We start from the raw sequence: 60,948 nt of genomic DNA on the forward strand, positions 1-60,948 counted from the left end.
GCATCAAAGATGGTTATTGAAGTACTTCCAGTTTTTTAAAAAAGTGCAAGGCATTACGTCAGCTGACATTAAAAGTAATTTAGATTATGCGACATGACAAGACTTGCTTGAGGAAGGACTTTGGTCAGGTGAAACCACTCTGAGACCTTGCCCTAACCCATCATACAGTATGATTCACTGAGATGAAACGTCTTCACAAACTCAAAGAAGTCCAGTTGCTTCTTTTTCAAGCTCTCAAGACTACAATGACCTGGATGGCCTAGAGCCTACGCACACAACTAAAACATTACAACAGGACTTCACAAACCAGTGAGTGACATTAGGGGGGCTACGTGCATCTTTGATATACAGTCTAAGACTGACAGCTTTTTGCAGATCATTTTAGTTTTCAGTTTCACCTACTATTTCCATTACTACAAGACAAGAATCCTATTATGATGATGATGATGATGATGATGATGATTATTATTATTATTATTATTATTATTGGGGTGGTGATTTTCTTTTTCTTTTTTACTCTGGCTCTTTTGTCTGCAGTATTATTAGATATTTGAGGTGGATACGTTTATGCACGGTTAGAAATATTGAATTCAGAAACCTGAATTTAGTAACCATTATGTATTACATGTACATGAGTTCATCCAGAGGTAATAAAATGTGTGATCCACTACGAGGGGAAATTTCCCACTTCAACCAAAGCCCAAAAAAATCTAAATATTTATGTAAAGTGAGGTCTGTGGTCATTATTCTGTTTCTGTTTCAATGGGGAAGTCTTCCCAGCTACTTGGAAGTAACATAGAACTTCTTCACCTGCAGTGGGAAGGCACACTTCAAAACCATGGAAAATCTCTGACTCTAAAAGAAACAATACAAAAGTATCCAACGAGAGATGGATTGCTATCCTTTCTTTTAGAGTATCACCCTTTTAACAGAAAATGCTAATGAGCCACTGGAAAGAAAATGGGGAACTAGTAGCACTGGCATTGTTTTGCTATTGTCATATTGAATCACAGCCTTGACAGAAGAAACTATTGACTAATTCCTTTACTTGGGTGCGGGGGTAAAACTAAGTCAGTGAGCAAGTTTAAGAGAGGGACAGCAATGACGCTGCTCTCAATTTCAAAAGGCTTCAAATCTTTTTTTCTCTTGAAAGACTTTTTTTTTTTTTTAAAAAGGATAGACATGAAAGGAAACCCTTAATGTTAAATAGACTTATATTTGTCAATGAATCAAATCAGTTTTCAATGAAAAAAGAACTTCATCACTCTGTCTGTATTTATGGCCAAATGAGTTTACTGATTTCAGATTAAGGGGATGTTTCAATCACTGCATGTCTGTATAAAAAAGGAACCGGTCTGTAATAGTGGTGCAAATAATGAAAATACTCAGAAACAAACATGAGACGCAGAGGAGCTTCTAAATTAAGACACACTTGCACTATCGTGCATTAAATGGAGCTGACTGCACTAAATATAAACAGGAGAGGCTGTTTGTGGAAGCTGAAATGGTTAGGCCGATTGTGAAAATAACTAACAAACCCTTAGCAACACTGATCATTACTAATATGATTTGCAGTGAACAGACTAAACATGCAAATCCATAGATATATCATCACTCAGTGCAGGAGAATGGTTTGCATACGGTTGTATGAAGCAAGAGGTGAAGAGGTTCAGTATTTGAATTTTTCAGACTTATGTAAATTTAGAAAGGCTGACTGCTGTCGTCATGGTTACAACAAACACTACTAAACCAAATGGCATTAAACGATCTGGTAACAGCCTTGAATGCCATAAATTAGTCAGAAGCTATATACAAGATTAGGATGTAGGACCTGTTCTCCTTTTAACTGGGGAAAGATGAGTGCTTGTGACAGCCACAGGCTATTTTCCCTTGTCTCTTTCAAAGATGGTGCTGATTCATAACCAGGGACTTTCAGCCAACACTGTTGTCACTTGTGACGGAGTTCTCCATTTACAGATAATGACTGCGCAGCCAGTGAAGGCTGTATCACTGGGAGACCTAGGGATTTTTTTTAAATACAAACAAGAGAAGAGCATCAAAACAAAATTAGCTCAGATAAAACATTTATTCATCCTTCACAAAGGATGACTACCTCATGGCCTGGAAATAAAATGACCTTTTCTTGTTTTCTAGATAACTACTCGTTTTTGTGATGTATCATCCAAACTCTGAGGGTGAAAGCCTCCTAGAGCTTGGATAATAAAGACTTGCAGAATACATGAAAATACGTAATATGGTATCATAGTGTTAAAAGGATCTGGCTGTTGCATCTCTGTTATTGAAAAATGTACAGAATGTCTGAACTTGAAATAGGCTCACTAAAACCACAGAAGATTTAAACAATAACTAACAATAAGGCTGAAACTGGCAGACTGCCAGCACAGATCACCATGATCCTCTTTCATTATAGCTGATGTCACCCATTAGGTCATGAAGGCTTATCCTGAAGCCTAGAGCTGAGCATCTTAGTCTTTTGGAATCAACAAGGGACAGAGCTGACAGAAAACACTCATGTGGTAGCTAGTTTTTCTTTTTCTTATCCTTTTAACTCTGATGGAGTCATGGTTGAAACAAGTGTAAACTCATCGAGAACCAAGAACACAGATTTCTGTACTGACTTTGTTTTCTATATTGACTTTGTAAACATCCCCTGCTGGCAAGTAGGAAGTACACTGATTTAAACCATATTCCCAGATTTTAACCATATTAATTAGGGATGGAACACCAATACCAGTATTTAAAATAATATAGCATAAATCTTTGAAGATTTATAGCACACTGGACAAAGAAAGGCCACAATAAGGGGCATTTAATCTGTCAGTGTCCCGATGGCAAGGCTGATATGAGGCAATATGACCATATCCTCCCCATTCTTTTCTTGAAAACTTCAATTACAGCAGTTAGTGTAGAAGTGCATGTAGAGGTCTTGGGAACATACCATCAACAGACCTCAGAAGAACTTTGAAAAGATGACAAAAAAATGACCAGCATTCCACAGAGAATATGTACATATGCCCCAGAGCGAGAAGTGGGAGAGCTCACATTCTCGGACATACAGGGCCCACAATTAGCCACTGATGGAGTGCAGAACAAGAAGGTCGAAGAGGATGAAATAGCTCAAATGAGATTAACTGTTAAATTCTGCTGAACTGAAAGAGTTGCAATGATGTGCAGTGCATAGGGCACATTTTCAGCCTGTTTCCCATAAGCGCCACAGATACGATTAAGTCCAGGCAGTGCCTGCGTGCCACATAATCTTTTTTTTTTTTTGGCCTGTCCCGTTTGGCTCTTTTGCCATCAGAATTGTTGTCTAAAGGCAAAGAAAGATGCCCAACGGATTTACTTTACCAAACTGACCATCCCAGCCTTGCCGTAATGGTCCATTTGATTCACCTTTTATTGTTTATTTTATTTTCACTTACTGAATACGGGACAGACTTGACTGGGGGAAAGAAGGGGAGAAAGAAAGAGGGAAAGAGAAACAGCTGAGAAGAGGGACGGGGGAGAAGGGCAAAAGACAAAAACCAACAGAACGGGCAGAGAAAAAAAATGCATATATCAATCACCTGGATCACCTGCTGAGAAAGAAAAAAGAAAGCAAGCAGAAGAGAACAAGAGTAATAGAATAAACAACATCACAATGATATATGGGAATATGACAGTAAATACTAAATGTTAAACATTATTGTGCAGCACATAAGATCAACAGAACACAGTGTGCTTTGAGGTAGGAGCCAAAAAGGGTGTAGTTTGTGGGTGTGATCACCCGTGTGTACACCTGTGAGCATGGACGCGCTTGTTTTTTGTTTTTTTAAAAGGTTCCTTCATGTAATAATCTGCTAGAGGGTGTGGGGGGGCCACAGCCCCGTCCTCCAGGGCGTGAAGCAGGTGTGGAGGAGATCAAAACTCCAGACATCCAGAGGCCCCCAGAACACAAGAGACCAAGGAAGACCAACAGAGGGGCAGCTGCGCCACTGTCCCGGAAAGAGCTGAGGAGAGTCCCAGATGAGGGCTCACTCAGCAGCCGCGGAGCAGAAGCCAGGGGGAGTTGCAGTGACGCGCCCGTGAGCTCCGCCGGCAGCCAGCTGCGCCTGAGTGACCGAGCCCCAGGCCGAGAGGCCGGGGGCACCCCACCTCCGAAGTGGCCCGAGCGAGCCCCAGGCTCCAGGCCCCGATAAGCGGCCGCCAAGGAGTGAGCCGGTGTGTACCTGGACGCCCATCCCCGGACACAAAGAACCACCAAACCACCGATGTCTGAGGGGGTCCGCCACTGGCAGGGGAAGTGGTGGTAGGGGGAGATAGGCCTCCAAACCTTGGAGGGCCTGAGATGTCCCCAGAGAGGTGGCGCCTGACACCCAACCTGACATATAGACACAGACATACAGGCACACACAGATACAAACATCCATTCCCACCCTCATGCTCTCATATGCACTTACTCCACACTCAACCAACGTGGAGACAGACATAAAGAGACGTTGTACACACGATCACACTCCCCAAGCGTACTCTACAAACCGGGTCTAGGTGCCCTCGCCCCTGGAGGGGGGAACTGCACCCAGACCCAGGTGGTGTTTCCCTTTTCCCTGCGGTGGGGGGAGGCAGACCGCCCCGACTCCGCAGCAGCAGGAAGGCTCCACACTCCAGACCGCAGTCGGACGGCCAACTCCTCCTCCTAGCCCCCCTGCTCCAGCAGGTCGCAGAGAACGGGGGTGAGAGAAGACTCCAAACCTCCCTCCACCCGCTCATTGTAATGTTGATGCATGTGTGTTCTAAGGTGCATTTAAAACCCAGGAGGGCATGGAGCTACCTGCCAGAGAGCAGCAGGTAAGCGCATGGTCCCTCCTGCTAGCCCTCAATGTCTACGTGTATTTAAAATTGAGAGGTGGGCAACGATGCCAGGGGTGGGGTGTACACCCTGATGGTACTTTGGACTTCGTGTATCGTGCCCACCCCCAAGATCCTATATGTATGTGTAATGAGAGTGTGAGTAATGTGAATGTCTAAGTTGTGGGATAAAATTGAGGCAGAGGCAGCCACATAATCAAGAATGTCCCTGCACTGGTCAACGTGAACGTGAACTACAAGTGAGATATAGTGTGCTCATTGTACTCAAAAGCATCACTTTGTATGTTTGGTAAGAAGAATGTCAAAGAAGTGTTTAGGCTGCTACTATATGCAGGGTTCATTCAATTTCAATTTGAAATCATTTATATAGTGGCAAATCACAACAACAGTTACCTCAATGCACTTTATATTGCAAGTACAAGAACTGACAATCATAGGGAGAAAAATCCAACAATCAAAGTGGGAGGGAAAAATTCCTTTTAACAGGAAAAATCCTGACAGAACCGGTCTTAGTGAGGTGCAGCTATTTACAGGTTGAGAGTGACGCCTGGTTGGTGGTAACAGTTGATTGAGGCAAAGATACCAGTAGCAGGTAATCCACAGAGGCATTTTAAACAAATATGTTCCCTAAAGCATATAGGGAATGACCAAAGTATTCCCTAAATGCTTTAGGCAATTACTGAAAAGGTTAATATTTTGTATGCTCTGTTAACTTCTTGATGTTTAAGTCACCATCTGTGATTACTTTAACCCTAAAAGATTAGAATGAGAATATGATAAATTTTTATTGATGCCCACAGTCTTGGCAGTCAGTGTTAATAATCGCTAGCTGTACCTGAGGAAGAAGAGGAGTCATACTAACTGGAAGGTTGGTGCTTTTATCACATTACTATATTTCTTTGTACCTCCCTTTTAATTTAAGCACTGGAGCCATTTGGGACTTACCCTTTTTGTGAACCAACCTCAAGTTGACACATGTTGATTTCAAGTATAGTTCAAGATCAGTTACAGCTGGATTAGACAGGGAGACAGTGGTTTCATACAAGTAATGGTTGTGGTCCAACGAGACTGTTTCCACTGGACACATATAATTCACAACATCACTAAATCTAAATCAACATTTGTAGAAATAATTAAGAATTTTGATGGGCTTTGATGTCAATAAAATGGAGAATCACCAATGAAAATTGGCAGCATGCACTGTATGAGATGACATCAGTGTCGATGCCATCCATCCATCCTCTTCCTCTTATCTGGAACTGGGTCTTGGAGGCAGCAGCTTAAGCAGAGAATTCACCAACCCACTCATGAACAAGACCCCAAGATACTCCTGGGGCAGGAACTCGTCCCTGACCCGGAATGGGCAATCCACCCTTTTCCATCTGAGGATTATGGCCTCAGATTTGGAGGTGCTGATTCTCATTCACACCTCTTCACACTCGGCTGTGAACCATTCCAATGCGAGCTGGGGGCCATAACCCGATGAAGCCAACAGAACCACATCATGCTCAAAAAGCAGAGACGAAATTCTGAGACCACCCAAGTGAAAGCCTTCCACCACTTGGCTACACCTAGAAATTCTGTCTATAAAAATTATGAACAGAATTGGTGACAATGTCTATGCCTTCAGTCTAATTACACAAACGTTGGCTATGCTGCACCAACCAAGTGCTCCTGGCAAAAAGCATTTACCTGAACCATTCAGCGGAGGTTGGTGTTCCTTAATGAAGCAGAAGATCTGCCATTTTAGAGCTGAGAAAGAGGCTCTTTTGGAATAACACAACATACCCCAAAAATCTTGTGGTTTCAAAAGCTAGTAACTAAGGAGAGATTTTCTTGTTTTTGTCTCTTCATAGCTGATAGTTGGTCACTAGCAAACATCGCAGCCTCTGGTTGCCTGGGTAACCCTGTAATGCATTTACTACCCCATCTTTTGTCAAACAGTGGTATCCTTTGTGCTCATTTCTCTTTAATCACTTGCCTTGAAACTGATAAAAGTTTAACTAGTTGACCAGCCCACAGGTCTGGTCAAAGAGCCAAATTCAGTGACTTTTTGGTCACCATGTTGTTGCTAGTCACTTCACTTCAGTGTGTACTTGTTGCAGAATCATCTGACTTCAGAACTTAAAAGGAGAAAAAACTGCAGCAGACTACAACTACGGACATTACTTATATTTTGATTACATCAAAGAACAAGAGAATGGTGGCAAACTTCTTCCAGGACAGAAACTACTGCGTTACCCCCCCCCCCACACACACACACACACAACATGTCATGGCCTGTAGATATCTCGTAATATGAAGTACAATCTGATCTGATGGATTTGATAACCATGGCTGTAGGCATTAATAACACATGGAACAAACCTTTTCCCACAGTTCTTCTGTTTCTGGATATGACTAAGCTAGAACACAAATACACCTGGGCTCACCAAACCTTTTTTTGTCAATGGCTTTTTTTTCTTAATACCTTTCCTGACTTCACTATCTCTCTTGTGTACACATTTGCTTTGAAATATGGGCTGGCATGTGAGATGGATTGTTGGTTCATTTCAAATTTCATTAACAAACTTCTAATAAAGGTTATCTTATCTTTTTGGTTCTGGCGTGTGTGAAATACAGCAGATGGAAATGACACAAAAAGAGTAGTTTTCCTGATTTGCCCTGGTCTTTCACTGTCTATAGGTAACAACTCAGACCATGAGCACGAAAAATATATTTCTTTCTCTCATATATATACACAGATCTAAGAGTTAAGGGTAGTAGTTTGGGGTAAAGTTATCAACCACCCCTTTTTATAAATTCATACCTTTTGTCCATTTCATTTTTACCGAAAAACAGATGAGCTTAAACAAAAACAAATGTCATGTCCATGTCAAAATAAATGGAATGGTGGAGTTTAAGAGGTTATTTTATTTTATTTTATTTTATATGAGCTAAATTACTGTCACATTCACTGTTGGTGTAAAAATACCAGATGCAGCAGGGCATTGCTGTGTCCCGGAGCAGATACCCAGCAGGAACTGGTGCCTCCAAAACCCAAAACAACCCCTCCAAGGTTAGCACACTGCCAGCTGGCTTTCAGCCACAGAGTGCTCTCTTCCTTCTCAGATCCCCCAAGCTGGCCTCTCTATGATTATCAACAACTGGTGAAAAAAAAATGTAGAGTTCAAGGACCTGCTTGGAGCTCTAACAGCCACTGCCCTGACCCACCTGGATCATATCAACCCACTCAGCTGTCTACTCTAACAGACAGGCTGGCCTAATGAAGGGCAAGGGCAGAGGAGGCACATGATAAATCCTTTGGTTGGCTTGAAAATTGGCTCTTACTGCAAAATACTAATAAATAATAATAAAAATTATTTAAAAATTAAAAAAAGAAATACTTTGCTTGTAGCTAATTAAACAAAATGAAAAGAAAAATCAATTTGATGTGGAAGCTAACAGGACAGCATGGTCCTGGAGCTTTTTACAGAGGAAAATGATTTGTGATTACAAAGTTCCAAAAACCAAACATAGCTGACTTAAAGTACTGTAGTCTACAATGTACCAGTGAAGGGAAAAATATGCTCCTTTTGCTTTTAATAATAAACCAACATTTGCAGCACAGTCTGCATTTTTGCTGTGCTAAACTTTTTTTTAAAATGTTATTGGTACTTTTATCCAGCACTTTGAATACAAAAATTAACGATATAAAGGAGATAGACAATATACCCATTAGGTGCTGACAGGGGTGACTGTATCACAGGAGGTCGAGCAGGTTATCTGCTGATTTTTTTTTTCATATGTTAACATTTTTCTTTTCTCTGTGTCTGGGTGACAGACCAACAGCAACACAAGCAAGAGCTGTCCAGAGACTGGTTATACTGCATATATTGGAGATTGCTTTTATCAGGCAATAGATGCTCTCTGTAGGTAGACGGTAGCTGTTTGTATGTTGTACTACAGTCCGCCAACGCACAGCCACCAGAGAACCAAGTTCAGCCTAATAGACATCAAACCAGTGATTTTGTTCATTAGCTCCAAATCTAAATAAATTTAGTTTCATTTACTCAGCCAGCTAGTTTCTTGTGCAGTCCTGCTAACAGACAGACAGAAACTCAAACAATGATAAAAAAAAAATAATTATATATATATATATATATATATATATATATATATATATATATATATATATATATATATATATATATATATATACCTGTGTTGGCAGAGGTAATGAAACAAAACTTGAATGAATTGCCAATGAAAAATTTTGTATGCCAATCAAAGCTGCAACTGACATTGTGTCACTCTGCAGAACAGCCACTGAAATGAAACTGATCATCAGAATGAACTGGTAATTCAAAGGTCTCCAAAAGTTGATTCTGTTCATCTGTACGTAGCGTTTTCAGTGGGAGAAACGTTTCATCACTCATCCAAGTGACTTCTTCAGTCTCAGATAATTCAAAGGCCAAAGTTTCCCTGTTGTCTGTGTTTCCAGAAATGGCAGTCCCCATAACACAGCATTAAGACTGTTTGACAGAGAAACTTGAAGTGATACTAAACATATTAAGTAAGGTACTAATTATATTTAGGATACTTAAATATACTTCTGACTTCCTTATTTCCACCTACATACAGCACTAATAATGGAAAAAAACAGATCTTTTTTTTTTTCTTTTTTTTTTGGCGTTGGAGAACATGAAATGAATATGATTGAACATTTTCATTTTGGATGAAATGAAAAGCTGAGGCCAGTTTTTATGTGCTTTCTGTTCTTGGTAGTGCTGTGTCGACGAAATGACAATTACACAACTGTTGTTGATAGAAACATTTTTCCCATCATCACAATCAAAACTTCCATGTGATACCACTATCATTAGCTGTTTTCTGCTATGAGGGAAAATACAACTGTTTTTCAGCTCCAATTACATAACCAAGCACCACTGCTTCAAATTTCAACAAGAAATAGACTCTTTCTGTACATAATTAAAGTTGTATTTGCAGCTTGTAGGTGATCCACTGCTTGCTCCAGCTGTAGCGATAGGTAATGGGTGATTACCCATGAGAGCATGCACCCGACGTTAACACCTAAACAGGTGAAAGTTTTGTTTGTGCCAACAATTTAAAGAGGACTGTAAATAAATGTGTGAATATATGACAGTGAACCACTTAATTGTGGACTTTGCACTGGGGTCCAACGGTATCTGGAAGATCTTAGCTTGGTCATTCTCTACCATCCTAGGAGGCGTCTCCCATTTTGACCTCGGGACTTCCAGGCCATACAAAGCACAGATGTTTCTGTATACTACGCTGGCCACTTGGTTTAATGGCGTTCCATGTATGCCCTCCCTGCTAGCATCTTGCACCCTGCTGTTATGTGCAGGATTGTCCCAGGGGCAACTTTATACAGTCTGCACCTGGGGTCTTACCTGGTGTGATAGACCCCAGCCTCTATGGATCTTGTGCTCAGAGCTTGCTCCTGTGCTGCCATGATTAGTGCTGCTGTGCTGTCTTTCAAGTCCAGCTTTGTCCAGCCACTGGTAGGACTTCTGGATGTCAGTCAGCTCCTCTATCTGCAGGTGGTGCATACAGTGCAGGGCAATGTCCCTTTATTATGATTCCTCCTCTTGCTCATCTTTCTTGGGTTTCTGCTGCCTGAGGTATTCACTGAGCATGCAGTCGGTTGGAGGCAATTTCCTACTCGTGAATGTTCGTTGTCTCATCCTGGACTGTGGTACTGACGCTCACTAGCCCCCAGTCTCTTTCCTTCCGCTTAGCATACAGTCTCACAGTGCTGGACTTGGGATGAAGCCCGCCATACATGGTTTTGATGTCAGTGGCTTCTAACTCCTCCTTTGGCCAGGTTTTTATCCCAGCAGGGTACCTGATCCCCATGAGAAAACCTAAAGTTTCAGTGTGGTTTAATGTATAAATAATTACTGTAGCCATTTAGTCCATTATTTCTCATTCATTGAAAGCTATCTCTGCACACAATAGTCTTCTCTAACTGAACTGGAATCATGTTCTATACAATGGCATTAATAGGAAATGGACAAACACAGATCTGCCCTTTGTGAGAAGTACCTAATGCAATCTCACGGAAACAAATCACTGATCCAGCCACAACAAGCTGTGTAATAACAAAGCCTCTGCCACTAGCTAAATATTTGATATTTCTAAAATATTCAAGTACAAATATTATTTTTGTTCCTCTAAAGCACTGATAAGGTCATTGCAGCTTCACCTGTACGATATTTGCTGAATTCTTTGTGTCCTGTGTAAATAAACCTCATCAGTAAAACAGGAAGAAGTTTTCAGAAACCGAAACACAACAGCTGAGCAAAAGGCATATTATCAGGTTCAATATTTTACAGCATTTAACACAGTATTTTAATATCAGTTGATACTAATATCAATACCAACTAATTGTATTAGTTGGTATTGATATTGATATTGATATAGGGGCGATCGTGGCTCAAGAGTTGGGAGTTCGCCTTGTAATCGGAAGGTTGCCGGTTCGAGCCCCGGCTCCGACAGTCTCGGTCGTTGTGTCCTTGGGCAAGACACTTCACCCGTTGCCTACTGGTGGTGGTCAGAGGGCCCGGTGGCGCCAGTGTCCGGCAGCCTCGCCTCTGTCAGTGCGCCCCAGGGTGGCTGTGGCTACAATGTAGCTTGCCATCACCAGTGTGTGAATGGGTGGATGACTGAATATGTAAAGCACTTTGGGGTGCTTAGGGACTAGTAAAGCACTATATAAATACAGGCCATTTACCATTTAATACCACAATGTTATTCAGCAAAAATATCTCTCTTCCTCTCTGTGTGTGTGGGTGTGCGTGTGTGTGTGTGTCAGCACAGGAGGTGGTTCCTATTAACTTCTGGACATAAGTAATGGGTGAGGCCTATTTAATTATCAATCAAACAAATGATTGAATGGCAACAGGCCCTAAAGTCATCTCATAAAAGCTTTTACTGTAGGAATACATTGTAGTTGAAATTAACTGATGGTAGCTTCACAGTTTTGATGTTGGTACAGATCCTATTGGCTCTTAAATACTTGCTTTAAATGGTGTTAGTCTGATGCAACACACCCAGCAGCAGTCCTGTTCACTGAAGCCAGAGATCAGAGATTCCCACGATGCAATTTGTCATTAATTGGTAGCAAGTGGCCGTATGGTTTATCAAAGAAATGCCTGTAGATATTAAAACACTGGCCAAGTCTTTGAAGACAGAAATGATGAGCCTGGAATAGCACACTGGATACTCAAGGACTTCATATCAAATCAACAGCTTAATATCAAGATCATAGTTGAGGACAAGCACAAACTGAGGTGACAATACTCCATGGATAATTCAAACTGAGAAATGTGATTTTTAGCATGTCAGGTGCCATCTCATGAAAGCAAATTTTGGGATCTTTTTTTGAAGATTGAAAAGAATCAATTCAATTTTATTTAGCACAAAATCACAACAACAGTTGCCAAAAGGTGGTTTATATTGTAAGGTAAAGACCCAACAGGGATACAAAAAGATCATGGTGTAGACTTACTTGGGACCTCTGAATAAAAATGGAACACAGAATAAATTTCTTTCGGGTGTATAACTACCTGTAACAGCATATTATTGTGTTTTCATTGCTTAAAGTTAGTCTACATGGGGTTTCCAGTCCTTTGCACCCTGCACTTGTGATCCTCAAGACTTTTGGTAAAACAGTTCATTCAACTAATGCATAATATTGACTTATTGTTCTTGTTAACCAGTTTTACCCATTAACAAAGACACTAAACTATGTAAAAAAGAAGTTCAAGATTAAAGAAACATGCAGCTGTTATGTCTTAATATCATTTTACCTACACCCACCTAACCAAAGCAACTCAAGATCACTGTATTAGCACTAGATCATTAAAATTAAATTCAGTACTAAAATACTGAACAATCCTCCTTCTTCCAGTTGCTAAGTATTAACACTTTTCTGGCAGAAGCCCCATTAAATACTTATAAACAGATATCTAAATTGGTTATGCCACTACGTACTGCACACTAACTACCTTTAAAGAATAGTTACCGTGAGTCAAAATAGATAAAATACCCAACTTTAGTCTGTCTTTATAAGCTCTGGCTTTGACTACTTGATACAAAGATGCCACGTAAACTAATAGACGAAATAATAAAAACTGATCTTACTTCTATTTTTGCTGGCTGGCAGCAAGATATCAAATCTCGGAAGTCAAGAAAACTTTGAATTTTAATCAGTTTCATTAGTTTCTGCTGGGTAACACACAAGTATTTTTATACTTGTACTATAATTGTGAAACTCATAGAAACTGGTCAGCAATGGAAAAAACTGACAAATATAATCATTAGGGAGCATGATAGGTCAGAGGGAAGTTCCAGATTCTTCTTCCATCCAAAAACATAGTTAATGCTGCCAATCTGGGCCCAGTACACTCTTGCAAAAGACTTTCTTAATCTCAAGAGTTTCACTTCCTGGGTAAACGAAAGTTAATACTGAGTAATCCCATGTAATGGGTCACTGAAAAAAAACACATCCAGTCAATTAGCCAACCTGATTGATTACTCTGGTACCATTCCTGAAAATTAACTTGTCTAGATAATGATTAAAATGGGTGGGTTTTTTATTTTATTTTTGTGATTTATTTATTATTATTATTTTTTTTAGTAAAATAAGCCAAATTGAAAGAAGCAGAACGGGCTAATTTTAATTGCCTTAAACTAAATATGCAAATAGATGATGTAAACATTGGGAATGCAGACTGGTTTATTTTTACAGTGCACAAGCTCGGCATGTGGTGCACTGGGGGACTAAAGAGCCACTCTGCGAGACACATGCTGCTCCTGCTGAATCTGTCAGCCAGTGGCATCCACGTGGCTCCAGCCGGCCTCTGCTGAGACAGCAATCTAGCCAACAAAAGTCTTATCAACTACCACAAACAACAGTCTGACCTCCCCATTGCCCTAAAAACTGCAGAGAACAGACACGCACAGTCTTTTTCTGCCTACAGACCTGTGTTCAATCAAATTCAGAGAAAGGGGAACGATGAATCAACATACAAACTTAACACAGCATGTGATGACTTCAGCATCTTTTAGAACATCCATGGATTTCCTTTATCCACTTCAAATAACTTCTTCAAAGAAGGGGTGATTGTGGGATCAAATCTTTAGGAGGGGCTCAGCCCCCAATCATAATGTAAAGCATATAGTGCATCACAACTGATGTTAATGGTAGATACTGTTTGCAAACATGTTCAGTCCTTTTGGCCTTTGAAAACATCAGTTAAATTTGGTAAACCTTACAGTGTTAGCTTCAAAAAACAATCTCATTAACTGGGATGACCTGCTATAGAGTCTAAGAATGATGAATAATGAATAATCAGTTTTCAATGTAATACACTTGTTTTAGGGTGGACAGTTCAGTTCTCAAATCTAAGGCAAAGGCTCAGTTGTGTTGTCTAGACAATCTGTAGCAAAGCAGATAAGACAAATAATATGCACACTGTTGTTTTCAGTCTCTTTTGGTGTCTTTTCAGTGTTGGTCAAGTTACTTGAAAAAAGTAATCAGTACCTAATTACTGATTACTTCCCCAAAAAGTAATCCCATTACTTTACTGATTACTTATTTCCAAAAGTAATTAATTACTTAGTTACTTAGTTACTTTTTAAAAACACGATTTACAACCTGAATAGGTGATAAGGCAATAGATTTTTCAGCCCAATTCTACTTTTTCTGTATAATCCATCATACAAACTGTAATCAAATGGAAAAGTCTCTTTTTAAAACTTGTTTTATTAGTTTTAATCTTCTAAAAATTTTAATTATATGCAACATTCTCTGACTGGAAGAAATTTGTTTAATATTTAAACCTATTTTCTGCACATTCCAGCACATAAAATAAAATATTTTTTTGTGTTTACACTCACTCTTTCAAATAGATGCAAGTAAAACACAGCAGAAAATAAATAAAATCAAAGACTAGCGGTCCTGTTGCTCTATTTTCACCTGTAAAGCAGGAGTGGGGTAGGCGGAGGTTTGCCCTGGTGCAGGTGAGCCGCAGCAGTCAGTGGAAGAATCCACAAGTTTCTCTGTGAATTTCCCATTACGTGGTAGCGCACTCGGTGCTTGCTTGGAAGTTTAGGGGTTTTTTTCGCTGTAAAAAGAAGTTTTCTTCCCACAAACAACGGATGCTAATGTTTTTGTCACTTTTTATGGAATCAAACTCAAAATAAGGTCAGTACTTCCACACTTTAAACGCTGCACGCTCATACTCTCTCCCGCACTCGATATATTATCCATTGTTGATCTGCACACAGCTGTTGTCACGAATGTCGCACTTGCTTACGTCACTGTCATGAGACATTCTTGCAAAAAAAATCACGGTTTTAGTAACGCAGCGTTCCTACGGGAAAGTAACAGTAATCTAATTACCGTTTTTGCAATAGTAATCCCTTACTTTACTCGTTACTTGAAAAAAGTAATCGGATTACAGTAACGCGTTACTGCCCATCTCTGGTAGACATCACGCTGTTACTCCATACACCTGGACCAAAAGCAAACTGGTAAAGGAGGGGTTTTCATACAATTCATACAAAGCCTGCCTTTATTCAGCACAGCATGTCAGGTGCAAATGCAAGACTGGAGAATAGATATGTAGTCTGTCCTTTCTAGTGGCAGCCATCCTGTTTGAGCTGTGTTTTGAGTGATATGAATCCTGTTAAATGCTGTCATTAATACCTATTGCTCAGCAATATGTTCATTTAAATTAAATTAAATCTTATTTATATACTGCCAAATCACAACAACAGTTGCCTCAATGTGCTTTATATTATAATATAAAGTCCCTACAATAGTACAAAGAAAATAGAAAAAGAAACAAAACAAAAATCAGAGGACCCCCTTAGAACGAGCACTTTGGTGACAGTGGGAAGGAAAAACTCCCTGTAAACAGAAAGAAACCTCCAGCAGAACCAGGCTCATGGAGTGCCAGTGATCTGCCATGACTGGTTGGGGGTGTTCTGTTTAGAATGTTGAAATTATCATCAATGAATTTGGACTACATGTCCACTCTTACCTGTTTCTTTTTTCTGCCTCTCCTCTTGTAAAACAATGCAGCCCAATTTGACTGAAATAGAAATAAAAAAAAAACTTTAAGAAAGTAATGTGATATAGTGTGTTTTTCCTTGCCTGGCAACTAGTGATTTGGCAGCAGAGTGCAGAAGCTAAAATGAACAAATACTCTAGCAGTCTGGCCTTTGCTATTTAGATAATAATACAAATACAAATACAAATGGCCTGGTTCTTATATAGCATTCAAAGCACTTTTTTTTTTTTATCTCATTCAGACAAGCACTTCTTTCCATCAGTTATTCACACTCTGATAATGCATCAGGAGCAACACAGGGTTCTGGACCTTATCAAAAGATACTTTACCATGAAGACTGAAGCAGCCAGGGGTTGAACCACCAGGGTATTCCATTTAGGACACAGCATGCTCTTCCCCCTGAGCCACAAGCATACTGATCAGTAGACCAGAGCAATGACCCTGCAGACCAGAATAATTTGCACTTTTGTAACATTTTGTAATGACAAATCACTCTGCTCTGAGTGTACTGTATCATCATGATGTCAAGAACACATTTAATTCATCTCAAGTTCACTAAATATAATAAGATGATGTCAGATATTACAATATTTTATTATGACTACTATTACTCCTGACACTTAATCCCTAATTTAGGGTTGCTTGAGCACCCCCCAAAAAAGATGTTGCCAATGCTTCAAAGCCCTCAAATCACTAAATGAAAACATTGAACATTGAAATCACACTCTGTGACCTGCTGTTTAGGTGATCACAATGAAAGAGGAAGCTATGTAAATGAAAAATGTTGTAGGTGTTTTGCCTGAGGATAGGCTTAAAGAATGCAGCCATGCCCACTCTTTACATGAAAGGGCCTTTTCCTCTCACTAATGAGAAACACCAACAGCAGTACTGGAATGTGGTGGGCTAGTATTGCTTCCAGCTGATACTCAAGCACATGGACTATGGGCAGAAATCTGTGCCATCAGAAACTGAATTTGAATAAGTTAAATTTGAATTTGAATTGCTCAGACTGAATCTGAATTGTAACTTGAATAAATGCTTTTGAAAACCGAATTTGAATTAGTCTCATTTGAAATTGAATTTATGGTTTGAAAATTATCATCACTAAATTGAAATTGAATTTTATATTTTGAAAATGAATTGATTTGCTTTGAAACTGCATTTTATCCTTTAAAAATTCAGCTCTCGAATAATTTCAGTTTCACTTCTCACCATTCAGTTTCAGTTCTACAATTCAATTTCAGTTCCAAAATTCAGTTTTTTGGAACTTACATCCGGTTCCGGTTCAAGCGCAGATTAATAGAACTACGTCTTACTAGCGGACCGAAAGTGTTACTGACGGGAATCTACAGCATCTTTAGCTGAATTAAGACTTCAGAAGTCATTCGTCATGTCGAATGACCAGCGGATGAACTCTCAGGTTGGTAATAAATGTATTACATGTATAAGAACAAGCGTCATGTTAACAAATGATAGCCGTACGGTAACTTTTATGCTTATTGTAGCTGCTAGCTAAAAACGCTAATTTAGCGTAGTTTGCCCTGAATTCAGCTTTGACAACAAATATGATCGACTGTTTCTAGTAGAATTCCAAAGTTGTCATCTTGTACCCTCTCAGAGTACCCCCTCTGTATGCTTGCAGAGACCCCTACAGTAGGGAAACATGCAAAACGGTGTCCAAACCTTTGTATTTTAGCTTTATTTATGTCTTACACAGCATCCCAACTCTTTAGGTAACTTAATAACTTTAGCTAAAGTGAATAGTTAGTCTAATTCATTAGTGCAGCATTACTGGGTCACCTCTGTTTGAAGTGATATAATGTGATATACAACTATCACTGAAACAGCAAACTTTGTAAATAAGCAAACAACACTTCTCATTCTCTAAGCGTTTGGCCACAGCTGTAGATTACACTATCAGTGCTTATTCACTCTTAACAATAATTACATTTCTAAATTTACTTTGTGCATTTACAGGTAAACAATATCTAATATTTTATCTAAATGACTGCTTTGTCTTTGAAAAGGGTGAAGAGCCTGAGGCCGGTGACAGTCCAGTTCTACTCTAAGTACATCCTTACAGTGGCTCACAGGACAAGGCCACATTCCTGTCCTGCCAGAAGAGAAGAGAAACTTCAGAGTCTTCATGCAGTTCAACCACACCTGTCATATTCCATATGACAGGGGTCTCAAACTCCAGTCCTCAAGGGCCAGTGTCATGCAACTTTTCCATGCCCTCGAGGACTGGAGTTTGAGACCCCTGCCGTATGGTGTTTATGCTGTTTTCTACCCCACAGTTACAGCATGTCTGACTGCCTGTTCAGCATATGCAAAAATATATGAGTTTAAGCATGTGATGACTAAGGCCTTCCATTATGGTGTTTGTCATCACATGTCACAGACATCTGGATGATCATTTGGAATAAACTAAAAACTAAAAACTTGTTACTTCATCTTATCTTTATTATTGTTCTTATTTTACATTGTTAGGCATTAGGTTTATTTGTAGTAGTCCTTTCCAACTTCTTTCCCTCTTCCATGTTTCTGTGGCAGCTTGTCAGCATCTATTTGGGGTTGGGAGTGGAACAGAAAGTAAGGAAATCCAAAGTGCCATTAAAACCAGGAGAGGTTCTTATATTTCAGAAGAAGGGATTAATTCAAAAGACCTCAATGCCATATTTTATTTAGGAACCCTAGAGAGCACTTTGCAAAATAACACATTCTTATAATTTCACCCTCAGATGAGCCAAGCTACGACTGTCAGGGAAGGTGATGTAGGTACAGAGCATATGAGAGTGGTTAAGTTTGTCTCTTGTCTAGATGAAGGCACAAGAGGGATGGATGGCAAGGCGTAGAGATTCAGTATCTTCAGTCTTCAGTGGACACTCCATTTCTGGCACAAAACACCTGTAACAGATGGTCGATTTAGGAGGTGACCCGACAACTTCAGCCTGTCAAACATATTAATGGAGCAGTATGTTTAAAAATAAAAATAAAAAATCTAATTAAGTAGAATTATTATGGTAGTTAAACACAGTGATAGTTGTATATCACATTATATCACTTCAAACAGAGGTGACCCAGTAATGCTGCACTAATGAATTAGACTAACTATTCACTTTAGCTAAAGTTATTAAGTTAGCTAAAGAGTTGGGATGCTGTGTAAGACATAAATAAAGCTAAAATACAAAGGTTTGGACACCGTTTTGCATGTTTCCCTACTGTAGGGGTCTCTGCAAGCATACAGAGGGGGTACTCTGAGAGGGTCCAAGATGACAACTTTGGAATTCTACTAGAAACAGTCGATCATATTTGTTTGTCAAAGCTGAATTCAGGGCAAACTATGCTAAATTAGCGTTTTTAGCTAGCAGCTACAATAAGCATAAAAGTTACCGTACGGCTATCATTTGTTAACATGACGCTTGTTCTTATACATGTAATACATTTATTACCAACCTGAGAGTTCATCCGCTGGTCATTCGACATGACGAATGACTTCTGAAGTCTTAATTCAGCTAAAGATGCTGTAGATTCCCGTCAGTAACACTTTCGGTCCGCTAGTAAGACGTAGTTCTATTAATCTGCGCTTGAACCGGAACCGGATGTAAGTTCCAAAAAACTGAATTTTGGAACTGAAATTGAATTGTAGAACTGAAACTGAATGGTGAGAAGTGAAACTGAAATTATCCGAGAGCTGAATTTTTAAAGGATAAAATGCAGTTTCAAAGCAAATCAATTCATTTTCAAACCATAAATTCAATTTCAAATGAGACTAATTCAAATTCGGTTTTCAAAAGCATTTATTCAAGTTACAATTCAGATTCAGTCTGAGCAATTCAAATTCAAATTTAACTTATTCAAAGTCAGTTTCTGATGGCACAGATTTCTGCCCATAATGGACACTTTCACAGATTTAGAATATCTTTCTGGAAGAGAAGGTTGTAGCATCTCATCCAGATTTGCATGTCCCCACTCATGTGTAAAGTGTGTTTTCTTTGAGGTTCAGAAGCTGCTTGTCCTTTATTAAACTCTATTACACCCTTTATTTTGCAGTTTTCCTGACCATTCAAAGCACTTTAGATTATTAGCCAGATTTAACCAAACATACAGTGCTGTATTCAATACATTTCGTGTATAAACTATTAGTTCACTGTATAAAGTGTTAAGGCCATTAAACACTGAGACATTATGAAAAAGTGACATAAAATGCACTTGTTGTGTAACGTACTGCATTTTTGTGAAAAATTAAAAAAAAGACTCCGTGAAAAAAAAATCAAGGACGAGCTGGTCCTGATTTTTCTGTAAAATGTCAACAACACTGATTGAATTTGACAAAAATAGAAAATCCAAATTACTTTACTATAGTAAAACTGACTAACCACCCTCATGTATTAGAATGCCATCCATCCATCCTCTCCCGCTTATCCTTCTCAGTGTAATTGGAGGGTTGGTTAAATTGTTTTTAATTAAAATAAGAGCTCTCTATCTTTATGCATGATGTCATAAATTACATTAACCAATTAAGTACTTTGGCAAGCTAACCAACAAGCATTTCCACCTTTTTTGCTACCAGTAATTATTGGCAAGCAAGTAAGTTACTGATAGCCAGCTAGCTGCAACTGAGCTAAGCTGCATACATTTAGCCATGCTTATTGTTTATTACACTAAACCAGTGTAAAGTACTGCATTACTTTTAAGAAAAGTGTTCTGTGTAATAATCTGTGCAGTAGTTGCTAGTTTTTGAATAGTGACCCCAACACTGTTCATAACAAAGAGGGGAAATATCTCCAACATGTCAAGCATGTCTCAAAGTGGAGTCAATGAGAATCAGTAAGTGATATTAATTGCTAAATTCTTATCAATACCCCCACCCACAATGTAAAATTACTTTGACACCCCTGATTAAATGCATAAAAAATCCTTACAAAAAATAGAGTCAATCTGACATCACTGTTTTAGTTAAATATTAAGAATGAGGTCATTTAATGAAACTGTCCATGAGTTTTTACAGTGTACATTGATAGATGTGGTTAGAGCAGCCTTGGTTTTTCAACATGCCTCTGTGTGAGTATTCAGAAGCTGCTTGTTAACCGGTTAATCCTGAGTAAACAGCCACAGAAGTGAGATCGTGTCAAAAGATGAACACTTGTGTTTATTATCTGATCTCCCCCACCTACCAAACAGCCCTTGCCCTGTTCAAACACATAATATATGCAAATGATAAAACCTGCCACGGGGAACAAGCAGTCACTGCCAGTGAAGTCACCTCTAGTGATAAGATCAGCTTGGTGTTTTACATGCAGGGTGCCTGAATTGCCATCTGTGAGAGTACAGAGGCACACCCAAAACAGAAGGAGATATTCCCTGAACTCTCCCAGCCAGGGCGGGGGACCTGCACAGAGGAAGAAACAAAACGACAGGATCAGGAACCAGCGCCAGATCCACAGTGGGGAGGGGAGGGGGGGGAGACCTGCAATTATACAAGCCAACGGAAACAGCTACCTCTCCCCTCTCACACAAAACTCAGCCATATGAAAAGATCACATATCTGCATCTTTTGTGTGGGCCCGAGTGTACGGTTCCTATATCTTTTGTATAGGAAGCACATAGACAAATCTCCAGTCTTAGCAGCCAAGTTGAGTCAGGTACAATAGATAATAGCATTTTTGTAATAGTATGAGAAAAGCAGTTTTTACTTGGTCCGATTAAGAGCCTCTTTCTCACTGTGCCCTTGTCCCATTCAGACAGGTCAGTGGGCTCCTCCCTGGTGTTTTGTGCAATGCCATTGACAGGGCTCCATCACTCATTACCTCAAACTTTCCTTCGTTTTCATTGCTGTTCAGATGCCCTCTGGCATTCCTAAGTGGTGTTTGCAAGCATAGCTTCTGGGCTGTACTTAGCAAATCACACAAACAAAAGAAAAACCCAAACTCAAATGTTAACAGTGTTTAAAGCATGCCACAAACTTTACCAACCGTTGTTCTAAATATTACATTCTTGCGAAACTAATTAGTATCAGAAACAGGTTACTACGTACATTCCCAAATTTAGTTACATATTTTTCATTATCTCACTCTCAACTTCCCCATTTTTAATAGTTCCAGAAACACCTTCCAAATGTCAAAAAATTCCAAAGATCTTTTTCTAACCACATAGGTCAGTTTCTCAAGAACTAAACTTGATGTTACATTGTTTAAACATTGGTCAAAAGAGGGGCCACCAACATTCTTCCAGCAACGTTTGGCCTGGAGTAAGCAAAGGTCAACCATTTTTCTCTCAATATGAGATAAATTACAGTCATCTGAATAAATGCCTAAAATACAGACCGTAGGACTTCGTGGTACAGGGAAGATGTGATCCGAGAAATATATTTTAACACTGAGCACCAAAACTTTTGAATCTCTTCACACTTCCACAAACAGGGGTACAATGAACCTTGGTGATTGGTACACTTATAACATATGTCCAGTATATTAGGATCAAATTTAGTTTTACAGGTAAGACATATGTTCGCATTATCCAGTTAAATTGAATCATTCTCAGTCAGATGTGTGTCTTTAAACATATTTTACTCCACTCAATGGGTCCCCATTGCCCCGTATCCACTCCTGTCACTTATTGTCTGAGGTGACTCTATGCTTCTCAACCAACATGTTATAAAACTGAGAGACCAGTCTTCTACCGAAGCAATTTTTTGTAACGTTTTTTGTAATGTGTTTCTAGGATGGAAAATGAAGGCTGTTGCACTGAATTATTTGATTGAGCCAGGTTAAAACTTCTAAGTTGTAGATATTTGAAGAAGTGTTTCTGTGGTAAATCAAACTTTGCCATCAACTCACTGAATGACATTAGATTATGATCCTCATATACATCTTGTATTTTTACTATGCCCTTATTCAACCTTATTTTAAAACCCATGCGCCGAGGTAAAAAGCTCATTACCCCAGATCAGGCAGAAACAGGACAACCCAATGGGGTCGTCCAGCATTTTTTGAACTATGTCTCAAACCACAATAGAGTTTTTTTTTACAAAGGGATTGGTAGTATTTTGTCCTTAAATTCTTAAGTGATGCTGAATAGAAATAACTATTCAGTGTCAAAGTTTTCACGGACAGGGCAAGAGAACCTCCTTAGAAAACCAAAGCATTGTAGTTCTCCCCTATCATAGGGCAAATACAGGAGAGAAAGACTGAGTCTTGGCTTCCTATTGTTCCAGAAAAAATTAGAGAGAAGCTTTCTGGTCTTTAGGAAAAAAGGAGGCAGGGCAAGTGGAATTGATTGAAAAATCTATTGGAATTTGGGTAATATGGTCATCTTTATTATGTGTTAAACAATGTTACTCCTCTTTACATACTGTAAAGTGTAGATGAGACCAAATTTAAGCAAACTTTAAATATACCCTAAGGCTGTTTGTGTACAATTACAACTGAAATGGCAGGTGTAATATTAGAGGTATAAAGCAGTTATTGCAGAGAACAGCAGGGTGATTTGGCTCAGGGAACAAAATCTAAAGCCTAAATGTTTTTAGTTTGTACTACAAGCATACTGGGTTTTTTTGGTGGTGAATGACGAAACAGCATCCAGACTCAGCATCAGTGTAGTGTTTGACACCTATGGATGAAGGGTATGGGTTATGAAGGCTTGTTTGTTCAGTATATAATTTGCATGGTGGCAACAGTAATGTTTACTGTCAGAGAACTAGGCCAAATAAGTTTTATATGTTCCTTCTCTGTGATCACTAAAAGTCCTCGGAGGGACTTTAAATGTAGTCAGTAGCAAGAATGTTCAGCTAATCATTTTGGGTTAACAATGGCCATAAAACCTAAATGTCCAGTAAGCAGAGTTAACTTTGCCAGCTCCTGTTCTGGGATTGCAGCAGGGCTGCTTATTTACGTCTGGGATTTTGTTGCATCAATGGAGCTTCTCTGAGAAACATCTGGACCTTTCTTCACAATTCATTACACGCTGTTTGACTCATGAATGCAACTGCACAACAGACTGTCTGTTGGTTATCAGACGCCCAGTGCAAGTAAAAGGCACTAACACCAAAAATGCCTTTATGGAAAAAGAAAACAGGTGTAAGTTTACCAACACTAGGATCTCAAAACTGACAGTGAAATGGAATCCTGCCCATTTTCTATCATACACCTCCTGTGAAAATGGGAGACAGTAAAAAATCATTACATAAATATAACTCTGTTATTTATAGAACATATAGAACATTGTGAATTTTCTCAGCTGATACTAATATCAAATATTATATAAATATTAAATTAACAGTTTGGCTAATATCAGCATTTCTTATTTTTCTTTTTTCTTATTTCAATATTTTTCCAGGATAAATAATCTTATCTGAAGCTTTCTTTCTTCTGACTTATGTTAGCTAAGGAAGTTTCTGTCAAAATATGCTTTTATATACATTAGTTTTTCACATATACCAAGTTTTTGCTTCAGTAACTTTCAGGGTTTCTTTGCTGTGTAGTTCTTGAAAATGCACATAATGTACATTTTGGAGAGCATCAGTGATCAGTGCCAACCATTCTAGGAAAATCACTGCACAGGGATATCTAGGTGTCTCAGATCACTGAGCTTGTTGAGCAGCTCAGCAGCAGCATAGCTCCTTTCTATCTGAAATTCTATATCCTCTAATTAGCAGAACAATAAATAATTGTCTATCCCCCTCTTTTGAAAACCACAACACCTGCAAGTCCAGCTTTAAAAAAAGCTGGACTTGCTCTGAAACTCTGAAACACAACAGTTGTGTTACATGGAGAAGAATGAGAGTGGAATTACTCTGACGAAAGCCATCAACCGTACACATACTTCCACCATTAGGTAATAGTAAGTGGAAAAATCATCCAAACCACTGCTGTAGACTTTGTGTAATGGGACAGGCTAATGGTGTTATTGTGCTCAGTCTGAAGTCAAGGTCCACACAGACATTCTGCATGAAACGTTTGTAATTAAAGTGCCACAAGGATATATAATAACATCATGTCTCTGCGCCGGTTTAGCTCACTCGGTTTAGCAGGGAACCAGGTGCCATGGTTCAGCCATGGCTGAAAGCAGTCGACTGGTTCAAATCTGACCAATGGCCATTTGGTGCATGTCTTCTCCTCTCTCCCTCTGCTTTCCTGTCATTCCTTGCTGTAAAAATGCCAAAATATATATATAAAAAGTTGGCAGTTGATAAACTTTACTATTTTCACGTTTGAATCACCATATTTGGAGCTACAGTGAGTGCATAAAGTGCTCAGGTAGCTAGCAAGGTTATAAGATGAGCCTGGTCTTCCCGGCATCCAACCAAGTCCAAGTCCAATCTTTTTTTGGAGGGGAGGTTTCCTTGTTTTTTGTAGGATCTTTGTTTTACTCTGATAATGTAAGGATCTGCTTTCTCAATAGTTTAACTTGGTAAACAACCGTAACATAAAAGTGCAATTAAAACATTGTACTAAATGGTTAATGGATTTTGACCATATTAACAACCTTCTTATGTAGTTCAGCTATTTTTGTTGGAACTGCATTTGTTACACTGAAAATGACGGCGATGCTAAGCTTTATGTGATTAATAGATCTAGTGTTATGGAACATGGCATCCTATGGCCTATAGTCAAATACTTCAAAACTAAGCACCAGCGTGGCCCTCTCCATTCCTTTCACTATGCTGACGTCACTTTAGAACAAATAGCATTATCTGACCTATTTTTACAGGCCATGATAGATAAGATAGCCACTTGTCGCTAATTTTTCAACTAAGCTCCTGTAAGTGCTTCAGGGCAACTAGTCTAATAACATCATACGCTACCCTCACCAGTTCATTTCCTTAGTGGATAGACATACCTGCTAACCAAGACTGCTAGTGCTAACTTAACACTTAATACTCTTGTCCACATTGGTTGTGGCTCTGAAACACCAACTTGGTACAACCACTGACTGAAGCTGAGGCTTTGAAATGGAAAAGCTTGCACCAGTTGGCGCCACTGGGCATGTCTAGCTGCTCAGTTATGGCAATGAAAAAGTTTATATGGACAAAAGGGGAATTTAAAATGTGGATTATAAAAAACAATGCGACAATGAGACTGCACAAGTATTAGTTCTTCTTTCTGTAAATCTTTTTTCATGTTCAATGAGAAATGAGGAATTATAAGGAAACCTGTGAATGTTTGTGGGTTTCCCCTGTTAAATACAAATGTTAGTGTTCCCACATAAGAAAGATTTGATAGTGTTTTAGCCACTAGACCTCGTGTGGTTTTTAAAGATTTCCCCACAACAAATTGAATTGTAAATGAAGAGTTTCTGATTCATCATATATGTGATCTCTACAAAAATGTTGAATATTCCAAGGGGATTTTTTTCTAATCACATGCTTTGTCAGATGTCTGAGAATGAGACACAGAACTATTCTTATCTGAAACAACGAAACCTGGGAATTTCAGCCAACTAGCTATTTAGTGGTTTGGGTTTGTTTGGGTTTTTTTTATTAAAAGGTATTTTGATGGGAAACTTGGAGCTCGTTCTGTAGAAGAAGGGCATGAAAGCTAAAAACTCTCAAGTCTACTTTTAAATAGCCTAGTAACCACAACTAAGCCTGTTGTCTGAGAGTGAAGTGCTCTACTGGAGTGATATGTTACTATGAGGTCTTTAAGATAACACTGGACTTCATTATTCAACATGTGAGAAGAATTATTTTAATTTCAACTGCAGGTCAAAAATTGACTCCAAGATTCCTCAAAGTGTTACTTATATTTAAGATGAAAGTTATAATTAAATTATAACTATAATTAATGGTAGTACATCTTTTAGCAGTCTTGTAGGAATGGGGTCTAACATTCACACTGATAGCTTGGGGCAAGTGATTACTGAAGTTAACTCAGGAAGAGCACTTCTAAATCAGTATGAATATTACTGAAAGTACATGTAAATGATGATATATTACTGATATTGTTATGAATAATATTAGGTACCTGCTCAACATTGTGATCACGGATCTTCTGAAAACCTGAGTTAACTCTATGGTTTGCATTTCTGGCCAAAGGGGGGGGAAAGTACTGCTTTGCATTGCACTTGATAACATTTTAAAAACCGGGAAACTGAAACTGCTCCAGGAAGCCCACCTGTTACTGTACAGAACTAGCTTTGCCAGCTCTGCTTCTATCTCAGTGAGCTGAGGACAGTTGCCTTTGCCTCTGTAATGGATTTGCATTGCAAATGTGTGCTGAGGGACCTGTTTGAACACTCTCAACCTCCCCCATGGGGCACACTGCACGGTCGTCAACAAGACTGCAGCTGGTACTCTCCCAGCCCCCAACTTTCTATATACATGCACTTGTTACCACCCTCCCAACACACACACACACACAAACACACACGTACAGTAGGTGTTTGTTGTTTGTTGGGAAAGTTCCTGAATCCACCCAAACCTGATTGTCATCTTTGTCTCATGGTGTTGTTTTGGTAATATTCCACCTCTGACTTTCTATCAGACAGAAATGGTCTCTGCTCTGTGCAGTTCAACTACCATTAGTAGATTGTAGGTAGTAGGTGTTTACATCCATATATAATGTCAAGATGTGATTTAAATCCATTCAAAACTTCTGTTTGGTCAAAACCTAATAAATCAATGGTGGATACTGTTGTCCAATCAACAGATAAAAACAAAGAACAAGAAAAAAAAAACACATCCTTGGGTGGCTGCTAATATGCCTGGATGGTCAATCCAAGTAAAAGTTTTGGTTAGGTGATCTGACTTTTTGTGTCTCAAATGTACAACAGCAACACTTGCTTCACCTGTTTGAGCTAAACTAAATTTTGGCACCTTCATGGCACAATATTCACATCTTAGTTGCCAAACGCACACTTTATATATTTATTTTAAAGACATTTTCCATTTAAATGCAAACAAGTGATGTCTTGGTTAAGTGAGACGTCACATAAATGTAGCTAACTCCAGTTACTCCTCTGTACCTTGAGTGCAGCGCTGCCGTCTATTGTTCCCTCCCTAAACCCCGCCCAAGCCCTGAGTGGAAGCTGTAATTGGCCGAACCGAAGAGCGGTGCCGTCATCGCTCGGAGCGCCCATTCATCCCTGCACTTGGGCGTTGGACCCCACGTCTTATTAGCAACAAGGGAAATTTCTCCATTTTGCAGCCTGTCTACAGCGACACGGCCACCAGCCTGGGATTTTATTACTTCATCTCACCTGCCAGCTTTCTCCTGCTCTGCTGAAGAATCCTCCACACTCTGACTGGAGTTTGCTTTACATTTTCCCTGTGAACTTTTTCTTTGTGCGCGCGCGCACATACACACACACACGCACACACACAGTGGGAGAGCGAGAGGGGGCTACCAGTGAAGAGCTTTGCGTTTCAACAAAGAGGCTTGTGGGTCTTTGTTCGCTTTTTTGGATCGGTCGAGTTTCTTTGTTGGAGCGAAAAGCATGGGAGCGCAATTGTCCAAGACAGCTGGAAATGCTGAAACCGCGGCTGAAAAGCCAGGAGAGGCGGCAGCTTCACCCACCAAGACCAACGGACAGGTAAATGATATTTTAACATCCGTCAGGGGACAATTTGGTTGTTGTGGAAAGGGAGGGAGGGGGGAAGCTGAGCACTGGGGGCGCCATCCGCGCGTAATTGTGGATGAATTGAACGGGTATTAAATGTAGAAAGAAAAGATTTAACTCATTTAACGGATAATTTGATTCCTGCAGTTTATCAGGGGAAATGCGCGCGGATTTCTTCTTTTAAGGTCATCAATCAAAACAAAGCAGTTTAATAGATTGAGATTATTTGCTCGGGTTTTTGCCAATCAAAAGACAAGAATGGAGTCGTGTTCAATTTCTTCTCGCCGGTTTTGACTTTAATTCTTCATTTTAAGACGATGACGAGGTGCTGTAGCTTTGGATGAGGTTATTTGGGAAGTTGCTGAATAAGGCGAGATGCACGACGGCCAACAAAGGCTCCGTGCGCTCGGAGCACCACGCCTTTTGTTACAGATGCTCGGCTGGAAAGTGGAGATGGCAGCCTGCTATCACACAGGAGGGGGGGCAGAGGCTTGGGGAGGGGGCCAGCGGTGCGCCCCGGAGAGGAAGCAGCCTACGTTTTCTTTTTTCTTTTTAGATGGATTTCACAGGTTAGGTGAGACCTTAATTCAGAAATTCGTTTAGATTTGCTAAATATAAAAAGAAATTGTGTCTGAACTCTGCTCGCGGTCATGTGGGAGACTAAGAGCAGCTGCTGTTTTAATGAGCAGCTGGCTTGCTGTGGAACGGCCACGTAGCGACCCCTTGCGGTCCTTGCTCTCTCGTGTTCAGGATGTGAATGAAATTCTGGGTGAAAAAAAATACAGGAAGCTGCTACCTCATAACATATTTATGTGTGGTGTATCCACATAGCTCGATGGCCGTTATTAGACGTGTTCCACTGTTTTTGCTGTGAAAATGAGAAACCGAGCCTGGGCTGAAGTTGGATGGTGTCTGCTGCCCCTGCTGCTCACCACTGGCACTGTACTTACAGCGGACCAGCTCTGTGCATGACATTAACAGCTTCTGTCTCTCCTTTTAGGAAAACGGACATGTTAAAGCCAATGGAGATGCCTCTCCTGCTGCAGCCGAAAACGAGAACGGCAAAGAGGAGGTGCAAGCCAATGGTAGCGCAACAGCCGAGGACACCCCCAAGGAGGAGACAGAGAAAGCCGAGGCCGCCCCCACTGAGAAGGAGGCTGTAGATGCAGAGAAGGTAGAGGCAGCGTCTCCTGCTGAAGGAGAGGCAGCTGCCAAGGCTGAGGATGGTGCCGCAGCTTCTACCAGCACCGAGACCCCGAAGAAGAAGAAGAAGAAATTCTCCTTCAAAAAATCCTTCAAGCTAAGTGGCTTTTCCTTCAAGAAGTCCAAAAAGGAGACGGGCGATGGGGCCGAGAACGAGGAAGCAGCTGCAGCGGCGGCACCTGCAGAGGAGCCCAAAGCCGAGGCCGCAGAGGCAACAGCGGCCGCTGCTGACGAGGAGACCAAGCCTGCTGAAGGCGAGGCTGCACCTGCCACTGAGCAACCCAAGGAGGAAGTAGTGGCCAAGCCAGAGGAGGAGGCAGCGGCGGTGGCTGCACCAGCAGCAGAAAAGCCTGCAGAGGAGGCCAAGGAGGCCCCCGCCACAGAAGAGCCAAAGGCAGAGGAGAAGTCGGCTGAACCTGTGGCCGAGGAGGCGCCCAAAACAGAGGAGGCTCCTTCAGCTTCACAAGAAGCAGAATCAGCAGAAGCTCCAGCTGCTCCCACTGAGGCTGCTGAATAAAAGCTGAAAGTGGAAGAAAGTTTCTTTTCTTTTCTTTTTCTTTTTTTTTAAGGAGGAAAAAAAAGATAATCAAAGAACATTTCCCTGCTTGGAGAGATGCCACATCATGGCTTTGAAGAACTTTTCTTTAACCAGGGATATTTTAAAGCTTTTTCTTTATTTTTAGTTTCCATTCTCCCCTTACGCAAAACCCATCTCGGCCCTTTGTTACTAGCATTCCAGCAGGCTGTGGAGATGGGTTGGCCTCAATATGTACAACTGATTAAATACATCCACACTCTGCCATATATTTTTACATCAGTATTACGTTTTTTATACAAAATATAAACAAAAAGTATGGACATGCCCATGGTATGAAGGGGACCAGGGTACAGTTGTAAATGAAGAGGTGGGGGGAGGGTTCAGGAAGGACATCTGGGTGGGTGGGGCTGTCCTGGGAAATGTGCTACAGGCAATAATCAAGAGCAGTCAAGACCGAAATCTATATCCACCATACGGTTTACAACACTAAAATCGTTTTTACAAGACAACAAGTCCCAGAGTTAGGTTTTTAGGAAGTCATATAAAACCATAGGAGCGTTTCGCTTCTCATTAGCTGTCAGTGATTCCGTAGAAATACAAGTTGTATAGGCTTTATTGTTTATTGCTGGTTTTATGACCTTAATAAAAATGTAAGTATGTATAGGCGGGGGTCTTTTTAACTGTGATTATTGTACAAAATGAAATTTTGATCTCAAGAAGCACATAATGTTTGCTCTTTTTTCCACCCGCTCGTTTTTGTATGATACCAACACAAACACACACATACAGACATGCAAACACACAAAAGGTCCTTAAGGAATTTTGAACTAAAAAACCAAGCTGTGATAAGTGGAATGGTAAACTGTTTATATACTGTATGGGGTTTTTTTTGGGGGTGGGGGGGGGGGGGGGGTTTCAATTCCAGCTGGCAGTTTTTTTTTCCAGTGGTCTTTGACTCGAGTTAAGGAATCTATCAGATGCAAATGTTTGTGTAGCATCTTGTTTCGCTCTCTTTTTCCTTTTGTAAATACGGAGAAGCTTTGACCAATTTGACCTAGAGATGGAATGTAACTTTGCTTACAAACCAATTGCTATTAAACTCCTCTGCTTAAGGTGTTCTAATTTTCTGTGAGCACACTAAAAGCAACAATAAATGTGAATAAAATTTCAGCCGCATCTGTCATCATTTGTTCTTTGAAAGAAAGATTTTGTTCTCTACCTCAAGGTAAGCCAAATCTTATTTTGACAGCTGATTCCAATACTTAAAAAAAATTGTCTTGAAATCACTTAGTTCTTCATCATTTGATGTCATATACCAAATAAATGCATTTGCTGGTATTACTCAAAGAAACAGACTTCAGACCGTGTTGACGAATGAAGCTGGTCTCACCAAATAACGACAATAATCAGTGCTTAACAATTCAGTTGTTTTATTAAGTATATTATCTTCAATAGGGGTCTGTGAATTGGTCCATGTGCGTTTGGGTGATTTGAGGTCATCAAGTCAAGAAGCTGTGCACCTCATATGTTTGGCTGTGAGGTTGAAGCATAACTGATAACTTCATCTTTTATAAAACAAAATAATCAGTTTGAATTGCATTCTGAAACCATTGCTTTCACTACAATGGTTTCTGCTTCTTTAGCTTGAGGGAGGGGCCTACACAGGGATGTTTTGACAAAGAGGCATCTTATTCACCTGAACATGTCCATGGAACCAAAAAGCATGTAAGCTGTGCATTTCTTGAGATTATCAGAAACACTAATAGTCAACACAGACAAAGTTTAAGTACAGGTGGCAGGAAAAGCTGCCGCGCTAAGGCCGAGACAGCAAAGAAAGAGGCACCCAGGGATACTAGCAACAATGGCTTTCTACGTCTCATTTGACCTCATAGTACCTTATTATCCTAGCGGAGCACTTGGTTCCTAAAGGAAGAATGAGAAGAACTTTCAGCTATCAGGCCCGTCTGCTATGGAGGCAGCTGCCAGTTTTGGATTGGGGGACCCTTTCTATTTGTATGTTTAGCACTTAAAACAATAGTCTTTGATAAAACATATAGGGCTGCATCAAGGGACCCTGAACCATGCCTGCAATAGCCTTAGGGTGCTGGGGGACTTCCTATGATGCACTGAGAGTTCAGATGCAACTGAAAAACTTTAGACCCTCCTACTCTCCTCACAGAGGTCCAAGGGATCTCCAACAAATGGTGACGCTATTTGTAGAGAATTGATTGGTCAGAGAGTGGGGTTTTCATACCTGCTGATTTATCACAGCGTAATAAAATCACATTTATATGCCATAAAGTTCTAACAATTCAGAATTTGAATTACATTATAATATGATAATAATAATGCTACTGCTACTATCAATAATCCGAATATAATGATCATAGTGTATGCATGTCTGTTTCCTCCTAGACATGTTGATCAGTCAAACTGCCTCTGGTACCAGGATTATCACCATCTACATAGTTTTGGGGAATTATTTTTTTGAAACTCAAATCTAATTACATTGAATATTTTTAATCTATTAAATATGTTCACCATAATACATCTTTAACTGGGATTTTTTAAGACTATTCATTGCAACAATAATAAAAGACTTGATCTAGCCTCAACCAGAGGGATAAAGCAGGTGGATGGTAATGTGCAGTGTGTGAGTAGGGCGGAGTTTTTGAAATCACTAGAAAAAGTATGACAGTCCTTCAAGGTCTACATGTAAGGCAGCAGACTCTGCAGAAACACTCATGTCCACACCAGCCTTACACTGACAGACTGCTTTCCCAGCTTTGTCAGTCAGCAGGGGCCAGCGCCGGTCACTCCTGGCTACCATATTCATGCATTTTTTCCACTTCAAAATATCATTTTCTGAGATATTTTGATGAACTGGCAAAAATCCTCTGAAGGGGAATTTTTAAAAACTTTACTACAGAAGGTTCTGCATTTGGAGGGAGTTACGCCTGACCCAGCACACCCTAGGGGAGCAGCAGAGGCATATGCCTTTCAATTACAGGAAGTGGTTGGCATCAAAGACGAGCCTTAGATAACTGCGAGACACTGTGACTGAGGTCAAAAGCACTACGCTGTGGAGCATTATTGGAAAAGTAAAGGTGTGTACGTGTAGACTCGAATGGCTTTTTATTGAGTAAAATCTTGTAAATTCTGCAAAAATATAATGTGTACCTTCTTCTCTGTTAGTAAAAAGCTGGTCTTTCTACAGTCACTGCTGAAAAGTCTTTGGGGAAAAAAAGATTATTATGATGTAAAATATTCAAGTACACTTTTTTATACATCATTCACAACAGCTCACTAATAAAAACTACAGCAGCAACAGAAAGCTGGAGGCTTTAATGTTTGAGGATTTGCTCGAGTCTTGCTTTAGCTTTAAGTTTTACACAAAGCAGATGCAACGTATTTAAACTAACTGAATGAGAAGCTCATCCTTTTTAGCTTCTATGATGTTCTTTGTCACATCTTAAACTAGATGTTATTGTTGTCAAGGTTAACATTGCTCATGTTACTATCTAAAACATCAGCCCTATGGTATGTAGTTGCTCAGATGAAAGTCACGCCAAATATAAAAACCCCAATAAATATATATATGTTATCTTACTAACTAATTGAAACAGGTTGTGTTTAACATTTTTAAGCTTGTTGTCACATGCAGCTTGTCTGAGATGGCCCAGACAAGAATGGTTCTCAGTGTTCAGTAATATGCAGTTATCTGAGATTACCATCATATTTACAAACACATTCTTGATGAAGAGATTTTCTGTGGTACAAGTTTGCTGTGCAGGCGTTTGCATATTACACAATGGCACTAAAAAGACCGACTGTGTCTTCCTAACATTACAAACCATTGGTTATGCAGACATTTGAGCATGGAGACTTGAGTCAAGCTCAGTCTGCAGGATTCACTTTAATAATAAACATAATTTCCCATTTTTCTTTTCTGTTCAGTCGCACATTCTTACACCTCGTTTCTCCACATTTATCTTGTAAGAAAACCACAGTATTAAATCAGGTTCATAATTTAAACTCACTTGGTTTCCTTGTTTCCTCTGTATAAAAATACTAAATAAGTGCTAGATTCACAGTTTATTATATATAAACTGCTTCCCAGCAGTAATAATATATCCTTCAGTTGCACCAGAAGCGATGTGTCAAAGAGCTACATCTGAGACAATATAAAATATATGCAGTAAGGCCTGCCATCTTGTTACATTGCATGTTTGAGGAAGAGCAACTTTCCTTTCAACTTGTCCACACTTCCCTCTTGTGGCAAAAACACACAATTACATTTCCAGGAACCCAACTAAAAGCAGCTGCAGTACCGTGGTGAGTTTTCCCACCAAGAAATTCTTAAAGGAAATGACAGTTGTTGTTATCATACATGTGTAGGTGCCACATATACTAACTACAGTGGGGCAAAAAAGTATTTAGTCAGCCACCGATTGTGCAAGTTCCCCCACTTAAAATGATGACAGAGGTCAGTAATTTGCACCAGAGGTACACTTCAACTGTGAGAGACAGAATGTGAAAAAAAAAATCCATGAATCCACATGGAAGGATTTGTAAATAATTTATTCGTAAATCAGGGTGGAAAATAAGTATTTGGTCAATAACAAAAATACAACTCAATACTTTGTAACATAACCTTTGTTGGCAATAACAGAGGTCAAACGTTTACTATAGGTCTTTACCAGGTTTGCACACACAGTAGCTGGTATTTTGGCCCATTCCTCCATGCAGATCTTCTCGAGAGCAGTGATGTTTTGGGGCTGTCGCCGAGCAACACGGACTTTCAACCCCCGCCACAGATTTTCTATGGGGTTGAGGTCTGGAGACTGGCTAGGCCACTCCAGGACTTTCAAATGCTTCTTACGGAGCCACTCCTTTGTTGCCCGGGCGGTGTGTTTTGGATCATTGTCATGTTGGAAGACCCAGCCTCGTTTCATCTTCAAAGTTCTCACTGATGGAAGAAGGTTTTGGATCAAAATCTCACGATACATGGCCCCATTCATTCTGTCCTTAACACGGATCAGTCGTCCTGTCCCCTTTGCAGAAAAACAGCCCCATAGCATGATGTTTCCACCCCCATGCTTCACAGTAGGTATGGTGTTCTTGGGATGCAACTCAGTATTCTTCTTCCTCCAAACACGACGAGTTGAGTTTATACCAAAAAGTTCTACTTTGGTTTCATCTGACCACATGACATTCTCCCAATCCTCTGCTGGATCATCCATGTGCTCTCTGGCAAACTTCAGACGGGCCTGGACATGCACTGGCTTCAGCAGCGGAACACGTCTGGCACTGCGGGATTTGATTCCCTGCCGTTGTAGTGTGTTACTGATGGTGACCTTTGTTACTTTGGTCCCAGCTCTCTGCAGGTCATTCACCAGGTCCCCCCGTGTGGTTCTGGGATCTTTGCTCACCGTTCTCATGATCATTTTGACCCCACGGGATGAGATCTTGCGTGGAGCCCCAGATCGAGGGAGATTATCAGTGGTCTTGTATGTCTTCCATTTTCTGATGATTGCTCCCACAGTTGATTTTTTCACACCAAGCTGCTTGCCTATTGTAGATTCACTCTTCCCAGTCTGGTGCAGGTCTACAATACTTTTCCTGGTGTCCTTCGAAAGCTCTTTGGTCTTGGCCATGGCGGAGTTTGGAGTCTGACTGTTTGCGGCTGTGGACAGGTGTCTTTTATACAGATGATGAGTTCAAACAGGTGCCATTCATACAGGTAACGAGTGGGGGACAGAAAAGCTTCTTACAGAAGACGTTACAGGTCTGTGAGAGCCTGAGATTTTCCTTGTTTGAGGTGACCAAATACTTATTTTCCACCCTAATTTACGAATAAATTCTTTACAAATCCTACCATGTGAATTCATGGCTTTTTTTTTCACATTCTGTCTCTCACAGTTGAAGTGTACCTCTGGTGCAAATTACTGACCTCTGTCATCATTTTAGGTGGGGGAACTTGCACAATCGGTGGCTGACTAAATACTTTTTTGCCCCACTGTATAAGAGCACTCCTGTCACTTTGTACAAATGAGGAAACGGTGTCAGTATTATAGATTTCATTTTGTACAAAATATTCTTTCTGTAAAGAAAACCCAATAAGCTGGTGTCCATATTCAAAAGGCAGTAAAGGGGGATGAGTTAGAGCTCTTTATCAGCTGCAGTACCGTGCTGTACTTGGAAGAGTCACATTTTCATCATACCCAAATTCCCATCTGCAGGTCCCAGGTTTTTCATCTGACCTCTAACCTCAGCCTTGCATCCTACTAGATAGACAATGTGCAATTGGGATAGCAGCAGCGGTAGTATCTAGATTTTTTTTTTAAAGCTTATTGAATGTCTTAATTATAGAGTCTTTACCTTACATAGAAAATGGCATGTGTGTTGTGGACTAGCACTACATAAATAGCAACACTTATGTTACTCTGGGTTAAAATGCCTTGTTGATGCCAGCAGTCAGAGGAATGGTCAGAGCGCTTTGAGCTGGTAGAAAGCTAGCAGAAACTTAAATATCAACTTGTTACAACCAAAGTCTTGCAGGGGAGCATCTCCTTTGATATTCGAGGTATCAGAATGTAAAACTGATGGTTTGTGTGGGCTCATCAAAGTTAGACACCAGAAGATTATAAAAATGTTGCCTGATCTAATCAGTGTCAGTTTTTCTTGGGACATTAAGATGATATTATCTATATTTGGAGTACACAACACGAAAGTATGCTTAATGGTTAGAACTTAATATTAAGAATTAACACAATTAATTTAAGTCATCTTGCTGCTGTTGCTTCTTTTAGGTCACTAGCAGCAAAAGCATTTCTGTAGAGAAAAGCTGAAACTTGGTGTGTTTAGGTGCATATAAATACTATATTCATTGTTTTTCCTATGATATCTGCCTAACTATACCCCAGAACAAGTGAAGCTTACCATCATTCCAGTGTCATATTGTACATGTAACATGTTTCTGTTTCATCTGACCTGCTTTTGGCCTTTAAGATCTCAAACCACTTGGTGGAGGCCTTGTACGATATGTCACTGTGCCAGAAGTTTTTGCTCCAATATTACATTTTTCAAAGCAGGAACTTTTTTTCTGTATGATGTAAGGGGGCAAATTTCCATCAGCATTACATAGACTAACAAATGAGTGTTGGCTGTGTGGGCTCTGGATTTGTGGACCCAGTTTGAGAAACACAAAGGGTAGGAGTAACTGAAAACGAGCATTTAATGTCAATGAATCTAAAGTACAGGTACAAACAGAAATAAAACACTAGGAGAAACAGTCTCAGAGCACAGATATACAAAAGTGGGATACAGGCAGATGTGAGGGACAACACAATAATGAACAGAAGCAGAGACAACATAGACACCACATAACAAAGGGAGAGGTAACAGGCGGAGTCTCTTCAGACCGGCTGCTGTCCGCACCTGGTGGTGATTTGGTTACCAGTATTTAAGTCTTCTCCAGATCTTCTGCTAACCTACATTAGTGAAAGCCCGGCAAGTAATCTTGTGTGTTCATAGTGATCGCATCACGCTTACCTTGCTTCTGTCCCCGTGTTTTAGTGATCCCTCGGATCCTCGTTTCTCCACAACAATACTCACGCTCACCTCAACGCTGATCTTCAATTCAATTTAATTTTATTTATACAGCGCCAAATCACAACAGAAGTCGCCTCAAGGCGCTTTATATTGTAAGGTAGACCTTACAACAATACATACAGAGAAAAACCCAACAATCATATAACCCTCTATGAGCAAGCACTTTGGCGACAGTGGGAAGGAAAAACTCCCTTTTAACAGGAAGAAACCTCCGGCAGAACCAGATTCAAGAAGGTGCAGCCATCTGCAGCGACCGTTTGGGGGAGAGAAGGAAGAGAGGATAGAAGACATGCAGATCTTCTCGGTACTTCACAGCCACGATTCAAGCTCGTGCTCCGGGATTCACTGGATCATTCTGCCAGGACTCACCACCAACAGGATGCCCACCTGGGCCTCTCTGACCGCCTCTCCCGTTCTGTGCTCTACCTGCTAACCAGTAAGATGCTAAAATTAACGAAGTTCTCTATTCTGACAAGACTGTGGCTGTATCCCTCTCTTACAGTGACTCAGAGCACCACCATTTGAACCACCAAGTCCCCCTTTATCTCTCACTTTAGTCCACCATTCCCTGAAGCCTGTGTTCATCATAGGTCACAGTTTATGTGTGGTATTCTAAGCACTGAAACATTTTCTGTAAATGAAGCTTGGTTATCACTTTCAAATCTGGGCCTCTGTCTGTATCTGCATTTGGGTCCATTCACTCAGCCTGGCCACCCCGCCGTAACACCACGAAGAGCCACAGAGAATCGACAAGACTTCTGAACTTCCATACATGGTTATGTGAACAGTGGCTATGTGAACAGGTGTGAAATAGACATGTTGTATGAAACACAGAGTAGAACAGTTATCATCATTTACAAATGATGGACTAAATGTATATTTATATGAGATTTAAACCTTTACTTAATCACACATCACTAGATCATGAATGAAGCGAAAGGAAAGGTCTCCTTAACTTAACTTTTATTTACATATTTATGCAAAACTTACTGATAAAATACAACAATAAAAAAACCCTGCCAGACTGGTATTTGCTTTATTGGCTGAACTGATCCTTCATCTGTGGATTTAATTAGAATACAAAATCTTGAATAAACCACATTCTTCAATGTCAAATTAAATTTTTACAGCAGTGTTATATAATCCATGGATATTAGTACATTTATTATACCTTATGTACTTTGAACTGAGGACACAGGCCACATCCACAAAATGTAATTTTCAGTAACCCAGTTTTCTTTCAATGGGAATGCTACCGTGGTTAGCCTTATCATCATTGGACAAAATAACAACTCTCTAAACCACAACAAGGTTGGAGCTTAATCATATAGCTGTTAATACGCCACATATGTTGGTACGTTCTAAGCATTGCTGGAAACCTGAGTGTGTGAGCCTGAGCTCAGGGTAAATGAAACCCTAACTGACAGATAACTGTCTGCATTTGTAGATCACTACATGCATTTGTGGATCTGCCACAGCAGCTGTATAACAAAGGTCAGGTGTAAAAACAATTGCCACTTGTAAGGCTGGGAGAACTGTGACTGATATCTGTGCATGCCTACAGATTTATTTACACACTCCCTAAGCTGAATACGCACACAGATCTCAGTACACATATTTAGATCAAAATACACACAAATGGTAAATGGACTGGTTCTTATATAGTGCTTTTCTACTCTATCTGAGCACTCGAAGCAACTTATTCATTCACCCAATCACACAAGCACTTTTTCTAAGCTGTTAAGTGCTTATTCATACATCGGAGAGCAACATGGGGTTAGTATCTTGCCCAAGGATATTTGGCATGCAGACTGGAGGAGCCTTGGATTGAACCACAAACCTTCCGGTTAGTAACTGACCTGCTCTACCACCTGAGCTACAGCCATGGTCACATACCTGAATATGCACACATGCATTTCAATACACATATATTTTTTTGTATATAGTACACAATATAATATAGTTCTGTTCATGTAGGCGATGAATCTTCCTCAAAAGTTGAAACTTCTAACAACCAGTCATATCTATCTATTTGAACGACACAAAGAGGACTAAGGAGCTTGGGAAAAATATGACTGGACTTCTTTGAGTTTCTTGACGATGTTTCGCCTCCTATCTGGAAACTTAAAAGAAGTCCAGTGGCTTTTTTTCCAATCTCCTTAGGTTACCATGACCTGGATAACTGAGAACCTACTGAGAGATACAAAGAAGAATTTCAGATGGTGCCTTTGATGTGAAATGGACAGGTCCGTTTTTCATCAGCTCACAGCAGCAGCAGAAATCGGACAGTAATAGAAAAGAGATTGAAAAGGCAGTTTGTGTAATGACTGATAAATGCTGAAAGAAAAAAGTCCAGAGGAAAGAAATTTAATAAGATGTGGAGTTAACCCTAAACTAAACTTGTTAACTAAAAGCAATCAACATATATAGACACACATCGAGTTTGAAATTTCTCTGAAACAGAACATCTCTACAGATATCTGACATCATCATGAAACTTTCCCTTGTTTTTTTTGTTGTTAAAGATTATGTCAGGGTATGGGTCCTGTAGAGACAAGGATACTCCGCTAGTAAGTCAATTCAATTTTATTTATATAGCGCCAAATCACAACAACAGTTGCCTGAAGGCGCTTTATATTGTATACAATAATACATACAGAGAAAAATCCAACAATCATATGACCCCCTATGAGCAAGCACTTTGGCGACAGTGGGAAGGAAAAACTCCATTTTAACAGGAAGAAACCTCCGGCAGAACCAGGCTCAGGGAGAGGCGGCCATCTGCAGCGACCGGTTGGGGTGAGAGAAGGAAGACAGGGTAGAAGACATGCTGTGGAAGAGAGACAGAGGTTAATAACAAGTATGATTCAACGCAAAGAAGTCTATTAACACATACTGAGTGAGAAAGGTGACTGGAAAGGGAAAACTCAATGCATCATGGGAATCCCCCAGCAACCTACACCTATTGCAGCATAACTAAGGGAGAATTCAGGGTCACCTGGTCCAGCCCTAACTATATGCTTTAGCAAAAAGGAAAGTTTTAAGCGTAATCTTAAAAGTAGAGATAGTGTCTGTCTCCCGAATCCAAACTGGAAGCTGGTTCCATAGAAGAGGGGCCTGAAAACTGAAGGCTCTCCCTCCCATTCTACTTTTAAATACTCTAGGAACAACAAGTAAGCCTGCAGTGTGAGAGCAAAGTGCTCTAATAGGGTGATATGGTGCTACAAGGTCATTAAGATAAGATGGGGCCTGATTATTTAAGACCTTGTATGTGAGGAGCAGGGTTTTGAATTCAATTCTGGATTTAACAGGAAGCCAATGAAGGGAAGCCAAAACAGGACAAATATGCTCTCTCTTTCTAGTCCCTGTCAGTATTCTAGCTGCAGCATTTTGGATTAACTGAAGGCTTTTCAATACTAGTCCAGTATTGAATAGCACTCTGGCTGGGCTGTCTGAGATTTAGATGGGGATGAGGTAGGTGGCATGAAAGAAAGTCTGAAAGGGAGAATGACGGCGAGCACAGAATTAAACAATGCAACGCGGAGAACGATTGGTTCAAATAATCTAGAGTATGAACCTTGAGGCACCAGACTACTGGAAACATGTAATGACAAACAACAACAATGACTTTACCAAGGAATATGATGTAACACCTGCTGATATTCCTGCAAATTAGCATATTGTCTTAAAAGCACAGGCAGAAAAAGTATCGATGAGTCACTTTAAATCAAGCGAGAGTGCTTTTTCTATTCATTTTTTCTAGACTACAATTAGTTCAACGTGGCTGCACTAAACAGCACATCATAACCTCTCATTACTTCATAATGTGTGCCCATAAAACATCCATTCACTCAATATTCTCTTAAATACCATTGCATTGGCAATATCCTGAACGTTCACACCACTTGTAATATAGCAGACTGCAGGTGATTACACTACTGATTCTCTTATTAACAGTTTGTGTTTGATAAGATTCAGAACATCATCCTGTGTATTGAGGATTCCTTTAAACATCTGAGTGAGTCAGAGCTTGAAATTGAGGAACTGAGCTCAGCAGACACGAAAATGGCTTTAAACAGTTCTCGAGAGACAGACAGGATTATGGCCTTATCTTTGGGAAGGAACTAAGATCCCTCTTATCTGGCACTTTATAAGAATATGCAGAGAAGAAAGGAATGGATGCTAGGCTTGAAACAGTTACTAAATCTGCCAAAGATAAAAGAGTTTTAGACAATTTAATACCAATCGCTCTGCTAAACACTGATTATAAGATTCTGTTAGGGGCTATATTTGTGACGCTGAAGAAAGGCACGAGGATTTCATAGTCAGGATTTGTAAAAGGAATAATAATAACAATGATATAACGCTGGTATTGGAGCGTCTTTATTATAGCAAAATAATTCAAGAAAGAGTGTATTTCTATTTTAAGATTTTCACAAAGCAAAGTTCATATTGAAAAGATTTATCTCTTTGACTCTTTGAATTTGGGGAAAAATCTGTTAGTGCCATTGGTTATCCAACGGAATAAATAACTCTCTAGGCCAGGGGTGTCAAACTCAAATACACAGTGGGCCAAAATTCAAAATGGAACAAAGTCGCGGGCTAACATTAATATTTATTGAAAAAAAAAATCTTCCTCCAGATATAAGAATGAATCTTTTCTTATGGACTCAAACAAGTTTAGCTGAAAAACTGAATATGGAACAGCAAAGCTTAATACTAAACAATATATATATTAGCTGTATAATACCAGTAGGCCTGCTCTAATAGTAATTTGGTATGGCTTCGCGGGCCAAATGTAATTAGGCTGTGGGCCAAATTTGGCCCGCGGGCCAGAGTTTGACACCTATGCTCTAGGCCATCACACTTGATTCAAGATTTCAGATTAATTGAGGAATGTGTCAAATATGTAGTAGCAAACCAATTTTCCTCCCTCCAAAGGGAGGGGTTATCAACTCGGTTCCATTTGTCTGTTTGTTAGCAGGCTAGCTTCCACAGTTTTTAATATTTCACTTCAAATGTTATGTGATGGTTGATATCAAAAACCAGCTTGAACTGATTTAATTTGGATGGAAATTGGGTCAAGGTCAAGTCACACATTACTGACCAGCCTGCACCAACCCCTGACTTAAACCCCTTTGAAAATCTTTGAGGTGATCTCAATTGAGTTTTATTTATATAGCGCCAAAACACAACAACAGTTGGCTCAAGATACTTTATACTGGAAGGTAAAGACCTTATAATAATACAAAGAAAACCCCCCAAATTAGATGACCACCTATGACCAAGTGCTTTGGCGACAGTGGGAAGGAAAAACTCCCTTTTAACAGGAAGAAAGCCTAATCTAAAAAGTAGAGATGGTGTCTGCCTCGTGAATCCACAATGGAAGCTGGTTCCACAGAAGAGGGGCCTGATAAGAAGGCTCTGCCTCCCATTCTACTTTTAAATATTAGGAACTACAAGTGAGCCCAGTCTGAGAGCGAAGTGCTCTAATGGGGTGATATGGTACTATAAGATCATTAAGATAAGATGGGGCCTGATTATTTAAGACCTTGCATGTAAAGAGAAGAATTTTAAGTGGGAGCTAATGAAGTGAAGCCAATATAGGAGAAGTATGCTCTCTCTTTCTAGTCCCTGTCAGTACTCTTGCTGCAGCATTTTGGATCAACTTTTCAGGGATTTTTGAACTAAAGAGCAAGGTACATGCCAGAAGACCATCAAATATGGAGAAGCCTGAGAGATTTGTCAAAGAATGGGATTGCTCAGGAGACATGCGCATGACTCGTTGAAAACTACAACAAACAACTGCAGGCTGTTGTCCAGCAAAAAGGATACGCAATTCACTATTCCGGAAAACCACTTCTCAGAACTATGAGCAAAATATTTATAATAGACCGGAAACTGACAAGGGGTCAATACTTCCTTGTCATTCAGCTTGTTATATGAATGAAGAAGCTGAATGAAAATAACCAAGTTCACAAGTTTGGGTCACTAGTTACTCCTAGTTACTGCCTGAGGTGGGCTTCCATCACAGCAACACTGTATGAAAGCTATGCATTACATATGCATGCCAGTAATAATCCTTCATTCCACCTGTGTCTGGGAAATAAATTGCATGTACTGTGATGCCTTTTCCCAGGTTAGAAAACCCTCTTGTGGCTGAACATGTTCAGAACATGAATCTATGATGAGCTGAAACAACAATCTCAAAGACAACAGTATAAAATTTTTTTTATTAACAAGCACAAAATATCAAAATTCAGCTGTAAAATCATTACAGGTTCACGTAAGGGTTTAAACTCTTGTTTAACGACAAAAGAGCTGATTCAGAAGATTAAGCACATTGGATTCACATCGTTTAATAAGCACCAAATCTGGAAAATTCAAGGGCTGAATTCAGGATAACCACTGACACACAACACAAAGAGACAATTTACAAGTAGAAAACAAAGAGTCATAATAAATATAATGCTTCTTAATGGTGTTTTGGGGAAGTGCACAATCCTTGAGGCTCGACAGCACCAGTTAAGATCTTTGGATAAGAACACTTTAGGTACTGCTGGTCTGCTCAGTTTTCACACTGCAGAGGAAGAAAAATCGATTAGTTCAAACAACAGAAATGTTGCTATAGTGATGAGTTAAGTACTGGCTACATATAACATTAGAACAACAGGCTACTAACGTGTGCACATACTGTGGTAGCCCAGTGGTTGAACAAGGTACAGCTCCGGATCAGAGCAACAGCTGACTGCACTGGCGCTTTGGTTTGCCCAATATGACTTTCACTTGAGTTTCTGAAGCATCTTTTGTGTTTTGATGTCACAGTAAAATAACTTCATGAAAAATGACAACAATCCCACAGTCTCTCCACATCTTTGAAGTATTGTGCCCTAATCAGATTTGTGCATATAAAAGCTCTGCTTGTCATGCACAACACAACCTCATACTCAGTTTGAAAAAGCATGCAGTAACTGCATTTAAAAAGGAGCGAGAACACTCAGTGTGTGAATGAATTCAAACATTCACCTCTTTGAGTCAGTCTTCTCAGCACTGCTGTCTTTTGTCTTCTCTTCTTCTTTTATATCTAAGGTGTGAAAAATGGGGAAGAAAGAAACCTTTTAATCACAATCAGCGTTACACATTGTTACACTGTTAATAACAACAATCGAGTAAGCATCAAAGTAACCAACCAGCTTTCTTCTCCTCTCCTTCCTGTTTGTCCTCGTCCACTCTGGGCCTTTTGGCTCCTTTCTTGTGATTGGCTGTGTTCCTCCTGCCTCCCTCCCCTTCATCCTCAGAGTCTGAGAACTCTTCGTCACAGGCTATTCTCTTATCTGTAGCACGGACTGCAATCAAAGACCAAACTCTGGTGAGTTTGAGTGAGTGAGTTGTAACACAGCATAATAATGCATATGCAGTACTGCTGCTCCTTTTTTCCAAACCTGGGGTCCTTTCTCCCATGGGTTGGCAACCTTTCTGATGATGAGTGCCATCTAAAATTTCCCCAGAAGTCACTGTGCCATATCAACCATTGCATTAGGAATAAATTTAATAACGCTCTATATCAACAGTTACACACTATATAGAACTAATTTATAGAACTATTTTTGTTTGCAGATGTTGGCATAGTGCAGTATTATATTTATGTGTATTTCCGTGTTGCTGATGCTGCGCTGAGCTCCTGAAGCATTTGAAGTGTCGGAATGTGGAAATTTCAACATTGCTTGAAAAAACTGCCAGCTAGCAACGTCCTTCTCACCGGTAGGCTAAGTGATTTTTAGGCAATTAAAAGTTGAATCTGGTAGTTGGGGTTGTTAGCTAAGATACCGTCATTAAGAAGCAGCACAACTAATGTGTCTATGCGAGCTAATTTGCGATGTACACCGGTGGCCCGGCCATTTATTTTTAATACACCTTCTCAGATTAATTCACTGCGTGTCGTGCCATCAGTTAACCCTTCGCATGCCAGCTGTGGCACAAGTGCCCAGGGTTGCCGACCCCTGGTCTAAATTACAAACATGTCTGGGTAAACACTGCAGGCATTTTCCAATTTTAGTGTTCCCACTCAATACTGTTCTTCACCCTTTGATTCAAAACATTTTTTGATCATTTCATAAGTTGAGAGCCAGAGTAATGGGACCGTAAGGCTAATGTGGTACAATGCAGAAATGAAGATACTGCAGAACTGCACTGATAACATCCCCCTCTGTCTTATTTTCCACCTTTTTGCCACTTAGTGTCTCAGAAGGCTTTTCTTATTTCTCTGTTTTGTGCCTGTTCCCCCATCTTGTCTTAGAAAATAATTGTAGACGACAGCAGAAAGAGGCTTGCCAAAGAAGCTATAACCAAAAATGCAACGTACGCCATAGAAGCCGATGCTTTGTGAAAACGAATGAAGGTCTTACTGGACAAGCGTTTGTCAGGATCCTCTGTGTCCTCATCCACTGTGTCGTCTGGGACAGCATCCCCTGGGATGGCTTGCATCTGAACCCCTGGAGCATGAGGCAGCATCCGCAGGTTCTCAAACAGCCGCTGCCTGAAAAGTCACATACTGATCATCTGCATTTCAATGTCTTTATTAATCAATTGTTGTACATCACTTTTCTAGCCTAGCAACATTTTGACATTGTAATGTGAAGGTGGTTGTTTCCTTTCCACTGCTGCTTGCTCATAGCAAGTCAACGTTTTCTGCCTGTTATTGTGGGTCTTAAAGAACTTCAAATCGATGTTGTTGTGTTTCAGTGATAAATAGAACAGAATAGAACTGAAAAAGCTGAATTGAGATGAAGGCTGATATAAGTACAGTTAACTAGAGTTGACTGACAGATTAATATATAAGGGGAATAATGACTGTAGAACTGAATGGGTCGGTGATAGATGTTTTGCCAGGCAGAGGCGTCAGAGTGTGGAGAGCGTGTCTGAATGTGTGGAGTACTGGGCAGATTGTTGGCTGTACGGAGAAGCAGGGGAAATGAAATGAGCAGAGAATCCAGAGGGTGGAGAACTAATCTGAGCAAATAAAGAGTCAAATCTGGAGCACAGCCACCGAACTGGATGGCTCTCAGGGTGGGTTTCAGGCCTGAGAAGCAGCGCAGAGGAGGTGAAGGGCTACGGACTGAGGTGGGGCAGCGTGGACAGTGGAGAAGCTGCAGGTCCAGTTGTGGACATTGACTATCTAACTTATACAACAATTCATTTATTAGTTAGCCAACTGTGAGGTCAGCTTTCTAAGTTCAATCTGTTTTCATTCCTTCTGTATTTTAATTAAACTAATACCACACTGTCCAAAATGTATTTTTAACTTGTCAATAACATTCTTTTTCCACAATTATTCCAAATCTCCAGCAGTTCTAGGCTTGGAATTCTGGCAGTTCTAGAAAGAAAACAAATAGTTTCACATTTGACATACTTGATTTTGTCCATATATTCCTGTGAGTTCTGGTTGGTCATGTTGGAGGGGCTGATGTGGAGCTTGAAGTCAGGCCCGAAGTACTCAAAGTAGTCATTGTATGGCAGTTCTACAACAGAAACATCGTTGAGATGAGAAAAAAAAAACTGCTGGAGAAAATCTGTCAAATGAGGAATCACGTTAAAAGAAAAAGGGGTGCTACCACACCTGTTAAGATTTATTGAAACTTTATAACCTACACTGATCATGAGTGAGGGCAAGATGAAGAGAAATGTGTAGGGAGGTAAGTTAATGTGTTGAAATCCCGTTAAGAGAACTGCTGTCCCATTCCACGCTCTAATTACATCCCCCCTCTTTATGTGGAAATCTGACAGTCTGCTGACTCAGCTCCTTGTGAGCAAAGGCAGGAAGCAGGTTGGCCCTTCCCTAAGGTGAAGTTAACTAAAAACTCCATCACCTCCAACAAGCCTCACACTGCAGGCTACAGACACACACATTAAACTTTAAATGACCAGCATCACTGTTTGACATGCTCCACTTATTTGATCTATACCTGCAAAATTTAAAAAGAATATACATATGGTCCTGCAGTGATATTTATTTTGTTTTTTAGGCTTTGTTGAGTCAAGCTTGTCTATGGCAAGCATAGTACACTCCTCTGGCACCAATTCTTAAGAAGCTAGTAACTGCTAATGTAGTCTGGGGTCTCTAACTTCACACAGAGATCAAGAGAAGGCTATAGAGGTCTTTATACACCCAGATTATTTCAGCCTCAGCAGGCTCTACTTTAAGTAATAATTAGATAATATATCAGTTAAGTGGTGTGCACAACTACTCAACAAGGCTATAAAGCACTGCTGCCCTAAATAAATAGCACCCAAATTTAAGTTAACCATATGGACTGTATGTGTGTGTTAACCATCTTGGATCTGTCCAACCATCAGTTCAATTTTCAATTCAATTCCGCCTGAGAAACATGGAGTCAGACTTCGAGGTGCTCGTTCTCATCTCAACTAACTTCAAACTCAGTTGGAAACCACCCAAGTGCAAGCTGGAGGTCATAGCTTGATGAAATGAACAAAACCACATCGTCTGCAAAAAGCAGAGAGGTTATTCTGAGACCACCTCTAACTCTGGGCTGCACCTAGAAATTGTGTTCATTGAAGCTATGAAAAGAGTCAGTGACAAAGAACAACCCTGGTCACCTCAATGATGTGGCGAGTTAAACGAATCGCTCTTTTTATTAATGTAGGACACCTATTAAGTGCCGGTTCGGTAAACCAGATTGCCACTTAGCTTTTTTCTTCTTTCTTGTATAACAAAGAAAGCAAAGAAATCCAAGACAATTTTAACTACAGTCATTCACTGACATGGAAAAAGTGACTAACCGTCAGGGATGTCAGTGTCCAGAGCCACAGCTGTCTCATAGGTCCAGCATCGGGCCACATTTCGAATGGTGTATCCTCCTCCACCCAGCATGAGCAGTGGCAGGTTGAAGGACTTGATGTATTCCACACATTTGGCATGCCCTTTTAGGATTAAAAAACCCAGGAAAAACACACAAAATGCAAGACATTCAGTATGGTTTGTGACATCACTTTATTACACCATTTAGCATTACTGTACTGTGTATGTTTACCTCGGATGGTGAGGTTAAAGCAGCCGAGGCGGTCTCCTGAGAGAGAGTCTGCACCACACTGAAGAACCACAGCACTGGGCTGGTACATCTCCATCACCTTAGCCATCACCTACACAATCAAAGTAGAAAAATCTGTGACTCCTTGTCAACACCTTTATATTTATCTCTAATTCTTTAGACGTAAGGAAGCACTATAATTTCTGTTAAACATAATGACGACACAAGCCCGTGTGCGTCTAAGAGCAAGAGCCATGCAACACAAATTTTGTATCTAAGAAGGGGGCTGCTTCAACATCTTCCGATAAAGCACAGAATTTTGCAACAACATGCTTGTGAAAACACTGTCTAAGCTAATTTTATGCTAATATTTGACTTACGCTGTGTCACAGGATAAAAACATGTCACTACTATTGCACTGTAATGCTTCTGCTGGCACGCTGTTTCAATAGATTCACACTAGATACACAAATTGTGCATCTGAAAAGAAGAATAGAAAATACTTACACCTATAAATGTTACCGAGTGCCAGCTGCAAGCATCAATAAAAAAAAACAAGAGTAGCTGTCTGTCTCCTATGTGACTACAGTACTTTAGATTTGAATTGCCTGCTGTAGCTACAATTAAAATCAGAACAGTGAGCTAAAAGACAACATGGTAATTCTCTATTGGTTTGCCTTTGAAAATACAATATTTTATCTGTTGTTTTTTTCCCCCCAGCAATATATTTATTTATTAATTATATTAGAGATGTTCCTGGTGATCAATTTCCTAGTCGACTAGTCGTGGGAAAAAAAACTTAGACTGCCCGACTAGTCTAAAACTAGGAAACAAAACTAAGACAATCTAAAGTTGGGTCGTGGGGGAAGCAGCAGGGAAGCCCAGACCTCCCTCTCACCACCTCCACCAGCGTATCCAGGAAACGTTTAGCCATTCCCAGACGTAATATCTCAAGCATGTCCCAGATAAACGCCCAGTTGGAACACCTTACCCTGGAGGCGACAACCTTAGCCATCTCCTTTCAATATGGAGGAGCGTTGACTCTACTCTGAAGTTGTCCCAAATGATCTAACTCATCACCCTATTGCATCCTGTCAGAGAAAGCTAATTTCCTCCAGTTGTATCCGCGATCTCATTCTAATAACGTTAGCCTAGATCAGGGGTAGGCAACTCCAGGCCTCAAAGGCCGGTGTACTGCAGGTTTTGGTTGTGTCCTTGATCCAACACAGCTGATTTAAATGGCTAAAATACCTCCTCAAAATGTCTTGAAGTTCTCTAGAGGCCTGGTAGTGTGATTCAGGTGTGATCCAGGGTGATATCTAAAACCTGTAGGACACCGGCACTTGAGGCCTGGACCTTGCCTAACACTGGTCTAGATTGATAGATTCATGGCGTTTCCCAACAACAATCTGCTGTTGGGAAACGCAACAGCAGATTGCCCAATGCTGCCACCTGGTGGCAGATGGCAGCATTGGGCATCAATTAAAATTTTAACAAGTATAACAATTAGACTAGCAAGTCTGGTACTGACTAGTGACGACAGCGACGAGTAGTCAGCTGGGCAACTAGTTGCGGACATCCCTAAATTATATATATATTACTATTTAATCATTTCCTTCTGGATCAGTTCATTTGGGAAGAGCGAAAAAACGAAGTGCTGTGACTTTTAAAGGGTCAGTTATATTTGCAGTGCAAAACAAGCATTTGTGGAACTCACAGGCTTGAAGATTTGCTCATATGACTCGTCATCTATGCCATCCCGCAGTGGGAAGTTGACAGCGTAATATTTGCCTTTTCCAGCTCCAATATCCTAAAGGTAAAAAAGACAAAAAAGTGCATACTGAATAATCTCCAAGTATAGACTCCTCAGCAGTGTGCAAATGCATGTGTTAGCTGCACCAAATTAACAAAGCCCTTATATCTTTCCATGAACAAAAACAAAAAATAAATACTCACACAAATGCAAAACTATCCTATGATATCATCATACAGATTTTGCTGTTTTCAATTAAGAAATTATGACTTCTTAGTAACCAGCTGAAGGAAGAGTGTAAGGCTCACCCGAAGGTCACCAGTTCCAGGGAAGTACTCCCCATATTTATGGAAGGACACAGTCATAACTCTGTCTGTTGTGTAGAAGGCCTCCTCCACTCCATCTCCATGGTGGATGTCTATGTCGATGTACAGCACCCTCTGGTGGTACCTGGTAAAAAGGGCCACAGACAGAGCTCGGATGAGTACAAACACTGCATAGAAACAATGCTGTGAGAAATGGGTCTTTCACCTGCTTTCATTTAATGAATTTTTATATGTAGATGGGAAACAAAGCGGGAAATATTCTCACTTGAGCAGCTCCAGGATGGCCAGCACAATGTCATTGACGTAACAGAACCCTGAGGCCTCCGATTTCTTTGCATGGTGGAGTCCTCCTGCCCAATTCACTGCAATGTCTGTCTGCTGTCGGTTCAGCTTCACTGAGCCAGCTGTACACAACAGGAAACATGTTTGATTATGCAGTTTGTAAAGAAACTGATATATATCTGATGAGTTAATCAATAAGTCACTTAGTCTAACTTTGTTGTCATAACCGGAAAAATGTTTAATCAAGGCTGGCACTGAAACAGCTGGACAACTGAAAGCCAAGAACTTGTTCCTGTAACTGTGCTCTCCGGGAACAGGTGACAATAAAAAGAATTTGCTGCCTCAGTCTAATGACCACTGCACTGACTTTGTTTCTCAAGGATTTGACTGACAGTAATGAGGTCCTACATGAGCAATTACAGCTTTCTGTCTGTTCTTTTATAGAGGACTATTTATAAAGATGGTTGGTGCTAACTATACAGATCATGTTTCATTCTACTCTGGTTGATGACTTGTCAACAAACACAGTGCTTGTAACTTGTACCACAAAGCAGGATTTGGGGTTTAGTGAGAGAACTTCAGGAGTCCCACCAAATCCTCAGGATTACAAAGGTGGTTCACAAAGGTACACAAGATAAGGATTCATTTTTGTAGGGAATTCAATCCTGACCTCTTATTCCAAAGACAGTCATGTCTTTAGGAATATTATCCTTCCAAAGACAATGTAGAAATGACTGAGAACCACAAGACTTTTTAGATACAAATAATTGTGTTATTCTGTTAAATTGGCAGTGTCTATTAATGTTACAGATAGGTCTAATGTTGCTGAAACAGGAGCTCAATGACTTCCTGATGTTCCACACAAAATATTGTGAGTGTTGTGAATGTCATCACGTGGTGCATGTTCCTGCTTGTCTGCTGTGGTTCTATGGGAAGTAGTGTGTCAACTAGCAGATGCAAAGACAGTACTGTGGGTACTGATACTGCTATAAATGAGTAACTAATCCAATCGTCAGTTTTAGTGTCAGTTAGGATCTGAGTATCTATTTTTTGACAACCCTACTACAGACTATTTATCACCTCCAGAGTTGCAACAGAATGAATAAAACTGTGTCACAGTATATCTTTAACATAAATATTCAGATTGCTTGACTCAACTGACTTATCAAGACCTTTTATATGACCGCTTAGCAACATCTGATTCATCATTAGCACGACTTACCAGCCGAACCACCAGCAGACAGTTGGCAGAACTCAAACAAGCCATCGAATACTGGACAGTCCTCCCCAACATTGACTGCAGAGTAAATAAATACATAAATAAATAGGAAACCAAAAAATAGGAAGGTGTTCAAAATTTTGTTTGAGCAGTATGAATGGAAACAGAAGGGCAGAGGAGCTCCTTGTATTTCGTACTTGGAATAGTACACAAAATTCTGTAATGTCCCAAAGAGGACACAATGACTTACACCTCTGCATCTGTTTGCTGAACTCTGACATGTTGTCTGGTCGTATGGATCGGAGGAACTTGATGTAGTCATCACTGTGATATTTTGTCATCTCGTCTGCAGTGGCTTTGTGTGGCCTCTGAAACACAAGACATTCCAAGCTGGTTGGAAACTACAACAAGGAAGGCCAGAACCTATGGTATGCTTAGTGTCACATGCTTGGAAAACATACATAGACCTCCATCTTCCTGTACAGTCCATAGTTCAGAAGTAAGTTGTGGGTCATCCGGATACGATGTGGTTTCATGGGGTGCCCCTGTCCATAGTAATAATTTCCTATGTCACCTGCAAAGACAAAAGGAACAAGATAAGAAACACATTTCCATCCGATAATAATTATTAATTTAAGCTGCGAATGAAAATAAAAATGGATGCTTTTCAGGTTCTGTCTGAGCAACAAAAGAGATTTTACACTTATTTACACATTCTATAAAAACAGCACATTTTGTACTTTTCATCAAAATTGACAACCTGCCAATTGTGTACTGTGTTTCTCCCCCCCTTCTTAATTCTTGGCTGTTCCTGCTCTAATCCTGACCACAAACAAAAAGACCAAATGAAACCCCCATATGTTAAGGTATTAACTGTTTTACATCTTTGAGGTATTCTGTGGCTGCTAAGTTAGCAACTAGCATGTAGCCACCTTCCCAGGACATGGGCGCAAGAACAAATGCAACTTCAGGTTGAACAGAGAAATAGCACGCAAAGTAGAAAAGAGAAAAAAAAATACTGGGTTGTTGTGTTTAGTGAGAAATAAAAAGCAACGTAAAAACAACAATAACACAGCATTTGACTGATAAATATTCAGATGAAAACTGAATGCACGGTTCTAGTTCTAGTACATGTAAACTGAATGCAGGGCTATATGTGAACAAAGTTAGTTTTTACTGCAAGTCTCTTCAAAATTCTGACAAGATACTGTAACTATGTTCCTTGTACATGAGGAATACAAATAAGGGGTTTCTCTTATGAGAGAGAGTGATGTTAGACAACACGGTGATACGCTCCAATAAGGCCTGAGCACTTAATTGTGTAACAGTGGCACATTTTGCTTCATTATTTTTACGAATGTAACTCTGACGACGACTCATCAGTTCCTAATCATTTTTGATTTAACAGAGGTAACGCGGTGCACAAAGCCCGATCTACGTCTGCAACTATAAGTTATACAATCGTGACAATGAGTGCTTGTGTCGCAAATTCTCAACATTAATTTAACCGAAGCCCTCCTCTTTTCTCTGACTCGGTTGAAGTAAGGTGATTTTTTTTTTAACTTTTACTCATAATAGTAAACACACGAATACTCTCTTTGCACCGCGGAGACCTTTCAAACGATGGTCATTAGCGCCTACTCGTTAGCTTGCTAGTGTTAAACAGTATACATTCACCAGCAGCTACACTGACTAGCTGGCTAGCGTTAGCCTGCCAGATGGCTCAGTTTGGGCTGCCCATTCACACGCTCAGGATGTCCCATACCGTCGTAGTAGTAGCAGACCTTCTTCTTGGTCCCGCCTGCGGTCGTGTAAGCCATTTTAAAAGTGCCTCTAGAAATAAAAAGTTGGTTTGAATTTGCTTCAGCAGACAGAAGATGGGATAGACGGCATCAACACATAATTACACACGGCGGAAAGTCGCTGAATGGGAGGCGCAACTTCGGCGGGGAGGGGCGGGTTAGACAACTTCGGTAGGCCACTTACCCCACCGCGAGGAGTCCCATTCAACCCAGAGGATGGGAAAAGTGGACTCATAAGGATGTGTGAAACATGGTAAAAACGCGCTTCATAAAATTCAGTTCCACTGCTTTATCCGTTACATTCTTTCATTTCTTACTACCATGCAATAGAATTAGATACATTTATGGCTGTAACAAATATGGATTTGTTAACTCCATTACCTGAAGTATTGCCCAACAAACCTGTCCCTGACCCACCTGTCAGGGACAGGTACTGGCGGTGACTGCGAAAATACAGGCGATCGTTGAGTTTCCAGTCCCACAAACGAGAAGGGCGCTGCGCCGATTTCTAGGAATGTGTGGTTATTACAGAGGTTTTTGTAAGAACTTTGCCACTGTTGTCGTTCCTCTCACCGATTTGATCAGTCCGGTGAAGCCTTTTGTGTGGACGCCTGTTTGTCAGACTGCTTTCGAGTCTGCGAAAGCATTACTGTGCAGTTCCCCTGTTCTTACGGCACCAAATTTCATGTCCCCTTTCAAGCTCGAGGTTGACGCTAGTGCGGCTGGTGCAGGAGCTGTCCTTATGCAGGAAGACCATCGCGGCGTGGATCGCCCAATTTGTTATTTTTCCAAAAAATTCAACAAACATCAGATTAACTACAGCACTATTGAAAAGGAAGCCCTTGCCTTGTTGTTAGCCCTGCAGCATTTCGAGGTGTATATCGGATCCAGCTCTATCCCTGTTCAAGTGTTCACTGACCACAATCCATTGGTGTTTCTCTCCCAGATGCAAAACTCAAATCAGAGACTTATGCGTTGGTCCCTTCTTTTGCAAGATTTCAACCTGCAAATCAAACATAAGAAAGGGACGGAAAATGTCATCGCTGACGCCCTGTCGAGAGCAATTTCATAGTTTGGGAATTAAACAATAGGAGGGTTGTTTAATTGTTTTTGTTTTTCGTCAGTTTTCACCTGGTTTGATATTTATATTTACCCCGAGAGTCATTTTTGGGCAATGCCCTGATTTTATGCTGAGCTTTAAAGGAATTTTAAGAGGGTAATACCAAAAAAAGCCAGTACAGATTTGCACATGGACAGAGCTGGAGCTGTTAATTTATCAGGTTGTACATGAGTACTAATCAGTTCTTCGGTTTTTCCACAGTTATAGTGTTGTTATGGAGCTATATCTGAGTGGAAGACTTTTGAGAACCAGACCACATTTTAACAAATCTGATGTCTGAACATTATATATGTATATAGTGAAAGTTGGGGAAATGTCCACTTAAAGAAAATCATGGCAGACAGAATCCTCTCATAGCTTGAGAGTGGTTCCAGATTCTTTGTGCAGCAGTAATCCTGTACAGTATTGCTCAGGTACAAGGCAAACTGTAAATGATGATGAAACATTTTTTACCAAAAACTATTTTGGTAGTCTCTTATTCTATTCATGCCCCTTAATGTAGCCATATTGTGAACTTTGGACAGAACTGGGTTAGCTGTTTCTGAATCCTGTTTTCATGCTAAGTTATTCTAAAGACAGGGTTATTTTGTTTTGGAACCAAATCAGACGTTAATGAAACTCAAAGTCTGTACTGTAGCAACTGTAGTGTCTAGACCTAGTCTTTGTCGTTTTTAGTGCCTTAACGTAACCGAATGAATTTTTGAAGAATTGATGCTAATGTAGAAATCTCTGATATATATGACTTAAACTTGGGTGTGTGTGTAAATTCTTTGCTCCACTGCCCTTCCATTTTCCAAATGCAGACTTATTTGCTTTAAAAAATATTGATGAAAGCAAGATTAAACATTACATTCAGGGATATGAAAATAATGTAGGGACGTTTGTGTCCAGAAACATGAATCAATAGAACATTTCCCATGTTGCTTGTTTGTGTTTTTTGTGTTATGGTGTGTTCATACCTGTGCATTCCTGCATTATCCTTTTGTGTTGCACATTTCGATGATTTTTTTGCTTGCTACCTGGCCTGTCTCCCCAATGTGATGTTTGTATTGTATACGGTCGGCAAGGTCTGTCATCTCGGTTGTGGGCAAAAGACCTTCAACTGACAAATAAAGGCTATCTCATCTCATCTCATCTCATCTCATCAACATTTCTTCAGGGAGACACCGATGGTGGTTTTGGTTTGTACCCCACTAAGTTTCTTTCTTTCCACCACTCAGAATTACAACCACGGTGTAAGTCTGCAAGTCAGTTATTTCTGATCTACTACCCTCAAAAAGAATATTAAAATACACCAATACACATGAAATCCTCTCACAAATGTTTACACATTCTATTAATTTAACAACACACTTATGATACAGAATGAATATTTGCACAGAACAGATTTCCTTTTAAAAAAAAAATCAGCATAGAACAAACAGCTGGTTTGACATGAGTCATCAGAGGACACCTTCTTTTCTTCACTAAGTGTTGGTAACCCAATGAGAAAGCAGTAGGGGAAAAGAACAGTATACTTACATTTATAAACACAAGCTCAAGTCTTAAATGCTTTAAAGGTTTTGGACATGGTGACAGCCAAGCTTGCAACACTTATAACTATTCTGATAAGCCAATCTGTTCTACAGACTAGGTATTATGTTAAAAACTAAAGGAGGCCACCTTCTAAAGCAGCGGTCCCCAAACCCCGGGCCTCAGACCGGTACCGGTCCGTGAGTCATTTGGTACTGGACCGCGAGTGTTGTGGCTCAGGTGTGAAATGTATGGTTTTCAGGGTTTTTATCGGTTTTCAGCATTATTTTGTTATCGTTTTTATCATTAACTCGGTTTTCCTGGGTCTTTTCACGTGTGTTATGAATAAATCTTCTTTTTTTCGGTACCGGTACTAGTTTTATTTTGTTGTATTTATCTGCGACACCTTAAAGGCCGGTCCGTGAAAATATTGTCGGGCATAAACCGGTCCGTGGCGCAAAAAAGGTTGGGGACCGCTGTTCTAAAGGACTGATCACAGCAGGCGTTAAATAAAACACAATGAGCAAACACAAAAGTCTACTGTGTTATACTGGCAACTGGATTTTACATGCAGTTTTGGCCAGGTAAACACCACGTTAAGGAATGATGAACTTTTTCTGTTCGGTTTTGAAGGTGTTTTTTCATGAAAAAAAGCATCACACTTATAGCTTATCTTAACAGCACGAATGTCAGTGTTTGATAATCTCTTAAAAATAATCTCTTTAGTTAATCACACAGCTCAGCACTGTTTTTTTCTCTACATGGGGAAAACATTGACAGACAAGTGAGTTCATTTGCAAGATCAAATGCTTTGAACTGCAGCTTTTAGTCAAACCATGAAACTATTTTGTTCTTTTTTCTTTCACACATTTGAAAAGAAATTTACATCAAGTTCCTTTTATATTTGGTCACACTGTCATCCTGGTATTAAATGCCATCAAAGTGCTATTAATGTCTTTCGAGGTCTCAGAATTTGGCATTTTTAAATAAACCCCAATTCAAAGAATCTCATCAGAGGAGTTTGAGCTCATCATGGCCAGTTGAATGTCCTACCAGTGATCTGGTAAAACTTCTGATTGAAGGGATGAAAGAATTTTTGCAGTTTAGTCACTACTGATGGGTCCACCTCCGGATGGGTGCGGCCCTTGCTGCCTGCCAGGCACTTGTTAAAGACAATGTTAAATCGCAGACAATAAAATCCCCTGGTGGCATTGAAGTACAGGTTATACTGGCTGATCCTGGAGGGGAGGTTAAGGAAGCGCTCAACAAGCTGCAGCTCTGGCAGCGGGTCTGTAATAAGGCGATCCCCATCCACAATGTGAAACTGCTCCACGGGAAAGTACTTCAACCAACGCTCCAAATGTTTGGTGTAGATGCTGGTCCGGACTGCTTTGTATTTCGTGTTCACCTCGCAGGTGTTGGTGTCAATGACCAGCTTCTCAAACTTGTGGTAGGTCTTGTTTTTGCGCTCCTTGCCCTCCAGCACTTGGGTATAGTCCGACACAGCTCTGGTGGTAGGCTCGCGCACGATGATCAGCAGCTTGATGGAAGAGTTCATCTTGAATATCCGTTCAGGGACTTCCTCTGTGATGAAGTAAGCGGGGCTCTTTTCAATGGTGATCTGATGAGGGAAGGAGAAGGGCATTTTCCCCCTGTACCAGTCGATGCCACGAGCGTAATTTTGGTCATTGTCAAAGAAGTGGATCTCTTGTGAAGCCTTGACAACTGCTGGATGCAGGTTGAGCATTTCCAGCAGGGCACGGGTGCCACCTTTACGCACCCCGATGATAATGGCCTGAGGCAGTTGTTGGACCAGGTTGTGCAGGCGAATTTGCTCTTTGGTGGCATTGCCCTTACGGATTTCATGTAGGAGGCCACGCTTAAACTGCAGAGTGCGGAGAGGAATTTGCTCTGGTTCAGGGGCGGACAGTCTGCTGTCAACTGGGCAAATGGGCTGTAGCCTGAAACACAGGAAAAGAACGCATCTATCTTATTTTGTATCTCATTCTATAAGGAATTTTATCGCTCATAGAATACATTTATCACTTCAATCTTAACTAAATAAGCTACTTGAATGTAAAACTTATTATTAATGGAACAATTCTCTGAAGCTAATGCAAAGAAACATCCTGAAACATCTATGACCTTCTGAGACCTCTGAAAAGCCTGCGGTATGTTAAGACTAAGGCTTTTGCAGCAGATGTTTAAAGTACTGTGAGTTGCGCCACCACAGCAGACTCGTCCTAGCACCAAGGACACAGCAAGCATAAAGTCACCCACTGGTTTGTCCTGTTTCTGGGGTATTGAACTGAATATTCTCACTGTCACCAAAACCCTTTTTTTAAAACAAGGAAGTATAGTGAGTCACTGAGTAGTAACCACAAACAGCCATAAACTGCCAAAGCTGCTGCCCCCTGCTGGCCATTATGCAGGTTTAAGGAACTGTCTCCACTTTTTAGACTTGAACGCTGCATTCATATTTTACATACAGTCTGTGTCTAACAGATCCCTCAACTGGTTCATGGTTAGTTCCTCATCAACTATGGTATTCATTTCTTTGGAATGCCATTTCTCTTATGCATACCCAAGTCCTCACACCACACCACCTTTTCAACATGCAAAATTGCGAGCACCACATCTTTGTCAATAAAGATGACTACAGCAGTGCATATACCAGATATATGACTTGTTTGTTTTTAGAATAACTGATGGCACTAAGTACTGTAAAAATTTCACCTCAAGAAATGAAAATACTGAAGAATTTCTCTCATTTAATCTAAAGCAGAAAATCTGCCTCAGTCAGGAGAACTTCACAACCTCCATTTTAGGATAAAAAATGATTTAAATGTGTACCTGTCAAAGCTACACATTGCCAAGTTGCATGTCTATGAATGCATAAATACTTCAAGATTTTATAAAGTACAGAAATGTTTCTGGAATACACTGTGATTGGTTTAAAAAGTATAGAACACTAAAGTTTGTAATGCAAGTTGCTTTAAATTAAGGCAATGTATGTTTTAAAATATACCCGCCATGACTTACCTATCCAAAGTCCCAACCCTGGCCACGAGATAGAGGACACTTCCGATAGCAAGGCTGCCCAAAACGAAGAGCTTCTGTCTCAGCAATGCCTGCTGTTTGAATAGCATGGCCCTCCATCAATCTTCAGGACTGTGACTTCAGCCTGCAGAGAGCCAAGCACATAAACTACTAATCACCGAGGGAAGAGAGACAGCCTAATGTTTATTAACACACACTCACTCAAGTCTTACAAGTGATTAAGCCGCGCTCACATAAGGCTGAAAAGTGCTGCATTGCCATTAAAGGAAACGCTTGCCCAACCACCACTTTGTTACATTTATTTATTTATTTATTTATTTCAGACAAGCTGAGAATCTGATTTAATGGAATACACTGGCATGCTGAGAAAGATCAGTTACTGCTACGGTTTTAAAAAATTGGCTTCAGCATTCCAAATGAACAATTCTGTATGCACAAGAATGAATCGATACTTCTTGAGAACGACCACATGACGGTGAATATTCTGAAAGAGGTCCTTTTGTTGAATAACCTGCAGATAACTGCTAGTCCTGCAGTTACCCTGAGGTCTGAATAGCTTTTCAGCAACACTGCACTGCTGTTAAGGTTTTTCTCTTGCTTGATGTGAAGCCAAGAAGCAGCTTTGGAGAGCCTTCTATGTGTTACAATGACAAATTCACATGACTGAACTCAGCTTTTCGATCATGTCGTCAATTGACCCATTGTTAATCAACAGTGTTTAATTATTGCATCCCGACTGTTACATAATGAATTTATTAAGAAACTGTGACTGTTTTATTTCAACTGTCTCAATAAACAAATGATGTTTCCTAGCTTCTAAGTGTCCTTAATGTCTGTCCTCACTTTAAAACTAAACTTCATATCTCTATTTGTAAAAACATTCAAAGCAAAGTTGAGAAAAAAAATCCCCCAAAAAGCTTAGTCACATTATGGTGATGCATA

General features: G+C 40.2%; 3 protein-coding genes across 3 annotated transcripts; 1 reads left to right on the forward strand and 2 right to left on the reverse strand.

Moving 5' to 3' along the window:
* The first annotated feature begins 28,069 nt into the window (after positions 1–28,069).
* marcksa (myristoylated alanine-rich protein kinase C substrate a) lies at positions 28,070–30,608 on the forward strand. The gene is made up of 2 exons (XM_085373062.1): positions 28,070–28,505; positions 29,533–30,608. The coding sequence occupies exons 1-2, from the start codon at positions 28,410–28,412 to the stop codon at positions 30,250–30,252; spliced, it is 816 nt and encodes a 271-aa protein (XP_085229188.1). The 5' UTR covers positions 28,070–28,409; the 3' UTR covers positions 30,253–30,608.
* Positions 30,609–44,235: 13,627 nt separating this feature from the next.
* On the reverse strand, positions 44,236–54,415 carry LOC146617779 (histone deacetylase 2). The gene is made up of 14 exons (XM_085373401.1): positions 54,278–54,415; positions 52,974–53,086; positions 52,763–52,880; positions 52,516–52,590; positions 51,277–51,415; positions 50,994–51,135; positions 50,650–50,742; positions 48,936–49,044; positions 48,685–48,825; positions 47,297–47,405; positions 46,293–46,423; positions 45,078–45,233; positions 44,914–44,971; positions 44,236–44,467 (listed from the first exon to the last, which is right to left on the reverse strand). Exons 1-14 carry the CDS (start codon positions 54,330–54,332, stop codon positions 44,437–44,439), a joined length of 1,470 nt encoding a protein of 489 aa, XP_085229527.1. The 5' UTR covers positions 54,333–54,415; the 3' UTR covers positions 44,236–44,436.
* A 3,561-nt stretch (positions 54,416–57,976) lies between these two features.
* LOC146617780 (heparan sulfate glucosamine 3-O-sulfotransferase 5) lies at positions 57,977–60,095 on the reverse strand. The gene is made up of 2 exons (XM_085372296.1): positions 59,989–60,095; positions 57,977–58,907 (listed from the first exon to the last, which is right to left on the reverse strand). The coding sequence occupies exons 1-2, from the start codon at positions 60,093–60,095 to the stop codon at positions 57,977–57,979; spliced, it is 1,038 nt and encodes a 345-aa protein (XP_085228422.1).
* Positions 60,096–60,948: the final 853 nt, after the last annotated feature.

Source organism: Diplotaxodon limnothrissa, linkage group LG15 (genome assembly GCF_057381915.1).
Source record: "Diplotaxodon limnothrissa isolate DT_005_m linkage group LG15, D_limnothrissa_male_GT1.1, whole genome shotgun sequence".
Classification (NCBI taxonomy): domain Eukaryota; kingdom Metazoa; phylum Chordata; class Actinopteri; order Cichliformes; family Cichlidae; genus Diplotaxodon; species Diplotaxodon limnothrissa.

What these genes read in the sequence shown, in the direction of transcription:
- LOC146617780 (XM_085372296.1), bottom strand. Translation starts at nt 60,095, where the DNA reads ATGCTATTCAAACAGCAGGCATTGCTGAGACAGAAGCTCTTCGTTTTG. An exon ending in AGGGTTGGGACTTTGGATAG is followed by an intron (nt 58,908 to 59,988) that starts GTAAGTCATGGC and finishes CCTGTGTTTCAG; the next exon opens with GCTACAGCCCATTTGCCCAG.
- LOC146617779 (XM_085373401.1), bottom strand. Translation starts at nt 54,332, where the DNA reads ATGGCTTACACGACCGCAGGCGGGACCAAGAAGAAGGTCTGCTACTAC. An exon ending in CTTTAACCTCACCATCCGAG is followed by an intron (nt 48,826 to 48,935) that starts GTAAACATACAC and finishes TAATCCTAAAAG; the next exon opens with GGCATGCCAAATGTGTGGAA. An exon ending in AGGAGAGGAGAAGAAAGCTG is followed by an intron (nt 44,972 to 45,077) that starts GTTGGTTACTTT and finishes TTCACACCTTAG; the next exon opens with ATATAAAAGAAGAAGAGAAG.
- marcksa (XM_085373062.1), top strand. Translation starts at nt 28,410, where the DNA reads ATGGGAGCGCAATTGTCCAAGACAGCTGGAAATGCTGAAACCGCGGCT. An exon ending in CCACCAAGACCAACGGACAG is followed by an intron (nt 28,506 to 29,532) that starts GTAAATGATATT and finishes CTCTCCTTTTAG; the next exon opens with GAAAACGGACATGTTAAAGC.